General features: G+C 48.0%; 3 protein-coding genes across 6 annotated transcripts; 1 reads left to right on the forward strand and 2 right to left on the reverse strand.

The window, feature by feature from the left end:
• Positions 1 to 5,865: 5,865 nt before the first annotated feature.
• RPL15 (ribosomal protein L15) lies at positions 5,866 to 9,156 on the reverse strand. Of its 2 annotated transcripts, none has more exons than XM_074195708.1 (4): positions 9,048 to 9,156; positions 8,593 to 8,781; positions 8,360 to 8,496; positions 5,866 to 6,224 (listed from the first exon to the last, which is right to left on the reverse strand). In XM_074195708.1, the coding sequence occupies exons 2-4, from the start codon at positions 8,762 to 8,764 to the stop codon at positions 5,919 to 5,921; spliced, it is 615 nt and encodes a 204-aa protein (XP_074051809.1). In that variant the 5' UTR covers positions 8,765 to 8,781; positions 9,048 to 9,156; the 3' UTR covers positions 5,866 to 5,918. The 2 variants fall into 2 exon arrangements, with proteins under 2 accessions (XP_074051809.1, XP_074051810.1); XM_074195709.1 differs by lacking the exon at positions 9,048 to 9,156 and adding an exon at positions 8,952 to 8,967.
• On the forward strand, positions 8,947 to 18,740 carry NKIRAS1 (NFKB inhibitor interacting Ras like 1). 3 transcript variants are annotated; one of them, XM_074195707.1, is made up of 4 exons: positions 8,947 to 9,035; positions 14,239 to 14,347; positions 16,159 to 16,400; positions 18,154 to 18,740. In XM_074195707.1, the coding sequence occupies exons 2-4, from the start codon at positions 14,254 to 14,256 to the stop codon at positions 18,394 to 18,396; spliced, it is 579 nt and encodes a 192-aa protein (XP_074051808.1). In that variant the 5' UTR covers positions 8,947 to 9,035; positions 14,239 to 14,253; the 3' UTR covers positions 18,397 to 18,740. The 3 variants fall into 3 exon arrangements, with proteins under 3 accessions (XP_074051808.1, XP_074051807.1, XP_074051805.1); XM_074195706.1 differs by lacking the exon at positions 8,947 to 9,035 and adding an exon at positions 9,297 to 9,379; XM_074195704.1 differs by lacking the exon at positions 8,947 to 9,035 and adding an exon at positions 9,414 to 9,646.
• A 1,074-nt stretch (positions 18,741 to 19,814) lies between these two features.
• On the reverse strand, positions 19,815 to 53,471 carry UBE2E1 (ubiquitin conjugating enzyme E2 E1). Its single transcript, XM_074195710.1, has 5 exons — positions 53,284 to 53,471; positions 48,709 to 48,759; positions 27,122 to 27,254; positions 23,054 to 23,201; positions 19,815 to 20,643 (listed from the first exon to the last, which is right to left on the reverse strand). The coding sequence occupies exons 1-5, from the start codon at positions 53,436 to 53,438 to the stop codon at positions 20,546 to 20,548; spliced, it is 585 nt and encodes a 194-aa protein (XP_074051811.1). The 5' UTR covers positions 53,439 to 53,471; the 3' UTR covers positions 19,815 to 20,545.
• Between the last annotated feature and the right edge of the window lie 16,404 nt (positions 53,472 to 69,875).

Raw genomic sequence — 69,875 nt, forward strand, 5'->3', positions numbered from 1 at the left:
GATAGAGCACTGGTCCTGGAGTCAGGAGCACCTGAGTTCAAATTCAGTCTCAGACACTTAATTACCTAGCTGTGGGGAGGCTAGGTGGCACAATGGATAGAGCACCAGCCCTAGAGTCAGGAGTACCTGAGTTCAAATCCTACCTCAGACACTTAATAATTACCTAGCTGTGTGGCCTTGGGCAAGCCACTCAACCCCATTTGCCTTGAAAAAGCTAAAATAATAATAATAATTACCTAGCTGTGTGGCCTTGGGCAAGTCACTTAACTCCATTGCCTAGCCAAAAAAAAAAAACCTCTTGAAGCTGCTGCTGTTTCTACACAACCCACCTAATTGCACCACTGGGGTTTCATCCAGGTGGACTCCAGACCATTCTCCCCATGTCATAGATCTCTCTGACCTCCTGTGTTGTCTTGGTTCAAAGAAATGTCTCACTCTGACCTTGTGTTGGCTCTGCCAGTCCAGAATTGATTTGAGTCGTCATTTTAAAGCTGTTTGGAGAAGAATGTTGGGAGAGCTCAACTTTCTTTACTCTGCCATCTTCCACTTCTGGGAATCCCTTAAGAATATTTTTAATGCTGTGGATCTATGTTTAGCATAATTGTACATGCAGAGTTTATATTAGATTGCTTTCTGTTGGGGAGCGGGGAGGGAAGGGAGAGAGGGAAAATATATAAAACTCAAGACCTTGCAAAAAAAAATTATGGGGAGGCAGCTGGGTGGTGCAGTGGATAGAGCACCGGCCCTGGAGTCAGGAGTACTTGAATTCAAATGTGACCTCAAACACTTAATAATTACCTAGCTGTGTGACCTTGGGGAAGCCACTTAACCTTACTGCCCTACAACCCCCCCCAAAAAAGAATGGGTGAATACTACCATTGCATGTGATTAGAAAAACAAATAAGTAAAAATATTAAAAGAAGTTTGTTGATGTTAAACCAAAATAACTTTTCCAAGTGCTTAAATATGTCATTTCATCTGGCTCTTGTGAACTTTAGGGCATTGACAACTTTAGTTGAAAATTATTCAAATAAACTGAAAATGACAATTAAAAAATATAGCTAATATTTCCACTATTCCAAAAAAAACAGAATATTTTTCATGTATAGGTTTGACATGTCATGAATATAAGGTTTCCCCAAGTGTCAGTGAAGGTAATATTTACTAAGTTATTAAGACTTAACAGAGCATTAGATCTTGGAGACAGCCTTGGAGCTGTTTTGGTTTTTGGATAGAAACATCCCAGCACTCAGCAGGACTTGGATTCATATCTGGTCTCAGGCATTTGACCCCTACTAGCTGTGTGATCCTGGGAAAGTCACTTAATCTCACTGCCTTGCAAAAAAAAGAATAATAAAGCAAAAACTGGCAGGGTCTCTTGTTACCTAGAGAATACTATTTAATAAACTAATTGAAAACACAACAAAACATAGATAAGCTAGTAGAGAACCTTGTGAAAAGCTTTGGGGTCTCCTATTTCAATCTGAGTTTAATACCACTGTGCTAAACCAGAAGTCATTAAACTTCTTGGTCTTAGGACCCCTTTAGGAACCCCCCCCCAATTCTATTTGCTAATATTTACTGAATTAGAAATTAATAGCCTAGCATTATTATGAATTTTTGTAGTGGCAATGAATTGGAAACTGAGGGGATGCCAATCAATTGGGGAATAGCTAAAGAAGTTATGGCACATGAATACTATGGAATATTATTGTTTATAAGAAATCATAAATGGTGAGGCTCTAGAGAAGCAAAGTCATCATCTGATGCTGAGTGAAGGGAATAGAAGCAAAAGAATGTTGTACACAGGGGCGGCTAGGTGGCGTAGTGGATAAAGCACTGGTCCTGGAGTCAGGAGTACCTGGGTTCAAATCCGGTCTCAGACACTTGCTAATTACCTAGCTGTGTGGCCGTGGGCAAGCCACTTTAACCCCATTTGCCTTGCAAAAACCTAAAAAAAAAAAATGTACACATTAACAATACAACATTGTGAGATGAACAAGCTTGATGGGAAGCAGCTCCTCTCAGCAGTTCAGTGAACTAGGACAACTGTATTAGACCTGCTCCAGATAATGTTAATTCCCATCAAGAGGAAGAAAAACAAAACAAACAAAAACCCTTCAGAATCTAATGAACACTTTATAAAAATTATTTATGTATCTCTATCCCTTAATCTTAATGCCTCAAACCAAAAATGACTAATCTGTAAACATATTTCTCAAAAATATGTATGTACAATGCTAACTTGACTGTTTGCCACTGAGGTGGGGGGGGTAGGAAGGGAAGATGGAAGGAAATTTTGTAATTTAAAAATAAACACTTGTTAGCAGCTAAGTGGTGCAGTGGATTGAGCACCAGCCCTAGATTCAGGAGGACCTGAGTTCAAATCCAGCCTCAGACACTATTAATTGCCTGTGTGACCCTGGGCAAGTCACATAACCCCATTGTCTTAAAAAAAATCCATGTGCATATGAAAATAAATTTTAAAAAATTTTAACCTCACAATCTCCCTGAGTCACATTCATTTGAGACCCACTGTTCTAGACATAGCAGATGACCATTACCCAAATTCAGTCTGTCTTCTCAAGGTGTTCCTCCACACCTAGAATGCATCAACTTCCTCAACTGTTCATTGGAGGGAGATCTTGTCTTCCTTCAGCATCCAACTCATAATATATAATACATAATACTTCACACTTCACAGGGTTGTTTGTGAAGATGAGATAAATGTACATAGTCTTTAACTTGGGCATGGGTGCTATTTCCTCCACTTTGATAGCTGAGGCTGTCATTGTTTATCTTTGTATTCCTAGAATCTAATTATCCTACACACATATTAAGTATTTGTTTGTTGCATTGAGTTGAAGGTCCATCAGTTTCTTTAATTGCTTTTTCATTTGTCTCTTTTATCGAATCATTTAAATGTAAAATTGACATACAAGGTCCTATTAAGAAATGACAGTTTTGGATGTTAGAGCAGACACTTATGGAATTTAATTTCTAAATTGGCGCACATAAAATTTGCTAAAAGTCTATTAGTTGACCCATTGCTTAATGAAATTACAAAGAATTTCAGCTTGAGAGCAGGCAATCAAAAAAAAATATCGAACTTATAAAAGGAATTCTAGGCTGTACATCAAAAGAAAATTGACCCATTTGGCATAGCCTTGTTGGGGGTCAGCTGACTCCTGATAAATAAATCTTTATATTCTTAGTCAATGTTTGTGGGCAATGGAAGCCTGCATTGAATCCAGAAATCTGCCATCTCTGCATGCCCTCAAGGTCACAGCCAAGTGCAGCTAAGCAATACCAAAGCAGTACAGGATGCCAGCCCAAAGGCCTTGCAACTATTTGGTCACCCCACCCCGTCATTCACCAGCTCAGAGACTGCAGCAGGAAAAGGAGTCCTACAAGCCCCTTTGAAAAGTCAACTGCTACAGAGCTTTAGTTTTTGTATATACTCTAAGAACAATCCTTAGCATCTTCCTCCTTCTGTCATTGCCAGAAGTGTTAGGTGGAGATAGGCTACATGGGGTGGCCAGCTTTGTAAGTCTTTCAGGACCAGTCATGATACCCATCCCCATTCCTCATGCCAAACCTGAACCAACAATTTGATGGTCAGTTGTCCATTTGTCTAGGGTAATCTTTAGCTTGAAAGCTTGTATTTTTCCAAACTGTTAAGAGCCTTGAGTCTGTTGCATAGCTCTGAAGGACCTAGGCCCAATCCCCATCAGGATATCATATAGGAATAAAACTTTCATAGAGCTCTCAAAGGAAAGAACACTAAAGGGGTGGCTAGGTGGTGTAGTAGATAAAGCACAGGCCCTGTAGTCAGGAGTACCTGGGTTCAAATCCAGTCTCAGACACTTAATAATTACCTAGCTGTGTGGCCTTGGGCAAGCCACTTAACCCCATTTGCCTTGCAAAAAAAAAAAGGAACACTAAAGATCAATGTTAAACTTTTTATCTCCTCAAAAAAATGTTAATCTAAGTGGAATTACATTTTTGCTTCTGGCTATTTGTCACAAGGATACACTTGATAGTGAAACAACTACACATTTTGGAGTTAAACTGGACCATCCATTTATAATTGCAATCCAGTTGACCAAAAAGAAAATGCCATACATTGGACAGGCTGGAAGGAAATAGGCACATTACTTGGTGCAACTGTGAATGTTTCCAGTCATTTGAGAAAATAACAAAACTATGCCTGACTAGTATATTATGCATACTCTGACCCAGAAATGCCAGGTTTCCCAATTGACATCATGAGAATCGTGCACAAAAATATTTATGGGTTTTGTGTGGTGGCAAAGAACTGGAAAATAAGATCTCCACAAACTGGGGACAGTTTAAAAGAAACCTAGAAAGAAGTACATGATCTGATGGTGATTAAACATATTGTTAAAATGAACAACTTTGAACACTTAACACTGATCAAACTCAAAAAGGACCAACTGCCATTCCAGAGCACCCAGATTGAAGAATGGCTTTTGCGGGAGGGGATGCAGAATATGCAGAACATGACTAACATGGGAATGTTTTACTTGATCATGCATTTAATAAGGATACCTTTCCATTTTCAGTGGACAATGTGGCAGTTGAAAATAAAAGCAACTTTAGAAAATTTTTCCATCTTATTTGCTGCACCAATACTATCAAATAACCCAGGTATTATGGCCTTTCTTTCCTTGTCCTTCCATCTAGGTCAACTAGAAAATGCATGGGCAGCTAGGTGGCGCAGTGGATAGAACAGGCCTGGAGTCAGTTAAGACCTGAGGAGTTCAAAACTGGTCTCAATTACCTAGCTGTTTAAGGCTGGGCAAGTCACTCAAACCCCTTGCCTTAAATAAAAATTTTAAAAAGAGAGAAAACTAGAAAATGCATTTTTTTTATCAAATCAAGTACACGAATTAAATCCTTCTTTGCCCACTCCCTTTCCCCAAGATGCATAAAATAAAAATATATCAATAATTTTAAAAAAAATTTCTAGGGGTGGTGCAGTATATAGAACACCAAAGTCAGTTTAAATCCAGCCTCAGACACTAGGTAATTATTATTACCTAGCTGTGTGGCCTTGGGCAAGCCACTTAACCCCATTAACCTTGCAAAAAACTAAAACAAAAAAATTTCTATGGAAAGCCATGGTACTGTCCCATTCCAGGACAGGTTTTACAATACCCCCAAGAACTTCTGACTACCACTTAGCAAATGGTTTCACCCACAAAAATCTTTGACTGCAGCTATTTAAAGTCAATTACTACATGTTACAATTTTAACCTCAACAATTTGACCTTAAGAATCCAGGAATTACAATTAATCTCTTGGACCCTCTCTCTATCATTTTATTGTTGGCCTCTGCCAGTGAGTTCCTACCATGCCAAAGCTTCACCTATTCCTAAGGACTTGGAACCTAAGTCTTATATTCAACGGTCAACTCTCTGTTCTTTTTCATAATTGTAAAAATATAACTAACTCCTGGTGCCAATTCTGAGAAAACCTATTCTGTTGGGGAAAAAAAAATCCATTCAAATAAAATCAGAAAGGGAGTACACATCATCTTATTTTCTCCAATATTACATTTCTGATGTTCCCCTTTATTGTTTGGTGGGATCCCATGCACAAACTGTTAGTTTCAACTAAGGTCCATAAATTAAAATTAGCATGGAAATATATTGCCTTAATCATCTCAAGAAACTTAGTTTGCACGTGCCCCTCTCAATTCTGGTAAGGGGCAATATTAGTGCTTTTCAAAGATTATTTGGTCTCAAGGCTTTAAATCGTCCTCAAACACTGTATCATTAACCCTTATTACCTAGCAACCCCTTTCCAATACCTACATTTCAGACACTGCAGACAACAAAATGGTAATAAATTGCATTTATTAAACATTAAGTTTACAAATCAGTGTACACCAATTAGCGGTATCGATGCAGCTGGAGAGTATTGCGTCTTCTCCAAGCAGCACGGCGAGATCCTCCAATGGTATGGTGGAATTTGTGACCCTTTCCAAGACCGCGGCTCTTGCGACCAGCTGAAGTCAGCCCGCGCATCTCCCTGTGTTTGTGCACTGGTTTGGTGATCCATTGAGTGTCGGGGTTTCGTCTGATAGCTTTATGGAATGGATCAATAAGAATAACCTCAAAGAATTTGTAGGTTGAATCTTCACCCACCCAGTACGAGTTCAAGACTCTCAGGGCCCCACAGTGGCGGCCAGCTCGCTCCTAGAATGGAAGAAAATGGATGTTAAAAATCCAATTTCTGGATTTTTCCTGGATGTTTCCAAATACAAGCCACAGTGCCAAGTGCATTCTAATGCCTATAAACATAACCACCGACCAGAACAAACTATTCAAGGAACATGTGCAAACTATGAATGATCTGTAAAATAAGTAGGTCCTTGGAAAGAGCTGCTGCTTGTTCTTCTATTACAGTAATTGGCAGCAATACCTGCTTAACCAACATCTACTGGAGTAACTAAGTTGACTCAGGGAGGCAAACACATGGCAAAGTATAATAACATTTCTTTCAAATGTGTATTGCTCCTCTGCAATCATAATAAATTAGGGGATTGGGATGTAAACATGGATTTTTAAAATATCCAAAATATCCTTTTTTCCTCATCAGGAAAAAAAAGTGCTATAAGACCATAAGAGTTAGAAAAAGCTTTAGGAAGCAACTGCTCAGTCCTCTTGTCCCTACTTATACCAACTTCTTTCTACTGTAATTCTTTCTCAGGACCATCCCTCTAAAATGAGCTTCATTATTCTGATTAGAACAAGTGTGCACCTAAGTCACATCAGTCACCTTCTAGAGAAGGATGTTTTTATCTTTGCACCAGGACTCCCAGCCCACTCACTCCACTCCCAGCATTGTCTAACAATAAGCACTTAAATGCTTGTTGCCAGCTGAATCCTGGTGGGTCACTTAATTACAACTTTAGGACTCTTTCACTGAAACAAAATGCCTCCAAATTTGTGACAAAAATAGTGAAAATTAAGAAAAGCATCAAAGAATGAGAATAAACTTATCATCCAATGTGTTTATACCTCATTTAATCCTCACAGTAAACCTGGAAAGTAGGAGTTATGATTCCCATTTTAAAACAGAGGAAACTGAGGCAGGAGAAATTTAGAATGACTAGCCCAGGATTATAGAAATAGATCTGAAATCTCATTTTCCTGACTCCAGGGCCAGAGTTTCATCACTTAGTTGAATCTAGGTCTCCAGAAGGTTAGAAAACCTGGCTTCAAATCACTGGGATCATTTAATGTAAATGAAAGCCTAAGATTTGGTGCTGTGCTTATTTTATTGATGACTTAATTTCAACCTGGTTCCTATCACTTAAGCATACGACCCTGGTCACCTCAAATCTTATTTTCTTGCCTTCAGCCCTGCACCCCCTCCTCTCTACAGGTGGGGAAAATTAAATCAACACTATCATAGCTTGGGAAAAGGGTGTGTTATGTTAAATCTTTCCAATTCCCTCATTAATCCCTTTCCTAGCCAAGGATTCAGCAAGTCATTTTCAAATAAGTCTCTTGAGAAATGGACTGATTTGTGTTATTTCCAGAGCTTAGCACAAAGTTTGGTTCAAAAAAATTTACAGATGCATAAAGGGATCATCTATTAATACCTCAGAGATTACCTGAATGTTTACTGATGGGGGTAGGGGTGGATATAACAACTGGGAAACAAAAATACTAATGGTCTTTCATATTTACAAGCCAAAATTATTAATAAAATTAATACAGAATTTGAACAAATGCTTATGGTTAATACATCCAATTCTTGCACATTTAAAACAAAAGTTTTTTACTCTTAGCAGTCAACAATCAATCAATATTTACTCAATACCTACTCTACTAAGGGAAAGGGCTGGGGACATGAAAAAGATAGTCCCTGCCCTTAAAGAGTTTAACATCTGAAGGGATAATCTGAAATAGGGTCAGAATTCTTCTTTGGGTCACTACAGCTTTTCCAAAATCATTTCTAAAAGATTTCTGCAGTTGGAATTAGTTGTTTTTTCCAAAGTGAAGTCTCAAATTCTATCATTCCTGAGCCTTTAATCCTTCAAGTTCGTAGTCATCTTTCCTACGCAATCTTCCCAACAGGCCAGGCGCACGCTAAGCACCCCTACACGCTGCCCCGCGCACCCCAACAGGGAGGCCCCGGGGTCCTTGGCGGCCAGGTGAGGCGCTCGGACCCCCTCAAAGGCTCCACTGTCGTGATTCCTAGTTTAAGGCGGCGGTGCCTGACAGCAAAGGCTCGGCTTTTGCCGCGGGGCAGGTTGCCCGCCCAGGCCGCGGGCCGCGGGCCTCTACCAGGCCCGCCGGGTGGGCACAAAGCGCGGACTCACCTCCGCCACGGACTGCAGGCTGCGGGCGAACTTGAGCTGGTTGACGCCGTGGTGCACGGGCTTGCCGTAGGTCGCCCCCTTGGGCACCGGGCGCTTGCGCCCCCCGCGCCGGACGCGGATGCGGTAGATGACGTAACCTGCAAGGGCACAAGGCTTCGGTCTCCGGGCCCGCCCCCCCGGGGCCGCCCCACGCTCCGGCCCGCGCTAGCCTCCGGGCGGGGGAGGCGCCCTACCTTGCTTGGCCTTGTAGCCCAGCCTGCGCGCCTTGTCGGGCCGGGTGGGCCGCGGGGCGCGGTGCAGGGCCGACAGCTGGCGGTACTGCCAGCAGCGCACGCGCAGCAGGAAGCGCATCACGTCCGACTGCTTCTTCCTCCACAGCTCCTGGATGTACTTGTAGGCCCCCATCGCGGCTCGCGCTTACCCTGGAAGAGAGCGGGCTGCTTTAGGGAGGGCGGAGGAGCGGGCCCCGGGGAGCGGGCCCCGGAGAGCGGCCCGCGTGAGGGCCCGGCCGGCCCTCCCCCTCCCGCCCGGCGCCGCTCCGGGCCTCCTCTCCCCGCCCCCGCGGCCCCAAGGCCCGCATCGCACGGCGCACCGGCCGAGGCTCCCGGCCGCACGGGGCCCGGGCTCGGATGGCCCAGGCGGAGGGCAGATTCCGGCGGATAGCCCGAACGAGACGGCGAGTACCCACCCGCCCGATGGCTGCCAGCGACCGGAAAGGAAGAGTCCGTCTTCCCACAATCCTTTATGGGCTCTTCCTCTCCACACAACCTCTTTCCGGCTCAGGCTCCCGGCCGGCGCAGAGCCTCATGGGAGTCGTAGTCCTTCCCGCCACACGGCGGGGCCCGGCGGGGGGCGGGGCCCGGTGGGGGCGGGGCCCGGCGGGGGGCGGGGCTCCGCTCCGCTCTCCGGTCGCGGTCCGCAGGCCGGCCTAGGCGGGGGCGGGGCGGCGGCAGGGCGCCTGCGCGGCGGCCCCAGGGCGCCTGCGCGGCGTCCCCGGCGGCTCGGCCCCTCGCTCGGCAGGTAACGCGGGGGCCGCGGGCGCCGCCGACTCGGGCCGGGGCCGGGGGGAGGGGCCCCGAGTGACCCGTGACCCTGCGGGGCGCCGGGAGCCCCGTTACCCGGGAGACAGACCCCCACCCCGGGAGGGCGGCCCCCCCCGATCCGGGGGAGCGGGGCATGAAGAACCGGGGGGCCGGGGGCGGGGGCGGGGCGCCTCGGGGCGCGTCTCCGGGCGCCCGGACCCTTCCCGACCCTTCGTGGTATCGAGTGTGGGGCCACGGAAGCGGGGTAAATAAGGGGGGCCCCGCCGCCCCGAGGGCTGCGCCCCATTTCCCCTCCTAGGCCCGAAGTGCGCGTGAAGGGGGCGGCGGGGCCCGTGTGACCTCGGGCACCCCGGGGCGGGGGCGGGGGAACCCCGAAGCCAGGCCGCCCAAGGCCCCCCGTTGTGCCCATGGCGTTGGCAGAGGCGGAGGGGCGCGCCCCGGGGCCCCAAAAGGAGACAAAGCCGCACGTCCCACCGCAGAGCCGACGGCCGGGAGCTGGCACCGGGGGTGAGGCCCGCCCGGCAGTGCCGCCTGGCACTGCGCCAGTGACGGCTGGCACCGCGGCACAGCCAGCCCGGGCTTCCCGGCGAAATGCCGCTTCTTTACTGCCATTGAGGACACCAACCGAGAAAGCGACTGAAATACATTTGGGTGGAAATCGGCGTTTTATAGCCCGCAAGCCATGGGCTCTTGCCTCTGCTTCTTAACCCCACTCCCCTTCATCTGTTGTTGCCTTTAATCTGCTAAACTCTGGGATTCCGGGCAACCCAACTAGGTGGAATTTCGTATCCAGGAAAAGCCACCACTCCGAGCACCGCTGCTGCGGGGTCAAAGGGCCTGGGACTGAGGATACCGATTTGGGCCGCTCAGGGGCATTCTCAGCCTCTGTTTCAAGCTCTGTTCTACGTCACTGACGTCACCCAATTTGGTCCATGACTTTTAAACAAATGAAATGTTACTTCAAAAAAGTCTAATCTCGCGTCCTCTATGTCATTTATTATTTTTAAAGCCTTTGGGGTTTTTATTTAGGTTTTTGCAAGGCCAATGGTTCAGTGGTTTGCCCAAGGCTACAACAGCTAGGTAATTATTAAGTGTCTGAGGCCGGATTTGAATTCAGATCCTCCTGCCTCCGGGGCTGGTGCTCTATCCACTGCACCCTTTAAAGCCTTTTACAGAAAGAATCAAGAAGGAAATTTTTAACAGTAAGCTAACCACACTTTAACTTATTCCACTGATAAAATTTTAACTTTAAAAATAAGCTAGGTGGCACAGTGGGTAGCACCAACCCTGGAGTCAGGAGTCCCTGGATTCAAATCCAACCTCAGACACTTAATAATGACAGCTGTGTGGCCTTGGACAAGCCACTTAACCCCATTGCCTTGCTAAAAAAAATAAAGAACTCAAGAACTATTAAATGAATATTAAAAATTCTCTTTACATAAAATCAAGTGAAAATAAAGTATTCTTTCTTAAAAAGAGGAAAACCAAATTACCAATATAAAAATAAGAGTAAATTCACCAAAATAGAAAATAAAATGGAATCATTGGCTAATGAATAAAAACATAATAAGATTTAAGAAACATCTTTTGTGGAAAGTAAGATTCATTTTAGTTCCTCCCCCCCCTTCCTTCTGTTTTGATATCTGGTTCATTTTAGCTAGTGGGGATAAGGGTAGAATTAGTAAATGCTCTTTATTTGATTAGCATTAATTTTTTGGTTCATTTTAGCTAGGGGAGGTAAGGGTGGGATTAGCAGATGTCATTTATTTGATTAGCATTAATTTTTTTTCAATTTTATTTAAGGCAGTGGTTTTAAGTGTCTTGCCCAAAGTCAAACAGCTAGGCAATTATTGTCTGAGACACATTTGAACTCAGGTCCTCCTGACTTCAGGGCTGGTACTCTCCACTGAGGCACCTGGCTGCCCTCAGCATTAATGTCTATTAAGAAATTGTTTTTTATTAATGGATTTTAATTCTAGCAAAGTAATGATCATTGGGCCTTTTTTGATTTGCTTTTTTAGTATTACAAACTTATTAAAGTTATTTTAAAATGGGTATATTTAAAATTTTGACTCTATACAAAATGAAAGGTAAAAAAACTGTTTCCAAATTGACTATTTTCTTTTTTAAAGAGTTGAATTGTTAAACTGCCCAGTTTTGTTTCATGGTGAAATGTATATTTCTGACTGGTCATTTCCACACAGGCATTTTTTTTTAATTTCTAAAAATGCTTAGAAAGAAGGTTAAGACTTATAGATGATTCTGGGGATTAAACTGAGTCAGAGGGTATACAGACCAGAGGGAATTATTTAATGTAGATTGTAGAGTCTTAAAAGGACATTTCCACTTTTGTCTTTTTTTCATTTATTTTTGGGTTTTGTAAGGGCAGTGAGGTTAAGTAATTTACACAAAGTCACACATTTAGGTAACATTTAGGTAATGATTAAGTTTCTAAGGCCAGATTTGAACTCAGGTTCTCTTGACTTCAGGGCAAATGTTTTATCCACTGCTCCACTTAGCTGCCCCAACTTTGTCTTTTTAATGGCAATGTCCTTTCTGTTTGAGTTTCTAAATCAGGGGTGTCCAACCTTTTAGCTCTTCTAATCAGAAAATAAACACTAAATTCTATTTGCAGCCCTTGACACGTTTTTAATTGGGTGATGTGGCCCAGAAGAGCTAAAAGGTTAGAGACCCCTATTCTGAATGGTAATATCTTTTAAATTCAAGCTTCACAATGAAAAACTTTATTGAAATAGTGATCTGATCATCAAAGCCTACTTGCTACAAGCCATCTCTTAAGGTATAGAATGAATTTTGTAATAACAGTAACAACATTTTTATAGTGTTTGGGGGAGTTTATAACATACTTTTTTTCCACAAAAACCTGATGGAGATAGTGAAAGTATTGCTCCCAATGGACAGATGAAGAAACTGAAGCCTTGAGAGGTGAAGTAGTAATAATAATGATGATAACTGGTAGTTACATGCTGCTTAAAAATTTGCACTTTATTCGTATGATCATATTTGAACCTCATAATTGGATAAATTGTATCTGCAATCATTTGTATTCCCATTTTATAGATAGGAAATCAAGGCTCTGAGTAGTCTAATGATTTGCTTATGGTCACATGGCTGGTTAGAGCTAGAATTTGAACTTCTGATTTTTTGAACTTTCTCAATTTAGTCTTCTGATCACAGATTCAGTGTTCATTTCAATAAACGATACTTTCTATAAGGGAAAAAATAATGATCTGGGACATTTTGGCTTGAATTTTCTGTTTTTTATGTATTGACTTGTATTCATCCATCTATACAGCTAAGTGGATGGAGCATTGGCCTTTGAGTCAGGAGGATGGGAGTTTGAATGCAACTTCAGATACTTACCACTTACTGTGTGACCTTGGGCAAGTCACTTAACCCTGACTGCCTCACCTCCAGGGCCATCACCAGTCAGTTTGATTCTTATCTGACTACTGAACTCAGATGGCTCTGGAGGAGAAAGTGAGGCTGGTGACTTAGCACAGCATCCCCTCACTCAAATCCACTTCATGCGATGTCATGGTCTTCTTTGAGAACAAAGGACAAACGTCACCACTTTCCGACCCTTTCTCCCATATGCTGCCCCCTCATTGATAAAGCTGGAGAAAAACTAATTGACTCACCTAAACATCAGGCAACATCACCTTAGTACTGAGCCATGGGCTATAAAGAAAACAAGAAAATTAGAGGGGGGGAAATGACTCTAAATTTCTAATAGCCAATGCTTGATGTAAAAATGCACATGCTACTTTTCTGTGTAAATGATAGGTACTTTAGGGAGTTGAATTTTTCAGGAGTACACAAAGATGGAAACAGGAACTCTGCTGTTCCTTGGAATGTTTATTATTTGGACATCTGTGCTTGTCTAGTGTTTTTGTTAGGGGAGTTGTCTTGTTGGATCTAGCCAGGAAAAAGTGCTAAGTGCTGGGGTTACAAAGATGAGCAACAAACCGCTGTTGAAACAAAATGTACACAGGATCGATTGGAGCTAATGGGCACGGGTGGCACTAGTTTGAAAGGGGATCAGAAGGTGGGATTTTAGCAGAGCTCAGGAAGGGCAGTAGGTAGTCGCTTTATTCCTCATAGTTCTTCCACATCTAAGTAAGACGTTTGAGTGAGCAGTTTCAGCAAGAATTGTGGAGATTGGGGTAGCCAGGTGGCACAGTGGATAGAGTCCCAGCCCTGTAGTCAGGAGTACCTGGGTTCAAATCCGACCTCCGACACTTAATCATTACTTAGCTGTGTGGCCTTGGGCAAGTCACTTAACTCCATTGCCTAGCAAAACCCACCCCAAAAAAATATACAGGAAAAAAAAGAATTGTGTGCTCCATTTTCTCCATCTCCCCTTGCCTCCCTTGGCTTTTGTAACCCCGGGGGGGAGAACTTCTTGTAGTGAAGAGAACCTTTCTCTCCACCTACCCTCCCCATCCCATTTTCCTCTCCCTGAAATAACTTCTGGGAGGTGGCAGAGATCAGTTTACTCTCTTCTTCCTTCCCCCACCTTGCAGTTCAAGCCACCTAGAAAGATTTCAAGACCCTTGCTTATGTGAGTCAGCTGAACTAATAGTTCTTGAGTTTCCAAATTTTTAGCTATAATTTGTAGTGAATAGAGAAATTGTCTTTTGCTTTCATCTTAATTTATGAGAATAGGGATTCTTCCTATTAAACATGGCAACTATTGCTGTACACTATGAAGTAAAATTATTAAATTTGACTTCAGCAAAATAGTGCTTTAACTATATATTCTGTCTTATCTATAATTTTCTATAATCAAAACATGCATTTTTTTCTGTGCAGGGTTTGTCAGACAAGATGGGAAAAGGCTGGAGGATCGTAGTTTGTGGAGCAGTATCTGTGGGGAAAACTGCCATTTTGGAGCAGCTTCTTTATGGGAATCACACTGTTGGTAAGTTTGGTTTCTTTATGTAGTAGGTCCTGCAGTAGTTGTAAATCCTTCATAAAACATGTTATTTGGCATAAAAAAAATAGAACTTTAATCCACAAAAACTCAAGTCACTGAGAGAAAACTGGATTTGTATTAATCTCAGCAATATCTAGAAAACTCCATCATCCTCCAGCCTCCTGATTTAACTTCTGGTCATCAGTGGAGACAAGTGGCAGACACTGTGTAGAGCAGAGAATGGGGGAGGGGGTGGGCAGGAAAGGTAGTCAGTGCATTGAGATCAGTGAGGAAAGTTCATTAATATGAGGATTTCAGACTGAGATTGGAAATCTATCCCAGAACAATAAATTGGAATAAGTCAACACATTCATAAAATGCCAGTATTGTGCTAGGTGATAATACAGTGATGCAGAATGAAAATCCTTCCTCTTAAGGTTCTTGCATTTTTCTGGGGATACAAGTAGTAAACCCATAAATACAAAAAAGAAAAAAAATGTATACAAAGTCACTGAATCTGAGGCAAGGCTTTAGGAGTTGGAAAAGAGCAAGTGAGGATTATTTAGTTGATGATGCTTGAGGTGGGTAGAGATGGGAAATGGTGTCCTGTGTGAGGAACACACAAGGCCAGTTGTCTGGATTGCAGAGGGGGATAGAGGGGAGGAAAAGGGGGGAAGAGGGGTTAATAATGTTCAGCAAAGCTAAAAAGAGGTTGGGACCAGCTGGTGTGGAGGGCGTGAAAAGTGAAATAGAAGAGGCAACAGGGAGCCATCAGGGTTGGTGGCCTGGACTGTAGGGTGAACAGGAGGAGTGAGAGGCTGGAGGTGGGGAGACCACCGAGAAGGCAGGTCGAGTCACTCCATGAGAGGTTCACAGGTCAGACGAGGCCACAGTTGGCACTGAGGTTATGATCCTGAGAGACTGGAAGGATACTGGTGCTACCAGCAGAAATAAGGACCTTTGGCAGAAAGAAGAGCTTGTAATGAGTTCAGTTTGGAACATACTGAGTTTAATAGGAAGAGACATTTGCCCATTGAAGACAGGGAACCCTGAATGCTGATGAGGCTGCCCAGCAGGAGTGGGAGAGACTGGCCACACTTTGCTTCCAAGATTCAGATGCAGAATCAGCAGAGGACACAACGAAAGGGTCAGATAGATGGGAGAGCAGAGGGAACCTCCCCAAGGAGGTGGCAGCATAGTTCAGGCTTGGGTGGCCAGTGGAGAGGAGGTCATGGAAGGGGGTCAGAGGGAGGGAGTGCTGTGGGAGAAAAGGGTTCAGGGAAGGCTCATTTTCCTTCCAGCTCTTTCTAATTACTGTGGCCATGACTTCATTCCTTTTAATTTTCAATACTTAAGCTTTATTCCAATTTATTATATTATCAACATCAATCCTGAAACTAATTTTTTGTGTGTAATAGCGATCCTACTTGGAACTGCCCCCAGGATTTTTCTTGCTTCTCTCAACACTGTAGTAGGAGCATTTAAAGAGAATGCTTGTGTGCTCTTCAGTTTCAGTAAGATTCACAAGTTCAACAACATGGGTGCAGACTCTTTCCCCCGGCACAGATGGAGATCTTCCATATCACTATGGCCAGTTTCAGGCCTCAGTGTGAAAAAAATATTTATGACCTCTTAGCTTTTCTAGCCAGATGAAGTTGAAACTGTTGTTTTTTGGCTTATACAGCCTTTCGAAGTTGGTAGGATTCACATTCACAGCTTTGAATCCCATCTACCCCAGTGGGATTGGGAGTTTACAAATGGTGACACATGATAGCAAAAGGAATGATTTATAGTGCGTGTTTTCCATGAAACCACAGGTAAGGAAGAGAGAGAGACAGTGGAAGACGTGTACGTGGCATCGGTGGAAACTGACCGAGGGCTGAAGGAGCAGCTGCGCCTCTATGACACCCGGGGGCTGCAGGAGGGCGCCGAGCTGCCCAGGCACTATTTCTCTTTTGCTGATGGGTTTGTGCTGGTCTACGCTGTGAATGACCTCGAATCCTTTCGGAGGATGGATATTGTTAAGAAAGATATAGATAAGTTCAGAGACAAAAAAGAGGTAAGTAGCTTGCTTAGAAATACTGAGGGTTTTAAATCCAAGCTGAGAGTAGGATTTGTAAAACAAAATTGAACTTTAAAATTTGTCATCTTGTCATGAAAATAAAATTTTTCTTAAGACTATAAAAACTTGGGGCGACTAGGTAGCACAGTGGATAAAGCACTGGCCCCAGAGTCAGGAGTACCTGGGTTCAAATCCGGTCTCAGACACTTAATAATTACCTAGCTGTGTGGCCTTGGGCAAGCCACTTAACCCTGTTTGCCTTACAAAAACCAAAAAAAAAGAGAGACTATAAAAACTTGCACATCCTCATCTTTCACCAGCTAGCTGGATTTTCTGCCTTTTGTTTAGTTGAGAGATCAAAGCTTTACTATTTCTGATATTTCATGTAGAAGATAAACATGGGGGTGGCTAGGTGGCACAGTGGATAGAGCACCAGCCCTGGAGTCAGGAGGACCTGAATTCAAATTCAGCCTCAGTCACCTGTGTGACCTTGGACAAGTCACTTAACCTCACTGCCTTGCCAAAAAAAGAACCGTCCATGCCAAGCTAAGGGCTTCTTGTTTTCATTAGAATGAATATGACTCATTTCAGAGTGCGTCCACCAAGCATGTCCTTCCTGGTCATACTAGGCTTACTAGAAGCCCAGTATAGTTTCCTTTTAGAGCTATGTATGGAGAAACGGATGAGAGAAAACCATGGAATGGGGTTCTTAGAGTTCCCAGAAAGTAGCAATGGAGCCGAAAAGAGAGGTCTTTAAAAATTAAATTAAATGTATACACTTCAGAAGAGTGAGAATTCTATTGGTTTTGCCCCCCTTTACTGGAAGGATGTAGATTCTTTGGCTTTTTTTTTTTTGCTTTTCCTGAAGCATTCTCTTAGGTATTAGGGGAAAAAAAACCTGAAGAGCAGCTAGGTGGCACAGTGAATAGAATGCTGACCCTGGATGGTGTGAGAGAGAGGGAGGGAGGGGGACAGAGAGAGGAAGAGAGAGAGCGAGAGCGAAAGAGAGAGAAAAGCAAAAAAACTAAAAAGTCTTTTTTCCTTGGTTTACTTCTGGGCTTCCAAACAGCCTTAAATTAAAAAAAAAAAGACTGATTAGATTCCATGCTTGTCTTCATTTTCTTCACTGCTGTGTTTTTTAAACATATTATTTAGAAGGGAAGTTTGAGTTTGATTTTGGGAATTTTGAGGAATTTCAATGAACTCAGTGTTAAGGGGCACCAATTGGTGCTCTGGCCACCTTCTACCCTACTCAGATGTTATCTCTTCTGAATCTCTTCTAACTTCTTAGTATTGCTACCTGTGTGCCAGAGAAGGAAGAAAGTACATCCTTGGGATGGCCTAGGGAGTTGGAGCTTGATTCTTTTGTTCTGCATAATCATCAATAGTTGGCCTGTAACTATGGCCTTAAATTACTCTTCTTTCTTCCAAAAGCATCTAAATTACCCCCAGCCACTAGTGGATTATGTCCCACAGGCAGCGTGATGATTTGGGGGGCTGTGTGCAGTTCCCTTTGCCTGGAAGCATCCCCATCTACATTCTCTACCACCTCAGCTCTTACCTGTCCTCTTCCATTTCAGAACCAGGTGGCAGCCTTGCTGAGAGCTACAGGCAGAAGCAGTGGATCCTTGCTGGAGCTCTGTGCTTCAGCTCTCTGTGTCCCCAGGAGCCTGACCAGACACTCCTCAGGTTTGCACTGAGGAGGCAGTGACACAAATTGTAATTATCTCTAACTTTTTCTCCCTTTCAGATAGCAATTGTGGTCTTGGGAAACAAATCTGATTTATCTGAGCACAAGCAGGTGGACACTGACATGGCCCAGCACTGGGCCCGGAATGAGAAAGTGAAGCTGTGGGAGGTGACGGTGACTGACCGGAAGACCCTGCTCGAGCCCTTCATCACACTAACCAGCAGGCTCACCCAGCCCCAGAGCAAAGCCTCATTCCCCCTCCCTGGAAGGAAGAACAGAAGCAGCACCACTAACGAGAACTAGACCCACTGCGCCCCAGTAAAATGGCATCTAGGCAAACAACTGGCCTCATTCTTGACTTTTGTGAAGAAGGAACAGATTTAACATAAGCTATTGCCTAGAACCACCATCTTTTCCCTTAGGAAACAGGTCCAAGCAGGACTTTCAAAGCACTTTATATCCTCTAAGTTAGAAAGTTGGGTTGGAGGGGAGAAGTCATGGGGAAGGGAGACTGCCCATCCTTCCTGTTGTAATGTGAACTCATCCTATGTGCTGTATATGGAATTTACATTCATTTCAAAGCAGTTTTTTAACATTGAGGTGGCACTTGTGGTAAAGACTATGAAAATAAAATGTGGGTGGCATCAGTGCAGCCATGTAGACTCTTGATTTTCCCCTTTCTCCTACACAAAGGGACCTGGAGGTGACTGCTTCTCACCAAGAACACTTTATAGTGAATCATTCTATCAAGTGCCTTACAGCTCCGATTCAGAACACTAATGCAGCATGAGGAAAGCTGCATGAGGCTTGGAGTCAGAGGTGCTGCCACCTTGTCAGGGTTTTTTTTGTCACCTTAACCATCACAATCACGTCAGCACTTGTTGGGTGGCAAAAAATGGGCTGCTTGGATATCTGCAGAGCTAGCTAAGGCATCTCTGTTGCAGCAATGGGGGGCGGGGGTCCCATTCTGATCTAGGCCCTCAAGAGGAAGTAACTGGAGTTCTCACTCCCAGCTAGATTGCTGATAAAAGCATATTACTTAGAGATCATCTGTCCTTTTATCTTCTGAAAATAGCTGATTCCATTCCACTGGTATTGAGAAGTAGTAACATGTTTAAAACATCTGACTCTCGATATCCTAGTGCAGTGCTGAGGGCTGCCATTACATGGTACTGGGATTGAGGTGACTTTTGTCCTGGGGGCTACCTTTTTGTGTTCCGCTACTCCATGAGCTGCCTCTTAGTCACCCCCCATTCAGGAGGGATGAGTGGCGGGAGCTTTAGTAACATGGAGAAATGAAGACCTGGCCTGGAAAGGAGAAAAGGCCCAAGGAGTGAGGGAAGTAGATTTCATGAGTAAAAAAAGTAAAATTAAGATTTGTAAAAATATTTTCCACTTTTCCACTCAACTGTACTTTGGACATAAAATGAGGGTTGGAGGAGGGGCCATCAATAATTCCTTTAAGGTTTGGGGGCTGAATTAGAATTCTATCATTCTGGTGGTCAAGTTAATTGTGAAAGCCCCTTGGTCTTGGAGAACTCAATCTCGAAAGAGGCAGCAGATGGGCTGGATCAGAATATTGATGACCAGATGATCCCTTCATCAAGGAAGCTTCTGTTTCAAGTCCCGTCCTGCCTTCAGTTGCCCGGCTCCAGCTCCTGAAAGGCCGGTGTTACCGTAGCACCTCCACCAGAAACCAAAGAAAGTGACTCGCACCCGGACTGCAGCCTTGTTTTTTAATAGCTTTTTATTAGCACAGTAACAAAGGCAGACTGAAGTAGCCCACAACATAGAACCAATCCACCGAGTGACTCCTATTCCACCACGCCTCACAGTTCAACAGCTTAAGGTATTTCACTACAGGTTTCTCTAAGTTCAATGAAAGCCTCTCATCCTTTCTCACTAAAGCAGATTGGCATCTAAAATAAAATACATTAACTACTCATTTCCTCTATGGTGCCATAGACCCACCTGTCCATATTCTATACCATGAGATGATAGACAGTCTTGAAAAAGTAATTGTTAAATATCAGTGTTCCCTTTCATGGAGGGGAAAAAAACTTTTATACAAAAAGAAAAAAAACAACCAGGTCATCTTGGAAGGACTCGACAGAAATGCGTGTGCACCCGTACAAAATTAAGCTATTTTTAATCTTTTACATATTGCAAGCAACAGAACCCAAATGTCTAAGTGTACATTCTTTTCCGTGTACTAGAGTTGAGCTTATAACGCAGAACTAATGACAGTCTTAAAAGATGCTATTACCAGTTCTGTCTACTGTAGCAAGATACCTTAAGTTACAACAACAAAATCTTAAGAAATAAAAGACTGAATAAAATCTGTTATAGAAATACCCTACTCTTTATCAGCTCCCCCCTCCCCCCCACCCCTTCAAAATCATAAGCAGCTCTTTCCATCACAGACAAACTGTCAATCTGGTGAAAACCCAATTTATGTCGCGTATCTCTTGGTCCACTGCCTGGCCATTCTGTCGTGTTCTGCTCTGTTGGTCATATACTGAGTGGCGATACTTCCCACTAAGGGGTCGGCTAGAAAGAAAGAACAGCAAATTATTAAGATGACAGGGTGGAGAAAATAAAGCTTCAAATCTTAATAGCACAACCAGAAGCCTGCACCCCATGAATGCAGAGGAAGCCATCAATAAACTGTGGCCCTCACAGGCCTCACACCACACACACACACACACACACACACACACACACACACACACACACACACACACACACACACACAAACACTATTGCCCATTTTTTGATAGGATTTTAAAAACAGTGATTGATAGTCAATCTGGTGACTAAGGGGACCAACAAAGGCAAAAGGCTCCCAGGAGACTCCAGGTCTAATGGGTGACCACAGACGAGCCGCAGCCAGGCTGCCTGCCCAACCTACTGCTGCTGTCCGCTTCAGGCAAAACGAGACCTGAATGAACAGCTCTTTGAGCTGCTGAGTCTCTCGTTCTTGTTATAGACATTAAAATGTTTATTAATATCTATCACTGAACTGTTTGTTAATTGGTATCATCAGGAACTAAAAGAATTTCATGGAAGTGAATTTTCCAAATAATTGACACGTACTCTAGGACAGTCTGGAAGTATCGTGCTTAGCATGGAGCCTAAGCCGTGAGTTCAAATCTGGCCTCAGACCCTTACTAGATGTATGATCTGGGTGAGTCATTTCACCTTCACCTGCCTCAGTTTCATCAGTGAAAAAAGAATAACAACAGCACCTGCCTCTGTGGGTGGATGAAGTAGCAAATGAGATCATATTTGTGAAGTACAAATAGTAGGGAATTAATAAATGCTTTCCCCCTTCTCCTTCTACCTTACTCTAATGGCAAAAAAAGGGTTATTTTAATAATTACTTGATTTAATAATTATTAATAATCCAACTGAATCAGAAGATTATAAGAAGTGCAGACCAAAACTAAGGTTTTTAGAAGAACACCCCTTGTTACAACATGGGGTGGTGATCACCTTGACAGACTTGCTCATTCCATTAGTAAAATATCTGGGACAATCTTGGGGGATATGTATTGGAGAACACATCTGTATCCAAAGAAAGATCTGTGGAGCTTAAATGAAGACCAAAGATTATTACCTTCAATTCTTAAAAAAAAAGCTGTCTTATTACTACACAACTTTGCTATTTAGTACTGTCTTTCTTCCTTACAGACATGTTTTTTTTTCTCTCAACACTCAATTTTGATATATGTACATCATGGAAACAGACTGCCTTCTGTTGGGGTGGGGGGATTGTAAAATTCAAAACCTTACAAAAAAAATGGCAGAAACTACTATTGTATAGAATTGGAAAACACAATATTAATATTAAAAAAAACCTGAAGTTTTGTCTTTTCCCCAGCAAAATGGTAAAGATAAAAAAAATGGGGGACTATGTGGAAGAATTGGGAAAAACAGATGAGGCTAATACACAGCTGCAAGAGCTGGGGCCTCTTCTCATCATTTGAGATCCCACGTGGAAATCTGGCTAAGAAAGGGGTTGACATGCCAACAGATCTCTGAGCCAGAGTGGTCGATGCCCAGCCCCCAGCCTGTCTCTTCCCCACCTCCAACAATTTTTTTCATTGGCTGCACTTCATCCTCTCCTTTCTTCTGCTTCCTTCAGGAATCACCTCAAATTTCATCTTCCCCCCCAAGACCCCCCCCCCGCCTCCTCTAAGAACAGAGGAGCCTCCCAAAGCCGGGATGACTGTTTTGCCTTTGTGTGTACTCCGCTGCTTGGTACAATTACTGCCTGCCTGGGCACAGGGCCGACAGAGCCCAAGGAGGGCCCCAGACCTGGGGAAGGATCACCAGATGCCCTTTCTGAGGTGGCACTGCAACCAAGCAGGCGTCGGTGAGCCTGGGCATCAATGGGGGCACTCTCCAGGCCAGAGCGAGTGTGGCGCCTTGGCGCTCCTGACCCGGGCCTTCTCTCAGCAACTTCTGGAGCCCTAGCTGAGTTTCGCCCCTTGCCAAGGCTGCCCGAACAGAGCCCTCCCGACCTGAGCTAAGCCGAGGCTCCTAGGCCTTCTGCGCCCACCTCCTGAGCTGACCGGCCTCCAGTTTTTCAGGGGACTCCCAATGCTTCCAGCTCGACGTCCTGATTTCCCCTCGGACCATGCCCCTTAGAACCACAGCAGCAAGCAGTGGCCAGCAGCCCTGCAACGGGGGCCCCAGCTGGGGGCTCTGCCTTGGGGGCTGGACGAACGGTATGAGCGGCCAGCAGGAGGGGCTGGGGGAGGGTGCCCGGCCCCACCCTCACTTGGCATGGAGCCCGACCCCATGCCTGCTGGCTGTGGCAGGAGCTGGACCAAGACCCCGGGGTCCTGGCCTCAGCCTGCCCGTTGCAGAGAGCTCCTACGTGGGTGCTCTGTAAGCCTCTTGCTTTTGCCTTAGGGACAGAAGACGCGCTTCGGAAGCGGCGGCCTCAGCTTACCAGGGTTGCAGTCGGTGAGCAGGGAACAGATGGAAAGAAGCACTTTGGAGATGGTGAGGGCCGGGCTCCAGTTGTCCTTCAGAATATCCAAACAGATCACCCCTTGGCTATTGATATTACAATGGTAAATTCTTGTCCGGAACGTGACCTGGGGAGAAATGGGGCCTGTCAAGAGCGAGGACCTCCTAGAGACGGAGGATCGGGGCGGTCTGTCCCTCGCCTGTCTTCCCGTGCCTTCCCCTGCGCTAGTTTATACCACCAGACCACATGAGCCCTCTGGTGTGGCAGTGGCTGCCCCCCCACCCTTTCTTTCCCCCTTTATTCCCCAAACTACACAAAGAAGCATTTCTACACGATGCCGCAGTTTCCTGAGAAACTACACCGACGCAAACGGCTCCCAAAGGTGCCAGGGGACCCACCCGTGCTGCCAAATCCAGCCCAGCCTAATCCCACCGCCTCTGCCTCCACAACACCGCTCCTCCTCTCCTCCCCGGCCCAGTGTGGCCCGCCAAGGCAGCTGACTATCGCCCAGCCCCCGTCTCCCCCTCCAATCATCTCTTCCAGAACTGAGCCAAGTCCAGGCTTCGGCCGGCCTTCAAAGCTCCCCCACGGCCAGAGCGCAGCTCCCTCCGAGGCCCGGGACTCGCCCAGCCCAGGCCTCGGGAAGACAACAACCCTGGCTATCGGCTCACGCCCGCCCCTGCCCCTGGCACACGAGGCGGTGTCAGGCCCGGCCCCCTTCAAGGCTCCACCAGTACTTCCTCTCCGTGAGGATGGCAGCTTCTCTGCTGACCTCTCGTGTTAGCTGGGGGTATGACACCGCCTCAAAGGGCATGGGACCAGGCGCAGCCCACGGGTGGCCGGCCTCAACGGGGCCTGCGGGCCGGGACGAAGGGCTCTTGTGCTCCAGTCTCTCTGGAAGGACCCTTGCGGGTCCCGTGGTCCATATCCAAGGCTACTCTAGTCCCATCTACTGGGCCCTCTTGTCTGAAACACAGCATTTCCTACAAGTCGGCGATCCTCCGGTGCTCAGACAATTCATTTATTAAGCAAACAGGGCCAGGTCCTGTGGGCGCTTCAGAGGGAAACAGAAGGGACTAGGGACTTTATTCTGCTACTTGTACAGAAAGGCGCTGCATCTGAAATAGTCAATATTTTCACTTTCGGAGTCTGAATCCCCAAATGACAAGTTACAGAAATCAACTTGCAACTTAACAGATTTCAACCAGTATTGACAAAGCACCTACTAAGCCATGGGAATAGAATGGGCCGGGACGTGCTACCAGCCTGGCAGAGATGGGAGGAAGAAGTGGGCACGAAGTGGGGGAAGTCTCCTGGAGGAGCAGGCAGCTAGGACAGGAGCCCAGAGAGGACCACGGAGAAGGGGCAAGAAGGCCCGCAGACACGGAACTTCAGTGGAGGAGTGGACGTCCAGCAAAGCATCGAGAGGCCCAGGAGAGAGAGAGACGGGGAGAGGGAGGGAAAGGAGAGAAGAGACAGACGAGAGGACCCCCAGAAAGGACTGGATAGTTTCAAGCTTGGATGCCTGAAAGTCAGTGGTGCGGAAAGGTCTCCGTTCAGTGTTTGAAAACACGGACTCCGGTGTCATTTCATTCACTGTACATGGGGTCTCAGTCGACCCCCGCTCCTTTCAGGCCTCTCCCATGCTACATCTGGATTCCAATTCTGCCCAACTCCCAGGGTTGGGATGCTCTTCATAGGCATGAGCTCCCCCCCCCCCAGGAAACTTTTAGTAAATTATTTCTTTTCATAAGAGACATATGGTTCTCATGTATCCAGAATGAAAAGATACAAAATCTACAAATAATGTATATCTGGCTTTGGAGTATTAGAATTTATTTTGTTTAGACTAATACTAAAATTAGTTCCTCCTCCCCAATCACCCATCATTAGGACACTGCGGAATTAGCGCAGATGAGTGAGGAGGCAGAGAAAAAATGATTGTATCTGACTTGAAAAAGCAAAAGTGACTTGACCGTGTCTGGGAGTCCTGCACAATGGACTTCTATTTTCTGGAATTAAAAACATGCCACTAGAGCAGTCACAGTAACTGGGAAAATCTTAAAATTCGGTCTAGTTGGTAACTGCACCTACAGTTTGATGAGGCAACAAGAGGGAGTGGTGAGACCCCCCATCTCCTGCATCAAGGCCCAGGCTGCGGCTCCTGGTGTCACAGAGCACGGGACCGCCACCCAACGTGAAGTTCTACCATCAGTAACCAGGAGAGGAGCCAGGGCGGAGAAGACACTGCCAGGGGTGACGGTAAAGGGACCAGAAGCCAATCCAGGGGCATCTAAAGTCTGGATGACAAGCCTAAAGCCCAGGGAACGTGGCACGCACACACTGCACTCTGTGAAGGGGAGGTCCACGCCGGGAGGAGGGCTTGGGGGAAGCTGGGGGGACAAGAGGGCCCCCAGGATGGCAGAAGTAGAATTCTGACTGGCTGCCAATAAAACACAATCTCAGGGTAAAAACCTTCATTTCATCCTCCTTTACACCATGGAAAGGACTGATGAAGTCTGAAGAGCAGAACCGGAATTGGAACCAAAGAAGATGCCTCAATCCCCATCTACGGGGAGCTGCTGAATCAGACAAAGAAAGGCAGGCGAAGCAGGGACCACCCACCCACCAGCCACCTTGAGTAGCGTGCTAGGTGGTCTCAGCGGGGCCTGAGACCAGGGCTGGGTGGGGGGCATCCAGGACCACTTCCTAAGTCCAAGGGAAAGGAAGCGACTCTGCCAGTTCAGCTTGAGGAAGATCCATCTGGCCGCACAGCCCCAAAGGAGAGAGGGGACCCCTGGGGGAGCCCAGGAGGTGGGGGGGTAAAGCCTAAGAGGAGGCTGGAGGCCAGGGATCAGCGAAGGAACTCTGCTGACCCTCACTTTACAGATGAGGAAACTGAGGCAAACAGGTCAAGTGACTTGTCCAAGGCCAAACTCCTCTGAATGTCTGGGGCTGGATTGGTATTCAGGTCTTCCTGACCATGGGCCCCTGCTGTATCCTCAACAGCACTTCTTCAGTTAGATATGGGGGGTCCTGCAACACAAGGAAGGAGGGCCCACCTCACGCTCTGCTGCCACTCCCATGATCTCTCACAACTTCTCCCCCATCCCTGGAGCAGCCCGTGTGCTCCAGGTCCCACGCAGGTCATCGCTAGGCCTGCGCCAGGTGTCTACATCATGAACACGGTTCTGCCAAATGACCCTTCCATTCTTTGAACAAAGTGGGTGGTGGAAGCAATGGGGGTCGTGTCCTGCTGCTCTCCCCACAGGTGACCAGTGCGGCCAAGCCCCCAGCGTGCCCCTGCCTTCCCGGCGGGCACAGGCACTGCACCACAGGGGCGCTCGGCCACACAGGCTTCTGACAACTTCTAACCATTCAGGGCTTCTTTTGCTCAGGGTTCGAAAGCAGCAGCAGAAAGCTGCCCTCCCTCTAAAACAAACCCTCTGACGAGCGGTCACTCCGCGTGGCGTTCTCAGTCCAGTCCAGATAGTGGCTCTGCCAGGGCCGGCAGACCAGTGCCCCCCCATGGAAACCAGGCACCTTACCCAGTCTGCCACCACTTCAACTGTTTATGTCTAATCAAGTAAAAGACCCAGAGTAAGTTTTTCTAAAACCAAACTCTGTGGTCATCCCTGTTTTGTGAACAACAGAATGTTAACAACAAGTCCAGGTTCCCATTTTTTTGGCACAAACTGGCGCTCCCCAGACGGAGGTGAGAGACCCCAATTCAGAAGAAAGGTCCAGAAAATGACCCAAGTTCCGTTTTGCTGTCGAGACATGAGAGATGGGGAAGTGCCAGCTGATGGCCCCACGTGCGGTCACAACAGGGCCGGGATCAGAGCTCAGGAGACCCCGAGACCCAAAAGGTGAGTCATCTTTCCTGATGACCCGGCACGGGCTCCCCCAGAGGCCGTGCTCCCTGCACCTGACTGGAGCTCAGACTCAACTTCAAGGCCATAACAAACTCAGCCAACCAACAGCCTTTCGGGGCTGGGTGACCTGGAGAGACTGGATCAAACTCAGCATCAAACAGGGCAGTCTTACCTTTGGAGGCTTGAAGGGATATTCGGGGGTGAAGGTTATGTCAAGGAAGAAGACGCCCCCCTCGTAGACGGATCCTGGAGGGCCCAGGATGGTGGACCTCCATTCGTAGATGTTATCACCTTTGGGACCAGCACTGGGGAAACACAGCAGAGGTGCACGGTTATTGCAGGAAGTTATTTCTGCACAAGACCCCCACCCAGACCCACTGGCCCAGGGGCCAGGGCATGGACTCAAATGGAGAAAAGGAAGAGACACACTTCTGGACCTGGTCACTAGGAATGGGCTTTTGTACTTGACTGATTATCAGTTACAAGAGATTTCCCTTTCCCTCCTCCCCCCCCCCCCCCAGGGAAAGAAAGGGTCAGCCAATAACAAGAGGGGTCATTTGAAATATTTTTAAAATCAAAGATAAGAACAGAAGGAAATTCAGAAGAAAGCACAATCAGGGAAGTTTTGAATTGACCATGAGGCATTTTATCATGTTTATTCAAAATTTTAATTTATTAAAACAAAATTGGGAGATTTAGTTTCATTTATACTCTTTATAATTTCAAAAATTAAATTATAATGGTCAGTCTCAGATGACCAATACATTTATCTCCATGAGAACAAAAAATAAAAGATCCTCTTTATTCTGTCACCCCACACTCCCCTTCCAATAAATATATGGATTCCTGACCCCCCACCCCAAGTACAGAACAACCCTCCACAGGGAAAGGCCATTAAATAGTGGATCATGTGACTTTTGAAAAAATGCATTAACATTCCAATAAATGTTCTACACCTTTAAAGTAAATGTTAGGTGATGGGGGTAGGGGGTGGGATGGGGGGAGGCTTTGATCTAGAACCCTGGTGCCAAAGTCTCTGGTTTCCATGCTCTTCACTAGGGTTATCTTCTTTAATTTCTTGACAGGGATCTCCAATTTGAGAGTTAATTCAATAAAAACTATGTGATATAATCTGAAATTCACTTAACCAGGGAGGCACATGCCAATAACCAATGGGGCATCCAACGTATGGAACTCCCTCTGCTGGCACCCAAAAGGACACCTGTTGGACCTTGGGACTCGCTGGCATGTGAATGACAAAGGACACCCATGTGAATCTATACTGAACGTTAATAAGCCCAAGTGCTTTTTTTGGCAGAAATAAAAAAGGTTTTTTTTGACATTTCATGTATCTCAATATATAGTCTAGTATCCCACCCCGCCCCAGAGTGCCCATACCCCATGTTGGAAACCATTGATCTAGAAGCCCAATGATGAGAGCAGAAAAGGAGGAGGGGGAAAATACTGAGGCAGCAATCAACAGGGACTGGCAACTGCTAGAATTGGAAGGAAGAGGTTCATGGAGGGCTGACAGGATCCCTGACAGAAGGAAATGGGGGTGCTTGGAGCAAGGAATTTGAGGTGCCTCCATCCCATGGCCAGCAGGCACTGGAAAGGTGGGATCTATACTAAGAAGAGGTACTAAGCGAATCCCACTTCTTGGGGACAAGATCAGCAAAAGAGACCAGAGAACCAGCTGTTAGAAATTGGGGAGGAGAATAGCTAGAGGGTGGGGTGGTGACTGACAAAAAAAATCAGGAAAAGGGCAACAGACCAGAGCCCTGAATGAAGAGCGTGGGCTTGGCAAGAGAAGGACCAGGTGGGGAAGCAGCGACTTCTGGACACAAAGAAAAAAAGACTCTGACCCGGGCTTCACGGAGTGCAAGAGAGGAACCTTGGAAAAGGGAAGAGATGACACATGGGACAAAATCCAGACGAGTCTCTTTGGGATGAGGAAATCCACGTCACCTGAAGCAACTTAGCTCTCCACAGTGCACTGATGAGCCACACAAGAGGATATTTAATCTCTAGTTCAGGAGCCAAAAAGGTTTTAGAATATACTCTTAGATGAACCTTAAACTTAAGCAAGACCATGAGAGCATTGACCCTGCTGAGGCGGCTGTCATGGGTCTGGACCCGACCCAAGCCACTCTCTAAGTGCTGATGGGTCAGACCAGCTCAGCAGTTGTGTGCGAGGCCTCCCAAGCATCTGCTCAGGCATCATCTAGAGTCCTGGACTTCTCCATGAGAAACCTGTTCAACTTCAGAGACATTCTGATCTAGCTAGAACAAGGAATGCCCCGGGGAGGCGAGCAGCTGACTTTCCTCACACGGACTGGGGTACCTCCTCGCAACCTCCCCAGGAGGCCTCTTCGATGGCTACAAGAGCCACAGAACTGAAGGGGGGCACCTGCGGGCCGCCTGCCTTTTCTAACTCCTCCTCCACTGGCCCCTGGAAGGGCGACCTCGGATGACCAAGGAGAGGAAGCTGCCATCTCCTGCTGGGAGGAGCCTCCATGAGGTCCAAGGGGAGGGGGCAGCCCACGTGGGGGTCTGGCCCATTGCAGCCTGTGCAACAAGGAACTCTGTCCATGGACAACATTCAAACAAGCTACTGAGAGTTAAAAAAGAGGCCCATTTGGGGGTGCACAGGAAGGCTCCCAAATGGGAGCCCCTCCCACCCACGTCAACACACCTAAAGGGGTCCCAAGCTCCGAGTCACCGGCTGATCCCTGTCTCCTCTTGGTCAATCATCACAAAGATACCTTCAGGGCAAACTCGATGATTGTCGGCCCCGGAGGAGCATAGGGGCAAGTTAGATGATGAGAGCAGAAAAGGCCTCTGCACAGGCCTTGAGGAGCTGGTCTACCCCCCCCAAAGAGATGGACCCCCATTACTTTAATTGTTACACCCTAAAACCAAAGATTAAACCATCGAGTAAAGGCAAAGAGAGGGGGCTGGAAAAGTGATAGAGAGAAGGGGGACCCCAGCTTTTTTTTTTTTTTTAGATTTTACAAGGCAATGGGGTTAAGTGGCTTGCCCAAGGCCACACAGCTAGGTCATTATTAAGTGTCTGAGACCGGATTTGAACCCAGGTCCTCCTGACTCCAGGGCTGGTGCTTTATCCACTGCGTCACCTAGCTGCCCAGTGGTATTCATTTTAAAAAGCTTTTCAATTCTAAATGGAGAGAGAAAGATTGGAAAAATGTGGCAGGATGGGGCAGCCCCTTCTAAGGAGGGACATTTAGAGAGTCCGGGGTGGGCATCATCATTTATGCTCGTCAAGAGCAAGTCTCAAAAGAGATGGGGAGGGCCAGAGAAGTGAGTCTGGTGCTGTCCCCCAAGGCTAAATCGGGTTCAACCCAAGGAAGGAGGGAATTTCACAAGGTGGGCTGCAGCGAGCGGCCTGGCACTCCCACACGGGCTTAAATACTGTGATAAAAGTAGCTCTTAAGCCTCTGCTTTTGAGGGGTGTCTAGGAGAGTCCCCCTGGAAGGAAAGGCACCAGTATCACCCATCTGAGCCCTCCAGGAGTGCGCCAGCAGTCCTTGTGACTTCTACCAGAAATGATGACACGCCGCCGCTGGACAACATCGCTCTAAAACTAATGGCCGTGTCCCGGACCCTTCCTCTCCGTGACCTGAGGGGCCCCCACAGCCCTCCCACTCCTAGACTGCAAGAGAGGCGCTGTGCATCTTGTCCGCACCCAGACCCTGACCTGCTGAGCCCCAGCGGCTCCCACCACGTTCCTTCTCCTCAAGCCCCTCCAGAGCCCATACAAAACAGCCCTCCAGGGACGGAGGTAAGAACAAGAAGCCCTTTACCATCCAAAGGACGCAGGCCTCTGCACAGGTCAGGAACCTGAGGTAACTTCCCGTCCACTCATTAAAGGACAATCTGAAAGAGAGACGGCTGAACTGGGGTCAAGGCTGTGACCCCATTCAGTCATTAATGGGCATCATCCAGGTGTGAGCAAGGTGGGGAAAGAGCTCCTGAGGAAAGGGGCCCTTCAGCCAGGTCTCCCTAATCTCACCTTTGGGGTACAGGTAGCTGAAGCCCCCTTTCTAAAGGTGAGGGAAGGGAGGTATGGGTGAAGGGCCCCATTCCTCTGAACACCTGGGCAGATGAGTCTACCTGTTTCCTTTGACCGTCCCACTGGGTCATGCCCTGCCCTAGTCCCTCTCACCTGTTACCCCTTTCCCCTGGAGCCAGGGCTTGCCTCCTCCTCTGGGGCTCCCCTTGATCGTCCACAGCCTGGATCCAGGGCCAGGTATCTTAGGGCCCCAGGAGGCTGGTTTCCCCTCGGGGCTCACAGCCCCTTCACCCAACTCTGATCCTGCCCCCCCAGCTCTTGTTCCTCTTCAAGTGATCAAACCTCAACTTCTGGCTGGTTCTTTCAATTCTCAAAATATTTTTTCATTTTCATAATTTTGTTTGGAAAATTTTGAAAACTGTCACATCCCTTCCTGCCTTAGATGCCCTTGTTTCTGGCTGGCTCAGGGGTCCTCATTAGAGGCACCAAGGCAGGGCAGTGCCTCTAAAAACCCCATGGGGTGACTGATGGCTAGTGTTTGCCCCCTACCTGGAGATGGGGGTGCCAGGTGTGGTGGGAAGGGGGGGAGAAGGATCTTCTCCCACAGTCAGCACAGTATCTCTAGCAGCCCCCTCCCCCTTAAAATTTACTATTTTTAAGCAGCTGTGGAATTAGAAATCGGATCCCCCAAGTTATGAGAACTGTGTGGAAAGGAAGCAGACTGGGGGAGTAAGAAGGGAGTGGGGGGAGGGGGAGGCCTCGCCTCTCCGCAGCCTGTGGGTGGGCTCTGCTCAGGCTCCAAGGTCTCGGGGGAGAGGGGAGAAGATACCCCTAACTGTGTCTTTAATCACACTTTATTTCCTTCTGGAACAAAAACAGCAACATGGTTATCTCGGAGGTCCCACAGACATTTTACAAAATTCTACCAACAATGCAGACCGTGGAGACAATGTAGAGACTATCAGAATGCCTGCTGCGGGGGTGCAGGGAGGCAGGCGAGATTGGGGAAAATGGGAAAACTCAAAATAAATAAAATCATTCTTTTATAGACAAACAAAAAAAGTCTATCAAGTCCCTCCTCCACTGCAGGCGGGGGGCTGGGGAAGACCCAGATCCATGGCCAGGAGGCCCTGGGTCCACATGGGGGGGTCCGGCTACTGGAAGTGTCCTTCCAGGATCAAAGCAGGCTCAGACACCCCCAGCCACAGGGGGCTCAGGGCTCGCGAAGCTCCTCCCCCAGAACAACCTGCACACAGAAAGCAGGGCCTGGCCTGCCTGGGAAGTCCGAGAGGCGGCCTGGGAGGCCAGGAGGCCCGGGGCTCTGCAGTGGGAGGCCACGGGCAAAATTCAGAGCCTGGGTTAATGAAGGAGGAGAGTCGGAGTCTCACAAACCAGCAGAGGAAAAGGTTAATAATCATTAATGTGGAAAAAAGGCATTATTGGAGCTGCAGCAGACAGACAGACATGTTGTTGGAAAAGGACTGGAAAGGGGGTCCCACGATGGTAACAGTCCCAAAAGCTGGAATGGTCTCAGATTTTTAAGTTCCCCAAACCCCATCCATCTCATCTGATAGTCATAACCTGGGAGCTCAGAGGAGCCAGAGGGCTCAGAGGCCTGGAGCCCACTCCCCGGGGGACAGACCCCAAGCTGGAGGGAGACCAGCTCTCTGCATGTTGGCCGTGAAGGGGCTGAAGCGCGCCCCAGGGCCCACATGGGCAACCACTGCTCAGAGAGCGTGGGATCTGGCTCCCCGGCCCACCAGCCTGGAGCGGCTCGAGACCACCCTGAGGATTTAGGGTTGAGGCAAGAAAAGCCAGACAATCCCTCCACCCCAGGTCCAGTCGTCGTCCAGTGACCGAGGCCATGCCCCGCCTGCTGCTGTGGAGCCACGGGAGCCATCGGGAAGTAACAGGGCCAGAGGTGGCTCTGAAGGGCAGCAAAAAAGAGGGGGGCTGCTCACACTGCTGGAAGAATGGAGAGGCCGGGGCACCATGACAAGGGCCGACCCGCTCCAACGCGATCCCGTGGCGTCTTGCTTCCCCCGGTCCTCCTGGAGAGGCCACAGGGGGATGTCCAGGGGACTGGGAGTGGACCGAAAGCTTCCCTGCTCTCCCTCCCCAGGCCCCAGTCCAAGGGCAGCAGGCCTCTCCCGAGATGCAGAGGAGTCAGAGATGCAAGGACTGGGCTGAACCCTGGCTTCTGTCCCCCCGATCCAAATTTCCTAAATTGTGCCAGGAAAGGGAGGACCAGCCAGACCACTGAAAAGAAGACAGCTGACAGCAGAGGGATCATCTACAGATGACAAAGGAAAAAACAGCAAGGTGGCCAGCAAGGCCAGCCCAGCAACGCAGCCACGGCGCAGGAGGCTGTGCCACACCCACCACACCGATGCCCAGATCTTGGAAAGGGGCAGGTGAGAAGAAGCTAAGTGACGGATGAACAGATGAGAGCGAAGCAAAGGCTTCCGCAGCCCCGGGACGTGAACACTTCCAAACTAGGGACCAAAGAGCAGCACAAGGATGGGGTGACGCCCGGCACAAACAGCTGCATCAGCGCTTTGGGGCAAGCTTCCAGGGTGCGAGACACAACCGCCAGAGGAGAAAGCTCCAGATCACTGAGGATAAGAAATTCGACCTTTTTAAGAACCCCGAGGTTCCACCTCCTGAGCCCCCTATTGACAAGGATGACAAGGGTTGATGATGACAAGGCCCCACTGGGGAGGGGCCTGCTACAAGTTCCTCCCCCTCCTGCTGGCACCACTTCTGGGTCCAAGTCTCAAAAAGTCCAAGGAAAGGGCCCATTCATACAAGCAATTTGCGACAGTGCGAATTGTAGCTGCCATCATGTGGGGACGGTCCATGAATTCAACAGAACATCCATGGGACCCACAGGGAGAAAGCCCGGCAGAAGGGAGACCCTCCTAGACACCGCAACCTCACGGACAAAACAACGGTCAGCCGGGGCTGGTGACCAGTGATGGCAAAGCACAAGGAGGAAAGCTACCACGTCAAAACTCCACGGGCAAGAAGAGGAGCTGTGATGTTCTGGTTCCAGCTCCACCACAAGGCCCAGAATGCAGGGCCCGAGTTCGAGCCTGGCCTCAGACACACCACAACTCCGTGGCCCCGGACAAGTCACTTCACTTGTCTGTTCTCAGAGCTGCGGTCAGCCAGCGGTCACTTGGGCTGTGGGGCTGGCCCCCAGAGAGAAAAAGGCCGGGGCCTGACTGCAGGGAATGGCCCTCCAGCTCCGGACTCGAGGACGCTGTCCTTTGAAGGGGAGGACAGGAGCAAGCTGGCAAACTTGTATTTGTCCACTAACAAGAGGAGAGCTTGGTCACCTGGCCCAATGTGCTGCGGTTCCCGCCAGGGAGGCAGAGGTGGGACATGCCCAGGCCCCATGGCACCCTCGCCCTTTGTCAGAAGGTGCCTCCTGACCAGTGCACAATCCACCCAGTGCAACACTGAAGAAGCATTTTAAATTAAAAGCACTTATATATGATATAATGTATTAATAATATACAAGTACTGATATTAAAGCACTTTGGTCATTTATTCAGCTATGAGTGTCACGGGGTAACAGATGCCTACGTCATCATCAGGAGAAAAGAACCCCAGGTTCAGGAGGCACCTGCAGGAACCAGGCCTGTGTGAGCAGCAGGTGTGTCCCTGGGCAGTCACTGCTTCTGTGCCTCAGTTTCACCATCTGTAAACTGGGGAGGGGGAAATTCTGATCCTGAAAATGGCCTGCAGCACTGTGCCCCCTCACAAAACCTATCTCAATGTAGAAAGCCACTGTGAATACAGTCTGCCTGGCACAAGCTGCCTCTCCCAAGAGAAGGCCAACGTCCCGGGACTGAGCGAAACCACCAGTCGAGCCTTGAGGAATGCCCGCGAGCCTCTGGCCCCTGCCCAGCTCCCAGGCTGCCCAAACCTTCTCTCATTCGGCCTGGGCCAGCCGGGTCTTCAACCAGATGGGCAAAGGCTGACTGGAGGCAAGCAGACTCATCTCCCTGAGTCCAAATCGGCCTCAGACACCCCTAGCTGGTGACCCTGGGCCAGGCGCTTCCCCCGTCTGCCTCTCTGCTGGAGAAGGAAAGGGCAAACCAGAATCTCTGCCATGAAAGCCCCCAAGTAGAGCCACAGTGAGAAGGACGACACAGTGTAACAACCGGGCGACAAAAGTGAGAACGGGGCTGGCTCCGAAACCCACCCCACCAAGCCTTGGGGCGCTCAGTCCGGGGCCTGGCACAGCCAACACTCATACAAACAGGAGACCAACCGACTTCTAGAGGGCAGACCTAATTCCATAGCCTGGAGGGAGGCTCAAGGCACGGCCACAGCCACGTGGAAGCCATCTCCATCGCTGACCTCATCCCCGGACGTGACCTAAAGCGCTCGGTCCCCCTCCCCCAAAAGCCTGGGCCCCTGGAAGGTCTGGAACTCTTCAACATCCCACGGCGCCATGCGCAGTAGCTCTGCTTCCCACGGGGCTCCAGTCACAATTACTGGGGGCAACACCACGACTCCACGAAGGCCGGAAGGAAGACGACGGCCTCTCTCCCAGGGCTCTGAAGGCTTCCCGGGAGATACACGGGCACTGGGAATGATTTCTAGCAATGGAGTCATTATAAATCTCACCGAGATGTAAATGTTTTCATAATGGGGCTTGACCTGTATTAGACTTAATAACAGACACTCATGTAGACTTCCCAAGTCAACAAAAATAAATTTAAAAATCAATACTTGGTTTGTTATGTATACATTACTGAAAGGACATAGATGAAAATATTTAAAATTCAAATTGCTGAATGAAGTTGACATAGAAAGAGTACGAGCCTCCAAGCATCAAAATGAATCTGAAAATAAGACTGGACTGCTACTCATTTGTTTCAGAGTGAAGATGGAAGAAGTCATTTAGAATAAGCTTCAATCTCATATTTTTTTTTTTACCTTTTCTGAAAGAATCCAACAATCTTTTAAAGGGTTTCTTTTTTTACTGGTAAAATATATATTTTGAGCATTCAGCATCACACAAAAATATCTGCAATCTAAATGTACAAAATAGCAGGACTCTATTCAATGATCCATTGCATTCTTTATCAAATTACTCATTCTACACTTAGTGATCAAAGGATCTTTCCCTCCACTGATTAAAATAACACAGAGAAACACAGAATACTAAGAGGACAAGAAGTTCCCAGATAGGTTAAATGTTCTATCACTGCCGAGGAAGGCCGGATCTTCCTCTGTCTGGGGGCTCCTCCCACCCTGCAGACAGGGGCCGCTCATAACCTGGTAGAAGAGCCCCGGGCAGCATCAGAAGGCCACTGAGGCTCAGGGTCCCCAGACGACCAGTGGACCGATGATCCCCAGGCCCCAGATTCCAAAGCCAGAGGCTCATCCCAGGCTGCCGGTCCTGACCAAGAATAAGAACCCACTTTACTGGATCCCAAGTTCATTCTCCTTTGATGATTATTTAAATTTTTCCCTTTCTTTTGAAACAAAAATAAATGCAAAATGCTTAACTAGGGTTAAGAAACCCACCCCTTTCCTGAGCACTTTAAGCTCAATGAACATTAAGGATCCACAGGCTGCAGGGGGCTCCGGATTGCTCTACAGAAGGCCGGACCCCAGGCAAGGCCTCAGAATGAAGAGGCTTCCCGGAGGTGGGGCGGCTTTGAGCAGGTCTGCAAGGAAGCCGAGGACGAAGGGAGGCAATGAGGGGGAGATGCCAAAGAAACACAACCCAGGGTTGGAAGATGCCCTGGTGGCGAGGGAAAGCCTGACTGCCAAGCAGAGATGGGCGAGGGGTGGAGGAGTCCAGAGAGTGGGGGGCCGGGGATCCTGCCTCCCTACAGTCACCTCAGAGATGCCCAGTGACAAAAAGAAACTGGACTCGAACAACGAATCACAAAGAGAAAAACATGCCCAGCTCTTCCCAACATCTGGAGGAGGGTCAAATATTCTCCATCCTCCCTCAGGGCAAACCCCAAAGGGAACAAATATGCTCTGTTTAGGCCAGGGCCCCTTTGGAGAGCCGGGCACTGGAGCACCGGACCCCCAAGACCCCCCGGGATGCTCCGTGTTCAAAGCAACCAGTGTCCCCTAGATCACATGCAAATTTTACCCTGTTTACAAATGAAGAAACCATTGGGGGGGGGCAGAATTCCCCACCCCCACCCCAGCCCTGAAGCCCAGGAAGCTGGCTCCGGGCCCCAGCTGAAACTTCTGGGGACTCTTCAGGCAAAGCACTCCAGACTTCCCTCCCTCCTCGGTTTGGGAGTGCTGATCTCCTCCCGGGCCCCAAACTCTTCTGCTCTTCTCTACGGTTCCTTCCTTCGTGATCTGTCTATTTGGCTGGGTCCACAACTCTACATCTTTTGTTCTGACGCCCCATCCCCCCAGCCCTGAACTCCAGTCTCACATTTCCCATTGCAGGGGAGCAATCTCTTCCTGCATCCCAGCACCAACTGAATGCATCATACACTCCCCAAACCCTCCCTCCTGCCGTTAACCTTCCTCGCCATGCAGATGGCACCAGAATCATTCCAAGACATGACTCCTGATTCTCCCCACCTACCTCCATCTCTAATCATCCTTGATGCTTCTACCAATATTAATTCAGTACTTCACAGATCCCAGAGGGTTACATCCTGATTAAAACCTTTAGGGGCTCTCTCTCCACTGTCTCCAGTTCGGGGTCTTGATCTGGGGTTTGGGAGCTTGTACTATTCATTTTTTTAGGAATCCTATGTATTTTATCTAGTGCTTCTCCAAATGCAACTGAGAGTAGACCCAAGAGTCAGTGACACTGAAAAAGTCAAGTCCCTGGCCTCCAGGACAAAGGCCAAGTCCTGAGACTGGTACCTCAAGACCTGCAGCCTGGTGCCAACCCCACTCCCCAGACTCCCCTTCAGGCCTTCCATAAGCAGAGCTGAAACGGAGGCCCTCGTCCTCCTCGTGGGGCCAGCCGGAGCTCCTTTTGAGGAGCTGAGCAGAGCCTGGTCACGGCCTGGCCCTCCTGAGCTAAGCCCAGCCCCGATTCCTTCACCATCTCACCCGGAAGGTCCAGCAGAACCAGGTGGCTTGGGCTGTTGGCAGTGCCAGCATCTCAAAGGCTAGTTTTCTATCAGTGTGGAAACACAAGAGCTTTGGAATTGCAAAATGTCCACAAGGAAAATACACCTGGCCCCTGAAACCGAGCAGGCCTAATTTCTTTTTTTCTAGTAACATAAAATTTTTACTCATAATTATTCATCAAAAAGCACTGATTAAATGCTGAGGCATGGGTATACAAAAAAAGTATCTCTGTTCTCTTATAAAAACATTCACACATGTATGTGTATGGGTGGTGCTAGGTCATTTCTACCCATGTGACCCTCTGGAGGAGGAAATGGCAAAGCACTGTGGCAACTTGCCAAGAAAATGCCATGGGCAGAGCAGTCCCAGGCCCCAAGGAGTGGGACAGCTCCACAGCTCCACACGCATCTGCGTATCTACACCCCAGCACACCCTTGTCTCAATCAAATGGAGTCACAGGAACACAACCTAGGCGACACGGCCCCAGAGAGGCCACCCTCAGAGGTCAGGGCCGGCCCAGACAGAAGAGAATCTCAGTGCACAATCGATGCCTTTGCGGATGAGCCTTCTCACTATTTCAACACATCGCCAAGGCACCTCCATCCATCCTGGACAGTTGAGCCACGGCCTCGCCCACCTCCCAGCTTGCTCTGGGGGCTCATATTCAATGTTATTTTGTCCTATCCTATTTGTACAATGTGTTTGCCATATATTTCTAGCAACTTACAGAGAAACATAAAAGAAGAGTTTGCCTTCTTCCACAAATTAAAGTTCTTTCCTAAATTTCTTGCTGGCAGCCTGAAGACAATTTTGTTCCCTGATTTTCAGGCTCTACCTGAGCTTCCTGGGAGCTGGCATTTCTATTTTCCCCTGGCAATCCCATTCAGAGGCTGAAACAGGCAAGAGGGAGGAAGACAAGGAGCTCCTGAGGCCGAAGCTGATGGCCTCGGCCCATCCCTCCCCCCACGAGCTTAGGAGTCTGCATCTACCATTGATTAGGTACTTCCAACGGAGGGTATCTCGAACCGGGGAGAGGGAGGCCAAGGAGAAACACCCAGGGTGTGCAGTGGGATTAACTGACTCACTGATGTGTCCAGGGTCACCCAGGTGGGAAGTGTCTGAGGACAGAGACCCTGCTGACTCTAAGGTGACCACCGGAGCGGCATCTCCTCGAGCGCCAGCCTGTATGTGGCTCAAAGGCACAGGTGCTCACCCCTCAAGAGGAGCTCCTGTTCCAGTTGGCCTCGCTAGGAGGGCGAGGGCCTCCGTTTCAGCGGGCCACTGGGGAAGCCAAATCCCTTGGGACCACACTTTCTCACGTAAAAGGTGCCAGGAATTCAAAACCAGGAACCTTCCCTAGGAAGGTGTCCTGGTCAGGCGGGGCCATCTAGGAGGAGAGTGTGATGCGTGGAGCAGGCTCCCCAGGACTGGAGGGCACTGGGGTTGTCTAGGGTTCAATGACCTCCAAGGTCTTCAGGGCTAACAGAGGAAAGGATTTCATTGCAGCTCGGTTAAAATGACTTTGTAAGTTAACAATACCATTGAGACTGTGCCAAGACTCATCTGGCTGGGCCTCAGTTTCCTAGCAGAACCAAGGGAAGGGTCCACAGCACCTACTGCCACGAAGGTCAGACTGGCACCACACGGGTCAAAAAATGGGGCAGGCATTGACTTTTGCTGCTCTTTTTAAGGATAGGTAAAGTGCGTTGGATTTGGTATAAAACGAAACAAATAATTTCAAATTGTCCTTTTGAAGGGAAAAAGAAAGAGGCCATCCTGCATTTCTGAAAAGAAAGGGGATTAAGGTTTCACTTAATTTGTCCGTGAGCAGAGGCAAGGACAAGAGCTGGGACAGCACCGGCCCAAATGGCTCCAGACCCACTAGCCATTTCTGACTAGATTTTTTACTTCCTATAATGTAAGAATTTTTTTCTTTGCCTGAGATTCAATTCTTTCCCAAATTTTGCTCCTGTTTTCCTTTCTGCCTATGTATTTACAACATTTCATAGAGCTGAATTCTCACACTATAAAACTGCCAAAAATTGCCTCCATCTAAGCACGAGGCACTCCAGAAGTCTTTTAGCTATGTTGCTTCAGGTTATTGAAAACATATTAATTCCCCTCTTTTAACAGTTCTCCAGGTCAGACATTCTATATGCCAAATTTAATAAAAAACATATAATATTGGTCTTCTAAAAATTCACACAGAGTGAGGGCATAAGAGAAGCGAGTCCCAATGGTTTAAAAATATCCTCAAACACAACCTACAGAATATTTCCCAACACCAGGTTAGTTCTACTTCACTATATTACAATCTTGGCAAAGGAACAGAATGGGTCTCAACACCACCAGTGACATGGGCCACGAGACAAGACCGGCTCCTCTGATGAAGCTGCAGCCACTGGGATGGGTTTACGCCGCACTCCCTCACTTCTAGCCAGGGGTCTGGGCCCAATCTTTAATCCAATCCTCGGGCCTCACTCACAGGCCCAATTTCAACAGAGGTCTGTCTGCAGGTCTAGAGATGAGCTTAGGACAAAGCAGGCAGTCATCACCAACTTTGCCAACAACTGACTGCCTAGATCTCGCCTCAGCAGGTGACCGCATTGAGAAATAGGGCACAACCCCAATTGTCAAAGGTCCATGGGCCAAAAAAGCTGACCCCTCAAAAGCCTCCTAACAGGAAGCAATTGCTTCTTCTGGGAACCATGATCACTGGGCATGAATGAGCATCAACATTTCTGAGCGGGCAAACCACCCACTACTGAAACCGGAAGGAAGTTTGTGATGGCACTCAGCCTCAGCTTGGGGCCGCTCGGTGACCGCCCACCCTTCCCTGCTTCCCTCCGGAGTCCTCTCTAAGCCCAGAGCAAGGCTCCTGCTGACTAGGAGCTGGAGGGCTCACTGGGGTGCCCATATCTCCAACAAAACCCCCAGAGAAAGCCTTCAGCAGGGTGGCGGGTCCTATCATTTAAGAGTGAGGGGATGCCAAAGCCAAGCCCCCCTCAGACTTCTCTCTCCAAGCTTCAACTGCTCCAGCTATAAATGGGAGGCAAAGGAGCAAAGGATAACTGAGGCAGAGCACTCAGCAATGGGGAAACGGCTGAATAAATGCTGGTCCACAGACAGAATGGAGTACTGATGGCCTGGAAGGAATGGCCAAGAGGAGCTTCAAAGGATAAGGAGGGAGGTGGGGAGAAGCAGGACAAGCCACATGGTCACAGCAATGACCACCCCCCATGACTCCAGGCTGGTGGGTGGGCTGGCTGGATGCCGTCCCAGATGCCCCCAGCCCTGCAGCCTGGCAAGGATGGCAAACACGCAGGCTTGTTCTGCTCATCTGTGCCCCATGTTACATACAAGTACAATGTTCTCCATCCAAATGAGAGTCGTCTCCAAGAAAAAAAGGTCATGAAAGGTTTGGAAAACGTCTAGAGAGAAACAAGGGCAGAAGGAAGCCACAAATGACAGCAAGGTGGTGAAGTGCAACAAGCAGCTTTTACAAGCCAGCGCAACAGAGTGAGATGGCTTCCATTTCCCATGTAACCCTAGATGAAATGCTCTTCTGGGGGGTATTGGTTAAGTTTCCTTGCTCCACACCCCGCCCCGGGGTGGATGGCAGGGCTAGTCCTGCTCCACAGAGACGACTGAACACCACTCCTGGCAACTGCTCGGGCGTCATTAACTATCATTTCCACAGCTTTCACTCAGAGGCACTCCGAATGAACAGGTCACTATCCTAGAACACGTTGTCCCCACCCCAGCCACCGGGGCTGCCCCAGCTGCCCCCCACCCCAGCCACCGGGGCTGCCACAGCTGCCCCCACCCCAGCCACCGGGCTACCACCAGTTGCTCTACGCACACAGCTGCAAGCCCAGCAGCAGGGTCAGGTAAGCTGTCTCCACAGGCGTTCTGGGTGGGGGTCTGCACACTGGCACTGGTCCCACTGAGGACTGACCACCAGATTCATATGAGACAATAAACAGTGAGGGAAGTGACAGGAGACCCACCAAAGACTCAACAGAGCTATGAGTTTGGCTAAATTATCTCCTGTTGCCAAGCCTCCACTTCTTCAGGTGTCATGGATAATGTTTCCTGCCAAGCCTGAGGTGCCGCGTGAACCTAAGCTATCTGAGCAGGCCAGCCCAGGGCAGACACAGTCAGGAGACTGGTTGGGTGATGATCAGGATGACTTTTCAAGGCAGGGCTAGTAGGCAGAAGCCTCTGGGCAAGGCCGCAGGCGTGCCCACTTCAGATTTGGTCCGGAGCTTGCTCCTAAGCAGCCAGGGTCCCCAGAGATGCTGACCCAGCAGACCCAGTTTTCTTCTTTGTTCACCTGAAGCATCATTCCTCAATCCTGTGGCAGCTGTTCCTTCTTCCTTTGAAGACAGCTAGCTGCTGGAGGCTGGTGCCCACTCTCAGGCCTTGCCCTGTCAAACACACAACCACTTTCAGAAAGCAGCTGGCAGCAGCTGGCAGTCTGCAGAGGATGGTTTTGAAGCCAGGAGCTTGGAGGGCATCCTTGGAAGTCAACACCAGTTTCTCAGGCCTTTGTTCACCCATGGAGTACAGAAGACTCATGGTGAAGCTCTGGTTCAATTGGCCAGTGAAGGGGAATGGATCAGGGGTCAATCAGGCTGGCAGCATCAATATAAGAAGCCACTTGTGCCAACTGTACGATCTAGGGGACCCCTCACCCTTCTCCAACATCCCCACTCTGCAGCCCCATTCTACTATTCCCAGGAGCCAGACCAAGGACCACTGATGGAATCTTTCTTCTGTGTTCCTCTGCCTTTCTCCTGCCCAAACGCTCTAGAAGACCGGTAGCCAACGTGGAAGGGTTCTGCCCAGGCTAGATGCCATTCTCTCATTCTTCTCCCCTGCACACGAGTTGATGCTCCTCAAAGGTGTGAACTGAATGGAGCATCTTCTGTCTTCTGGTCCAACTTGCTCCTCTTTGGACCATATCAAAACTGGACCAAATACAGCATGACTGCATTCAAGCTGATTTCCCAAACCTTCTAGGTTCTAATTCTCAAAAGCAGAAGTTGAATTAAGGAGACAGTCCCAAGCATCACGGGATCCTCTGAAGGATTCTCTCTCCCTTCCACAAAGCGGCATCAAGTTCATTCCACATCCCTAATACAATGGCTCTCTCCAAAAGCACTCTCCTTGGAGCCACGCTTGCTTACTGCTTGGAAGGGATAATAGGGATGCCACTTTCTAGAGAGGGAAAGCTCCAGCATGGTGCCACCAAGTCTAGACAATCACTGTGGCCCCACCATAGCTTTTCAGAGCAGCAGAGAAATGCGATGGGCAGATGAATGCCTGCTGAAGTTCGGAGTTCAGCCAGTGCCCTCTGGATCTCCAAGTGCCCTTGGGGTTTGGGAGAGTGATAGCCAGTTCGCTAGAGGTGGGGCCTAGCACTCATGAGGACCCACTCGAGAGCTTCTCCACCAAATACTGGGGGTGGCTTAGCCTGGTCTCAGGCGATCTTAAAGCCTGAGCTTCATCTGAGGCACTAATTGTCAACCTGGCTTTCCTGTAAGAGCCTTGGAGAGCCAGACCAGTTCCTATGAGATCACCTCTGCTTGTTTGAATGCTTCCATACCCATCTGTCTTTTGGTATTGTTTTGGGCCAAATCACCCAATATTTGGCAGTGTGCTTAGAAGCAGAGTAAGACAGCTCAGAAATGTTTCTCTTCTTTAATTTTTACTTTGCAAGCAGTTCTTGCCTGCCTTGCTGTGGGATCTTCATGAACTGTAGATCCAAAGTCTAAGGTTTCCCTCTGGGCCTAGGACCCCAAGTAATCCACCCAAGCCCTCACTCGGGGCTTACCCGGCCACCCTGGGTTTTCCTTTTCTAACTGCACCTGCCTGCCTTAGTGTGAGTGAATTTCAAATTCCATTCCAATCACTGTTGCAACAGCAGGATCCAGGGGAAATACTGGGTGACAGGAACTCAGAGGCAGTTGTAGGATGTGCACAGTGATGAAGAGTCTTCTGATCACTCCAGAAGGGGTCCAGAAGGACCCCTCTGCCAGTCCTCAGTCGCTTTCTTCCTCGCAGCGGGGCACAACGCTTGGGAGCTACTGGGGGGGGGGGGGGCGTGGTGCTTCCACGCTCACCATCTCTTGCTCTCATTCTCTTTCCCCCCACTCAGTCACCATATGCCCTTCTTTCTAATATTGGGTGGAAGAATTATCTTCTGAGCAAAGAACTCAGCAAACTGGCAAGACTAGAGGTGGTCCAAGTAGCATCTATCATGAAGCCAAGTCCACCAGGAAGGCAGAGGTCATCCACTGGAAAGGGCCTGCAGCTACAGTGGAGAAGATCTGGCTCACTGGGATAGAGGCAGCGAGAGGGCCCCCACATCCCTCCTGACCCAGAGAAGTGCTGGGGGATGGACTCTGCAGCATCCAGAGGAAGTTAGAACTCAGAACAGATTCCTGATGAATTTGAAAAGGGGAGAAAAGGTCTCCTGGGACCAGGTATCTAAGCCCAGGCTCCCCAGGGACCATTTTTGGAGAAGAATGGTTTATAAACATTCTTCTTGCTCCACTTTCTAAGTAACTTATTTTTTATAAAAGTTAAAGAGTTCAATTGATTCTGATTGAGAAAGAGAAGCACAATGGATGGAATTCATGAGTAATATGACTAGAAAAATCCAGTCAAGGGAGGTGTTCAGGGAATGAACCCATTCCCCTTCTCTAACATTCAAAAGTTTAAGTATTTCCTTTGATGAACTACACACACACACACACACACACACACACACACACACACACACACACACTTCCTTATTAGAGCCAACAAAGAACAAGATGGCCAGATGAATCTTTTTTTTCTCCCTCCCCTTCTATACCCTTTAACATAAGTGAGCAGTCATTTGCCAGAAGGCAAAAAGTAAGCAGAAAAACCAACGGTAGATATAATTCACATCACGGATAATCGACCCCTAACTAGGTTTTGAAATGGTAAATTCCAGAAATGATCACAACTCACATTATCACGACATCTGTCTTCTTCCCACACTGGTAAGACTGATGGACATCCGCTGCCTAGCCTTATCAGCATACTTCCCATCTTCAGGAAAGTCCAAAACAGGAGACTCTAGTTGCATGAATACAATTCTGCTAAGTACTGAGGACTTTCTTTAGAGAGTCATAACTGCTTTATCACATCCCAAACACCTACAGAAGACTGGTAACAAATGTTTATCATCTTCAGAGGTTCCTCCTAGACTGATGCACATGTTAACACTATAATAAATAATGTGGTTCTGATGAATGCTGGTAAACCTGCCATACTATGATACCTTTACTGTATAAGGAAGAATATCATTTCATATATAAATCGCTAAAACAGACATACGCAGATCGGTGACATGCTGCTTCTTTCAAACAGTAGTTTCAGTACCCTCAGAAGGCCAGCTCTGTGGCTCATTCCTTGGGTGACCTTGGGTAACTAAATAAAGCTCTTCTGGTCTCATTTTATTCAAATGCAAAATAAGAGACCTCTGAGGTCTCTTACAGCTCTAAATCTATTAGTAGCACACTAAGGTTATCAAACCATGACAAGCAAAATCCCCAACTAATTTTTTCATTTTTTTGTAATTGATATTTTTCATCATTTTTAATAATTTATATAGAAAATTTTAAAAATCATTTTGGGGGCTTATTTGTCTTATATAAAAGTACAAAACATATTTAGTAAAATTCTGAAAGTTCTTTACATAGACTTAATTCCATTCAATGACACCAAATGAACTTGAGATATGAGGTAACTACGAGATATTTTCATGGAGAGATCTTTTGTCAGCAGACAAGTTGAAAATTTGTTTGCTTGATTTACTAACAAAACTAAGTTATCAGCTATTGAGGCAGGTGAAGACTAAGAGGTATAAATATCATAAGAGCAAATGAGAGACTAAGAGCCAATGGCCTCTTCTAAAGGTTCTTCCAAGTTTCAATCCATGAACGTAGAGAAAAGCTGAAATTTTAGCCCAGGCCTCCTTATTTCAAGTTCACTGAACCAAGCTGCCTCCAAAGCACATTTCCATAGGGGCAATCATAAATCACAGGAATTGGAATCGGAAATGACCTTCTGATCTCCAGTCAATGATCCCATTTTCCTGCTAAGGAAACTCCAGCCTGAAGGTCACTGAGAGAAGTGGCAGAGTCTTCTTGATTCTTCAACCCTAAACCCAATTTTAAACTATCTTTCACCCTAGTGCTGACATCATTTTCCCCACTCATGGGAAAGCCTGGAGCTTCACTTGTGCATCAGTTAGTTCTATTATCCAAAATCATGTCAAATTTTAGCAAAAACACCCACCTGAGTTCCCCTAAGATAGGCAATCTTTGCCCAGCTTCAGTGTATAAGAAACAAAGACAACAGGCCATTACAGCATGAGTTTCAAAGATAGCAACACCCCAGGGACAAAGCTGATGATGCTCCCTCTCTTTGGGTTTGTGCATCAGACTTGGAGGGAGCTTGAGAACTGTGGGGTCAATACCCTCTGGATTTCAGAGAGGAGGAAACAAAGGCTGGCTTGAGGCCCCATCGACACTAAGGGTTGTGGACACCAGCATAGAAGACTTTCCTGTCCTGGCCTAGCTCTGCCCTCCATGGGCCAAACTTCTATTGACTGCAGGTAGAGGCCCCACTGGGCCCCATCTTAGGGCTCACACCTGGACCCTGTCCGGGAGGATCTCCACCACCTTCTGAGTTCACCTCTGTCCACACACATAACAAACATATATACAGAACGTCAAGTATGCATAGAGCTTTACGCTATGTCTGTGAGCTTCAGAACAGCCCAAAGATGCAGTGAGGAGGCTACCACTGCTCATTTTACAGATGAGAAGACTGAGGAGCAGAGCCGGTCCAATGACTTCCTTGCCCATAGTCACTCAGCTAGTAAATCCTTCTGACTCCAAGGCAGTCAACAAATGTTTCTTAAGCACTCACGCTGAGCCGGATACTATGTAAACCCTGGAGGCGAATGAAAGGCCAAACTCCAGTCCCTGCCTCCCAGGGGCCCCCAGTCCAATGAGGGAAATATATAAGCTAGAAGCTGAGTAAATGAGGGGGGTCTAGAGGGGAAACAGGAAGAGAGGGAAGGGCCAGGGGCCTGAGTCTGACCCCTGAGCTCCACTGTCCATGGACCTGGAGAGCTCCGCAGAGTCACAGAACCTGAGTTATGAATAGCAGAGCCAGCCAGTTGGAATACCAATGTTAAGATTAAAAGCAGTAAGTAAAATTATAACATTCACAAAAAAGTAGCCTGAACTTTGCATTAGTCACCTCTCATTTCATCCCCATTTACTGCCCTGCAATGTTGAGAAGTAAACACTCAGGACTTCTTCTGAATGACAACTCTGGTAGCTGCTCACTCACATGTGGCAAAGACCAACAAAGCCCCAGAATGAGGATCATTCACCAGACCCATGGAACCCTTGCCTCCGAGGGCGGGCCAGGAAGGATCAAGAGCTGCCCAGAGAGGACATGAGAAATAAACGGATTTTACACACAGGTTTAAAAACAGGGGCGGCTAGGTGGCACAGTGGATAAAGCACTGGCCCTGGAGTCAGGAGTAAGTACCTGGGTTCAAATCCAGTCATAGACACTTAATAATGACCTAGCTGTGTGGCCTTGGGCAAGCCACTTAACCCCATTTGCCTTGCAAAAACCTAAAAAAATAAAAATAAAAATAACAATAAATAATAAAAAAAATAAAAGGAATGGGTAAAAGAGATTAATCCTATAATCTCAGAGTGAACACCTCAACAACCAACAGCTGGCCTCCAAAAGTACCTCTCCATCTCACCCTCTGAAGGACCCCCAAGGGAGGAAGCTGAACAACTTGATCACAGAACACCCAAAGTATTCCTTCATTTCTCTCAGAAAGACAAAAACAAACAACAAATTTTCTAGAAAGACAACTTAACAAAAGTTAAAAAATGCCTGTGTTCCCCTGCAGAGAAAGTACCCAGCCCAGGTGTTGATGAGGGGGAACATCCCAAGCACTTATCGGTGGGACACTGACCCTTGTCTCTAATATGGCGAGGTCATTTTGGTTCTTTGACAACAACGGACAAGAACCAACCAACTCTCCGTCCAAACTGGAGGAGCTGCGTGGCTGCTATCTACCATCATTGAGGTTCTGCTGATTTGGCTGTGGCTTGACGTCAGGGAGCCCTGGGAGGGCTGTCCATAAAGCAGACTGAGCCCAGCCACAGCAGCTAGTGAGGGGAAACCACCCTGGGAGGATTCTTTTATAAAAACAAATGGGGTGTATGTACGTATGTACATATCATCTCTTTATCTCCTAAATATCAGTGCCATTGGGCATTCAGAGGACTTTTAATATTGTTCCCTCTCAAAGGGACCCCCCACACCAGTATTCCTTCCTGGACAGAAGGAAGAGAGACATCGCAGCTAGCACACACAAACCTCTCAATTTGGACTGGAAAATGGAGGCAGAGACATTCTCTTCCCTCTTTTGACCTTGGCTGTGCCTTCCAGTCCCATCAAGACGAGCCCAAAACACACAAAAACAAAAACATGTATCCAAAGAAATATTGAGGGCAGGGAGAAAAGAGAGAGGAGGTTTGTCTTTAAAAGGGAAGAAAACTAACCTGCAGTTGGGAGGTGGGTCCAGTGTGATGTCAGCCAGTTCCTTCTGAATCCTAATCCCAGGAGAGTGACAGGAAAAAAAAAAAGAAGTAAAATGGTTAATTCACTGGCAAACACGTCTAACAATCCACAGGTCAGGACATATGCAAGACAGGCCAGGAAACCTTGGTTGGCCACCACCTGCCCCCAGCTCCCCCTCCTTCCTTAAGTCTGTTTTTATGCTCAGCTATGCTCCGCCGACTACAGACAGATGTTATCCCTTCCCCTCCCAGGCCCGCTGGCAAGGACACAGTGCCTTCCTAGACACCTAGACCTATGGCCCCCATACACCAACTGCTGGCAACAATCAAGATGGTGGGCATTCACAGAGCACGTCCAACTTTACAAGGTGCTCAGCAGACATTTCCTTGGGTACTGCTGGCATCGCCCCATCTTGCAGCTCACAGAGGTTACTCAGCTAATGAGGGCCCCAGATAGGATTTGAATCCAGATTTGTCCAATCAAGTTCACTGCTCTTTCTACTAAACAAAGTGAGACTCCACCACTCTGAAGCCATACACCCCCCCCCCCAGCTCCCAGTACTCATTTCCCCCCAAAGATTAGGAAAGGCTGTATCAGGCAGCCCAGAGCCAGTCAAGAGTAAGGTGGTCCCTTCCAAAATGTAAATAAACATCTTGACAAATACCCCTGCTCAACACAAAACCTCCCCATCCTGTCACTCTCCAACAGATACTTTTTTTTAGTTTTTTTTTTGCAAGGCAATGAGGTTCAGTGGCTTGCCCAAGGCCACGCAGCTAGGCAATTATTAAGTGTCTGAGGCTGCATTTGAACTCAGGTACTCCTGACTCCAGGGCTGGTGCTTTATCCACTGTGCCACCTAGCCACCCCTCCAATACAGATTCTAAAGGCTGACTTTCCATCCTCAAAACAAGCCCAGACTTTGGGCCTCCCCCTAATGTTTTCCAGAAAAGTTCACATACCCCTAAGGACCAATCCCTGAACCCCAAGCTCCCAAGGGGGATGAGAAACCAAGCCTCTTCTAGTTCTGAATCCCTTAGGCCTCAGAACTTTAAACTTCTGATCCTATGTTCAAGTCCCACCCTCCTCTATCTACTTCCACTGACCCCCTGTAGCACAACAGACAAACCTTGGCCACGTGGAGTCATCCTCCCCCCCTCCCCTCCACAGCCCCTGTGGGGGCTGTTCATACCCCTTTCTCCCTGGACTTCCTTTCAGAACTAGGAACCTTAAAAATAAAACCCAGAACCCACCCAAAACAAAGAGGACAATCGGACCCCAGAATGAGCACTACCCTTCCCTTAAAGACATGCAACTCTCAGAAAGTATTTCCTCTGGGCCGAGCAAGAAATGAAACGGCATCCTATGGAGGTGAGGGGTGGGAAGGAAACCTGCCTCAGAGAAGTCAGAGGAAGCACAAAAGGAGTCACAGGAGGAGAGGGTCGGGGTGGGTGGTGGCCAGGAAGGGGGGTCCCTCAAAGCCGGGCTGGGAGAGATTCTCCAGGCAGCAGGGAAGGTCTGAGGCACCTTCAGGAAAGAAAGGCCAGGGCCTGCAGGGTCAGCACCAGGGAGCGGCCCACTAGAATGGGAACTCCAGGACGGGCTGCCCAGTGGTTTCTCCTCCGAGCTCAGCACAGGGCTTCATCCCCCCTTCTCTTCCAGCTCTAGACGGGGGACCCTCGGAGCTCTCGTGGCCCAGAAAACCCACCATCTCCCCTCCCTCCCAGGAAGGACCCTGCAGGCACCCCTGAATCCAGACTGAAAATCCCAAGCACGCCTTCAGGCAGCCCCAGGCGAGGCTCCCCGGGGCTCCGGCCGAGCTTGGCCTGGCCGCCCCCATGCCACGCTGGGCCCCCCATGTCTCCCCGCAGCCCCACGGGCCCGGGGTCTGCCAACTTTGGAGAGCCCACCCGCAGCGCTCCTCCGCCCCCCATGGGCGCCCCTCCCCGGGGCGGGGGCCAGCGGCCTGGGCCCGAGCCCCCCCTCCACGCCCCCCCACGTTGGGCGGGGGCGCCCCGAGGGGCTTCCGGCCCTGCGCCCCCTGCGCCCCTCTGTGCAGGTGAGGCCGCCCAGCCCCGGGCCCCCTCTGTAATGAGGCTGACACCCCGGGCTTTCCTCCACCGCAGGGGCGACACGGCCCCAGCGCCCCCAGCGCCCCGAGCTGAGCCTGAGGGCTCCGGCCCGGCCCCGGGTTACTGCGCAAACAAAGCTGGAGGGTGAAGTCTGGGCTTGGGGGAAGCCCCAGCTTCAGGCCCCCAGAGGTCATTTCGCCCGTCCCCGAAGGAAGGGAAAGCCCTGGCCCATCTCTGCCCGGCCCAAACCCTGCCCCGCCGGGCTCGGGCCCCTCCACTCACACTCGCGGTGGCCCGGAGATGCCCTCCTCCCCAGGTCAACGGGCTCCCAGATGGGCACCAGATGCTGTTTTCCTGCCCGCCCCAGCCCCTTGTCAGCATCTCCGAGGCACCGTCCCCTGCGGCCGGGTGACACCCGCCGCCTCCCGCCTCGGGCCCACGATGCCCTCGGGCTCCTGCTGCCCCTCTGGAGACTATGGACAACCTGGCCCTTCTGAAGTGCTTGCCTCGTTGGGAAGCCCGCAGTCCGGGCCAGCTTTGGAGACAAACTGGCTGTGGGCCCGGGCCCGGAGTGCCCCCTTAGCGCCCTGGATGGCCCGAGTTGCCATCTCTGCTTAGCCTGGGCAGAAGCTTCAGAGACCAACCCAGACATCCAGGACCCCCCCCACGAAGCAATGCCGGACTTGTGGGGCCGCTTCGCCATTTTGCTGTCATCGCCAAGTAAAGGAGTTTGGGCAACTCGGCTCCCTCTCAGTCAACAATCGTGTCTCCCAGAAGAGAGCCTCGGCCTGTGTGCTCGGGAGTCACTGAGCCTGCACGTAGCCCCGCCAGCCCTGCCCGGCCCGGGCTCACCCAGCACAGAATGAGGAGCCGGGCATGCCGAGGCAGGGCCCTCGCCAGCCCCGAAGGTCCACTCGCTTCTGCCCTGCTCACAGAATGGGAAGCGGCCCCGCAGCCCCCCGGAGAAGGCTGCGCGAAGGCCCGTGCTGTCCAGGCCCGATCCACCCTTAACCAGGCCAGGCCAGGCCGGGCGCAGCCCCTGGGCTCGGGGATCCACAACCACCTGGACGCGGGCAAGGCGCGGCGGCGGCTCCTGCACAGTGTTCGGGGAGGGCGGGTGTCATCACGCCCCCCTTACTGGCTGGACACTGAGGCCGGGGAGTTCCGGCCCTGGCCTCGGGGCCACCCGGCTGGCGGGAAGCAGCCCAGGGCCGGCCTTCCTGCACCGAGCGCCCCACTGCCCGGGGCGGGCTCCCCAAGGCTTGGGCCCTGGAGGGCGCCGGAGTAACGCGTTCTCACGCAAATCGTGTCCTCCCGGGGAAGGAACCCGCCAGGGCCCAGGTTTGGTGTTGTCCCCCGCGTCCGCCCGGGCCGCTCGGGTCCCCCTTCCTGTCGCCCCAGGACCCCTTCATTTCTGTCGGCCCGGGAGGCCTGTCCGCCAGGGAGCCGTGGGAGGGCTCCTGCCCGGGGCCCGGGGGGTGCGGGGAGGTGTTGGGGGGCGCGGCCAGGACTCCGGCCGGGGGGGGGGGCGGCAGGAAAGCCCGGCAGAGGTGAAAGGCCGCCCGCGGACTGGGGGGCGGGGGCGCTGGGGGGCCCGGGGGCGCTGGGGGGCCGGGGGCGCTGGGGGGGCGCGGGGGCGCTGGGGGGGGGCCGGGGGCGCTGGGGGACCGGGGGCGCTGGGGGGGGCCGGGGGCGCTGGGGGGGCCCGGGGGCGCTGGGGGGGCGCGGGGGCGCTGGGGGGCGGGGGCGCTGGGGGGCCCGGGGGCGCTGGGGGGCCGGGGGCGCTGGGGGGGCGCGGGGGCGCTGGGGGGGGCCGGGGGCGCTGGGGGGGGCCGGGGGCGCTGGGGGGGGCCGGGGGCGCTGGGGGGGCCCGGGGGCGCTGGGGGGGGGCCGGGGGCGCTGGGGGGGGCCCGGGGGCGCTGGGGGGGGCCGGGGGCTTTGGCCGGAGTTCGCTTCTGGTCCTTTCTGCCGACTCATCCGAACGGCGCGTGAGTTTCCGCGGCGGAGCCTCCTGCGGCCTGGCTGAGCGGCGGCCCCCCCCCCACGCGCGGCTCGGACACGCAGGACGTGGGCTCCGGGCCGCGGCCGAGTCCCGCGCGCAACAGGTGAGAGGCCGAGCCCCGGGGGGCAGGTGAGCCCGGGGCCGAGGCCCGGCGCCGGGGCGGGGCTGCCGCAGTCGGGGGGCCGGTGCGCCCCGGGGGCAGGTGAGCCCCACGGGGGGGGGCAGGTGAGCCCGGGGGCAGGTGAGCCCCACGGGGGGGGCAGGTGAGCCCCACGGGGGGGGGCAGGTGAGCCCGGGGGCAGGTGAGCCCCACGGGGGGCAGGTGAGCCCCACGGGGGGCAGGTGAGCCCGGGGGGGCGGCGCGCCTCGGGGGGCCAGGTGCGCCCCACGGGGGGCAGGTGAGCCCGGGGGGGGGGGCAGGGGGCCAGGTGCGCCCCACGGCGGGCAGGTGAGCCCCACGGCGGGCCCGGGCCCGGGGCACCCACCTCTTGGCGCTGGTGGACAGCAGCTTGGAGTTCTTGCTCATGCTGACTCTGCTCTCCTTCCTCTTGGGGGGGGCGCCGCTCTCCTTCTCCGTCTGTGGGTGGGAGGACGAGGATGAGGAGGAGCTGGTGCTGGCCCGGGAGTCGTCATCCGACATAGCGCCCCCGCCCCCGCCGCGCGGCCCCGCGGGACGCACCGGGGGCGGCGGGGCCGGGCCGGGGCTTTAAACGCCGCGCGGGGCCGGGCCGGGCCGGGCTCCGGGGCCCCGCCTCGCCGGCCCGCCGGCTCTTTGTGTCGGGCTGCCGGGGCCGGGCCGGGCCGGGGCCGCCTCCGCGCCGCTCCCGCGCCGCTCCCGGGCCTCCGGGCTGCGGCGGCTGGGCCTGGCCCCGGGCGGCTCGGGCGCCGACACGGGCGGAAGTGCGGCGGCGGCGGCTCCGGCCGGGCAATGGCTTCCGCGGCCCCGCGCGCACGGGCGCGCTCACGCGCGCGCGGCCCCGCGCCGCCCTCCTCCCCCCCGCGGGCGGGGGCGGCCGCGGCGCACGTGGGCCGGGGGGCGGGCGCGGGGGGAGGGGCGGCGGCGCGGCCCCGCGGGACCCCGGAGCCCCGGCCGCCCCCCGGCCCCCCGCGGGTGTGGGCACGGCCCCGAGGGGCCCCCGCCGGGCGGCGCCTCCTGTGCGGGCCGGGCACGGCCTCCCCGGACCCCCGGCCCCCCGTGTCGCCCCCCGCACGCGCGCCGTCCGGAGCAGGGGGCCCACGTACCAGCCCGGGACCCCCAAGCCGGCCCGCCGCAGGGGCGGGGCTGCCCAGTTACAGGACAAAGGCGGCGCCTCGGGGAGGCCCCTCCCCCAGCACCCAGGGAGCCCCCGGGGGCCCGTCCCCCCCGGGACCCCTCTGCCGGGGCCCTCTGCCGGGGGCATCCTCTGCCAGGGGGCATCCTCTGCCGGGGGCATCTTCTACCAGGGCCCCCTCTGCCAGGGGCCTCCTCTACCAGGGTCCCCTCTGCCAGGAGCATCCTCTGCCAGGAGCATCCTCTACCAGGGCCCCCTCTGCCGGGGGCATCCTCTACCAGGGGCCTCCTCTACCAGGGCCCCCTCTGCCGGGAGCCTCCTCTGCCAGGGCCCCCTCTGCCGGGGGCGTCCTCTACCAGGGCCCCCTCTGCCGGGGTCCCCTCTGCCAGGGCCCCTCTGCCAGGGGCGTCCTCTACCAGGGCCCCTCTACCAGGGCCCCCTCTGCCGGGGGCATCCTCTACCAGGGCCCCCTCTGCCGGGAGCATCCTCTGCCAAGGCCCCCTCTACCAGGGCCCCCTCTGCCGGGGGTCCCCCACCTCCATCCACCCAAAGCCAACTTGGGGCTCGCTTCTTCTCCTCACCCCTAGATCCACCCACACCGTGCCCCCGCCATAGCATCCCACCCCGAGGTGGAAAAAGCCCATAGTCCTGCCTCCCTCAGCCACCAGCCATCCTCTCCTTCGTAAGAGAAGAGAGGCTTCTGGAGGGCTGCAGGTGGGGCGCAAATCATGGGAATCTGCCTAGGTCTCAGGGGACCCCAGAGACTTCTCAGATCCCACAAAGGAAGATGATTTGCCCCAGGTCACACATGGAGGAGATGCCAAGACACAGGATTTATTCCTAGGACTTGACACTGTTGGTATATTTTCCTTTTTTTTTAGATAGACTTTTAAATGATTAATTCATTTAATATGTGGGTTCAAATTCAGGCCTAGAAGTCTGTGAAATGTTCTTATTGGATAGCCTAAAGCATAGATATTGTGTCAGACCAAAAAGGCCTTGAGCAAATGAACCAATTATTTTTCAGAAACCAGATTCCAGGGATTGATTCATTGAATCATCAATTTGATTGGTTATATTTTCTTATATATTCATCCATTCATTTATCTAGGTATTTACTTTGACTATTATAGACCCTGATTTTCATAAATAAAGGTAGGACTCTTCTTTAAGATACCATGAGGTGTTTGAAAGAAAGGTATAATGGGTTCCACTTAAACTCAGTATTCATGGACTGAACCCTCCTTATGACACTAATTGGGAAATCATGAGCAAATCCTTATCTCTAAGTCTCAATTTCCTCACTTATAAAATGGGAGTAATACTATCTAACCCACATGAGGCTATTTTGAGGAAAATACTTTGTAAACCTTAAAAGAAAATATAAAAGCCCATCATTATTATCAAAAAGATTCCTTTGGATAATAATAGACAGCCCTTTCTAACCTTTTGAAAAGTTAAAATCCCTTTATATGAACTCACCCACCTGTGCCCTCTCAACACGTAATTGTCCTTCCAGAGGTGTTCCCCAAATTACTAGGGGAAAGTCATAGGATGGTAGATATAACCCTGGAAGAAGAAACTGAGGCCCCTTGAAGTTATAGGCTTGCCTAAGCTCACACAATACTAAATTGGGAATCTGATTATAAAATCATTAAGATTAAGTGGGAGTCAGATGTTACTGGAAGACTGCAGCATGAAGTAAGAAATCAACATGACAAGTGCCTTGCCCCCAAAACTTGGTACTTGCAGGAAATATAGATGGATTTTATTAGAGATTTTGGCAAATTTCTGAATGACAGTGACTTAGATGATGATTAAGAGCAGTTGGGATCATAGTCAGAGATACAGAGCTGGAAGACCGTCATCTAAACCAGCCCTTTTAAGTGTGGGAAGGGACTTCACACTTTAAAAAAAGAAAGAAAGAAAGAAAAGAAAATTTAAAAGTTTTTAATCTGTTTAATGTTTAAGTGCATTAAACTGACTACCCTTGACTTCCCCTCCCTGGACAGCTAACAATCTGATAGAGGTTATACAAGAAAAATCCTGTTACACAGATTAGATGTGTCATTTTACCTGGAGGTCACAGAGGTAGTTAAGGACAGACTGAGGGCCCCACCCAGCTTCTGCTGATGAACCCACCTCTCTTGGATTCATCCCATGATTTGCAAACCCCATTCTGGGTTCCCTCAGGCATCCCATATTCTCCCCAGGCTCTCATCATCTTGGCCATTTTCACACTATCTAGTCATTCTATTAATAAATGTACCCATCTGGTGGACCGCCTTCTCTTTCCAGACTCAGGTTTGGGATTAGGACTAAAACTCCAGGGAGCCCCTCTCTAAGAAGGCCGACTTTGCAGCTTTCAGACGCCTGGGTCTAGTTTGGAGTTGGTAAATCCTCCCCTCAGGTGGAGGGCTCTGTCATCAGGCCTGATGACTTGTGGGGCTTTTATTTGCCGCTCCCACCAGTTTCCCCCTACCCTTCTGGACTTGGAAGCCACAGAAGGGCCCAGGCAGTCAGCCTCATGGGGCCAGAATATTGCTATCACAGGAAGCAAAGACAGAATTAAATTATTTTTTTCTGCCACATGGAGGCATAGAACAACCATGGGATTTAAAAAAAAAAATTACCAAGACTTGATATCCCAGGCTGGGGCACAAAGTCTTGTCTGATCAACACAAATGGCCGGGGTTCTTGCTTCCATTCATTCTTCGGCATGTCAAGTGAGCCATTCCTTTGGAACCATCTCATATCAAGAAGGGCAATCAGGTCTCATTTGGAGTTGGGATCAAGCCTTTTGACTCATGAGTCTTGAAATGATCAGATCATAGGTTTAGAATTGAAAGGACTTCAGCTCATAGAATAATAGGTGGCATTTATACAGGTTTTTAAGGAGTGCAAAGCACCTTGCCAGTATTACCTCATCTGACCCTCACAGCCACCCTGGATTGAGGTGCTGTCGTTATTCCCATTTTATACAGATGAGGAAACTGAGACAGGTCAAGTAACTTGTCCAGGTTGGTTAGAAAGTATCAGAGGCAGGATTTGAACCCCATTGAGGCAGGACAGGAGCCATAATCATGAAGAGAGTCTTGAGACAGTGTAAGGAAGGAGTTGCTTTCTCCTAAATTTGCCGAAATCTTTCCAAGTCCAAAAGTCAGCATCAGTTCTAGGGCCCGATGTCCTCCACTTGTTCATAGAGAAGTCGGGAGGCCTGTGAAGTGGAAATAAATCAACAGCGACTGTTAAGGGTACTTTAGGGTTGGTAAACCTTCTTTAAGGAGGTTTCATCTGAGAGTCACACAGCTCTGTCATATTACTGCAATCATGATTTATCTCTATTTTACAGATGAGGAAATTGAGACGCAAAGCCTAGCTCTAGAGCAGGAGTTAAAGACTGGCCTAAAAACACTGAATGGAACCTGAGGAATTGGAACCAGATCTTAGAAGGCAGATAGGCTAATCTGGAAAGCTATAGAGGAGGGGAGTGGGCATCCTGATTGGGAAAGAATGATCAAAAGCCCAAGAGTGGGGGAAAGCAACAAAAAAAAAAAGCTTTGAGAGAAGAAATTTTCCCCCCTGGGCTCAGGAAGGTGATTAGTTGGGTGGAAAGAAACCTGGGAAGATAGGTTAGGAGTAGCTGTCAGAGGACCCTGAATACCAGGCTAGGGAGTTTGAGCTTGATGACTGGCTCATGGGACATAAATGATTCCTTTGTGGAACTGGAAGGAGCCTGGATTTGGGAGTTGAGACACAAGAGACCAGTAAATTGTTTATGATCATAAGGCTAGAAAGTGGCAGAGCTAGGGTTAGAACCTGGTCCCCCATTTACAGCACTTTTCACTATTCCTTGCTGTCTCTTTGATAAGTGCATATGTTGTTTGTATGTATGTCTAAAGATGTATATATAAATCAAGATACACATGCATATATCTACCTCTATTTCTACATCTATTTGTCAGTGTTTTAGAAAGATTAGTGAGGCTGGAAGTCACGTCCAGGGTCATAAGGATAAGAGCCAAGGTCAGAAGACCAATTAGAAAGCCTTGGCAGAAGTTCAGTTAACCTAGAAGTGCAACCTTTTATTCACTATGTTTACTGTGATAAACCATTACCCAAAAAGCATTATTATGTCCTTATATATCTCTTCTGCATTAGCCATTTCCCTGATAGAACAGAATCCCTCCACTTTAAGAGTTAATGTTTTCAATTTGCAAGGCACTCTCTGTTCAGTTCAATTACGTGGAACAACCTTTTCCTAAGCTCTTACTATGTATTTATCTGGTGTCCCAAAAGTCTTATGGCAGTTTTAAGCTGCCTTGCAGGCAGAAAGAGGGAAAAGAGGCAGAAAGACTGGTTAGACATCTGTCTCTTTTGTTTGTGGATGTGTGTGTGTGTGTTAATATCTTTTGCTTTTGAAAAGAATTAAAGCTCCCGTCCTCCTTCCTTCCCCCCCTTTCTAGAGCACCAGAACTCTATTTCATTAGTTCAGGCGAGGGACTATGGGATTAAGAGGATGTAAAGATGACAAGACTTCATACCCACTTGAACTGAGATGTAATGGAAAAAATAGCATTAGGAAACTGGTTAATAGAGGTGTCCCTAGAGTTGGAAGGATGAACAGATCTAAGGGAAAAAAAAAAAAAAGAAAGTTCCATTTAGGACAAGAGTTCCAGGTGCCATTTGGGGTCAGACATCCTGTAGGAAGTTGGTAATGTGGGTTTAGAGCATGGGAGAGAAGTCTATAAATTGGGGAGTGCTCTGCCTAGAAATGAGAGTGGTGGCTGTAGGAAGGGGCACAAGGATGACAAGGACCAAGGACATTGACTCAGGGGTGGGATAAATGCTGAGTCAAAATATTGAAAGTCTGGAGAATCCTCCGAACCTGTCACAGTTGGACTTAGCCAGGAGACACTAAACATTGACTAATTATTGATCCACCAGCTAAATTAGTAGTTGAATCACCTGACAAAACATGAATGAATTGCTATCATAACGACCATCTGAATTTTGAGTGGAATGGTTCAATTTTCTCTGCAAAAGACAGAAAGGTAGAAATACATATTGCTTTGTAAATTGTTTGGGAAATGGTCTTATTGAAGGTCAGTTTCAGAAGATTTAGGAATATAATCTGATAGTAATTCTTTTTTCTATGCAAACTTGGAAATTAGCCTATTTGTATTAAAATGCTCTTCCAGGATGTCTAAGTCATTTGGTATTCTAACAAAAGTCTAAGTACCTCACTCCCCTCCCATAGCCCCTAATGTCTTCAAGCTATTGATTCTTACTCTGAATCCATTATTTCACTATCATGATATTGGTGCATAAGATAAAGATGGACTGAAATTTTGAGACTGGGAAATTTTTTTAACAGGTATTATTTTCTCTTCTCTAAGATTGATAAAGTTAATTCTGGAGATTACTGAAAAAAATCACTGTTGGTTTTGGTTTTTTGAACAATCCTTTCTTTGAACATTATAATAGTTGACATTTTATATAGCATTTTGGGCCTTTATGTACATTGTCTCATTTGACCTTCATGACAACTCTGTGAGTTAGATGCTAGTCTTATTCCCATTTTGCAAAGGAGGAAACTGAGGGTCAGAGAGTTTGGCCAAGGTGATTTAGCTAATAAATTACAGAAATTAGATCTGAACCTAGATTTTTCTTTATATACAATAAGTCATCCACCAGGCCATAATGTCTCTCACTCTATTTCACATTCTTATTGCTAACTTCAAGAGAAAAGTCTAGGACTTAGTATTTTGGAGGCATATATCTATCAGTCTGTCTATCTATCTATCTATCTATAGTTAATCAGTTTTTCCTCAGTTTAGGTCTCTTTGGATTTTCATTCCCCACTGACACCCCCCCCCACCTGCCACTCCCCCCAAAACTGAGGGTGGATTTTTTTGTTTATTTGTTTTGCTTGAAGGCTTTGTATTAAGAAACCCTAGACTAGCAAAAACCCAACTGTTCAAGAGTTCATACAACTCTTGGTCTCATTGTGGCATCCACCACAGATCCTTGGGCTCCACAGGACCATGGATTAGAAAGATTCTTTCTAAAGCTCAGATTTAGGTTTCAATTTTTAGAGTTTATTTAGTTCCAGTTGTGTCTCAGCTTAAAATAAATCCTTAGGGTAGTGGATTGGTCTAAGAGGCATATATTTAAGATGTTATTTTTGGAAACCTTCAGAGAACGAAATGAAAACTTGTGATTTTTCTGGAACTTGGCTTGAAAGGAAAATAAAGATTTTATGAACTCTGAGGTGAATGAATTTGCTCTCAAACCCTCTCACTTGTGAATGAACATAGGTTGCAGCAGTATATTCAGTTTCAGGAATCTGAACTTTTATAGGCTTTTTCAACTACTGTCCTTTCTCCCTATGGGAACGCTGACCAAGTCAAGGAGCCTTTCTCTTACCACAGTCCATTTTTGTTTGTTTGTTTATTTGTTTCACAAACTCCATAATACTAATTTTACATAGATTTTTTAAAAAGAGAGTTAACTAGCTGTTGGAAAGCACTTGAAATGCCTTTGATTGTAATTGTACAAACACAACCTGAGGAAAGATCTGGCCTTGGACATTTAGAAGTTCTGTGATTCCAGGCAAGTCCCTTGATCTACCTTAGGATAAAAGGAGATAGTATGTATGGCAAGCATTTTGCAACCTTTAAAGGGTTATATAGATGCTCTTATTATCATCATCATCATCATACAGTTTAATTATCATTGGTTTGCCACCTAAATATTGCATGCCAACAAACTAAACCAATTTTGGAACTTTATAGTGGAGTTGGTGATTGGCAGAGAATGGCTGGAGAGATGATTCTCTAGAAGATGAATGAGAGTGGTGTTTAATAAAGGCTAGTCTACCGACCAATATTTTAGAAACCTCTTTTTCCTTTTATAATCTGCTTTTAATGTAGGTAGCCTACAAAGTAGGCTTTTAATGCATGTTTGTTGGTTTATTGGTTTTTAAAAAGAAAACTGACTTTTCCTATGATAATTTAGTTTTGTCTGGGGTCCGGCACATAAAAGGTTTTTTTGATAAATGCTGTTGAATGGATGGCTGGATAGATGGAGAATCAATGGATGGTTACCTCCTGTTGGATAATAGTTGTTATATATTTTTCAGAGAGAGAGCTGGATAAAATCTTTATTCAACACTAAGTTTGATTATTTAGGTATTTCCATATGGATGACAATCTTTTATCTGTGTACCAAATGCACTCTCATTTGAATACTTTTGAGTTGCTGTGTTGATCATTTGTTTGTCATCATTAGATTTCTATTTTAACATGGTGCTGTGATAGGTCTTGACAAATTCTACATTTCAGAAGCTTACAATCTGAGATATATAACACTGATGGAAAGCAGGCTACCACAGACTCTTGTAGACAAGATATTTCCTTATCTATAAAATGGTGATGATAACTGTTAACACCCACTTTGAAGTATTGCCAGGAAGCTCAAATGAGATGTGCTTTGCAAACTTTAAAGTAAGCTATTCATAATACTTCTTTAGTATTAATCATAATAAAACAGGAAACAGGATAAAAAGAGCAAATTTAAATTTTGGATTAAAGGGCTATAAATACTAAGTTATTTTGAGGCATCTTGACCTCATCAACATGGATGGATATAACCCCCAATGATACTGATTGTTACCCATCCAAACTCCTCAGGTAAATTCCCCTAATCCTCCGAGGAACCTTGTTTTTAGTTTGTTTGATGTTTCGCCTGGATACAGTGCTGTCCATTTTCAACCCCCCTCTCCTTTCCCATTTCTACAAATCTTCATTGATATTGGTAATCTGCTAACAACATTTGTCTTATCAGTGTCTTTCTCATGTCCTGTCATTTTAATTTCCTCAAAAGTCTTGATGTTCCATGATTTACAGTCATATAGCTTCCCAGAATGAGTGGTGATATTTTTAGAAAATGGGTCTTTATTTTATAAAGAAATTTGGGGGCCATTAAAAAATACAATACTGAATTCAAATCTGTCCTCAGACATTAATAATTACCTAGCTGTGTGGCCTTGGGCAAACCACTTAACCCCATTGCCTAACCAAAAAAAAAAAAAATACAGAAAAGGTAGGGGCACACAAGTGTGGAACATCTCATATACTATCAGATTTTTGCCACGTGTCGGTCGGTTTTTGCTGAATTTTTTTTTCTTTTTCCCTTAAATATTGATTAGTTATAAAGATTGACTCTAGGAAAATAGAAAGGAGGGATGCAGAGGGATGAGTAGGTGATGGAAACGCAAAAGATATTTTAAAAAATCACTTTTTAAAAAAAGGAATGCAGGATTTTCCCAAAGCAATCCTCCTCCTCCTCCTCCTCCTCATTCTAGTTACTTGTTTATCTGTAGTTTTTGTCCAATCCTTTAGTGCTGGTAGATCAACTCGGGCTCCCTTTCTTCCCACACTTTGCAGCCTGGACAAGTAATCCTTCATCCCCTAGACTTTCCTGTGAAAAAGAATATAGGTAAAGCTTACCAAAACACTTTCTGAATGAAATTACAATTTATAATGACAAATCACAACTTAGACATTGTAATAGAGCTGGTGCTCTCTGGCAGAATCCTGAACTGTTCTGAATCTCAATTTCCTCATCAATAAAACCATGGGGTTGGAGTAGATAAGTCCTAAGGCCCTTCCCCCTAGTAGATCCCATGATTCTTTTCTCTACTTTTTTTTCCTCTCAGGAATCTTGCAGAGTGTGAATTGTTTGACTATGCCCAAGCTTATTGACAATCCTTCAAGAAATAAAAGAAATAGTTGGTAAAAATCATTCAAAGAAATCATGGTCAGTAATTGTTTTATTCAACCTATTAGATGAATGACTATCTATCCATACCCTCCAAAGCAAGGCTCAGAAAACAGAATATTTTTAGTATGAGTCATCCCAGGGTATTCTGTGGCCAATAAAACCATACAAAGCCCATCAATGATTCAAAAAAATACTTTTTGTCATTGAATTTGAGTGAAGTTGAGAGCTTTTTCATTATTGGGGGTTTCTCTTTCTTCCTGCCCCACACACCCCCATTTTTTCAGTTATATTGAATGCCAGCAATATCCAGTGTTTAATTAATATTTTCAGTGACAGAAAACTCTGACGATATGAATTTCAGTTTTATAAAACGACTACTGACATCTTGGAAATAATTGGGAAAGAAAGTTTACCCAGTGGGAAGGGATAAGGGGAGGGGAAACCTGGCCCAGCTGCTAAAATGTATTGACTTTAAAATATTCTTTTAATTGTTCATGCATATGTATTTATGCTGAGACAAGAGTGGGTTTCATGCAGATTCCAAAGAATCCTAAATCAAACTAAGCAATCATAGATTTTGAGACTTAAACAGAAGAAATAAGGAATATTGGAAAGGTCTGAAACAGCTACTACAGGGAGAAATATGAGAATTTACTTACTTAGCTTCTTTTTTCAGAGTTAGGGGACTATGGGTATAGAATATTGTAATTTGGATTTGATGGATACATTGATTAGTTTGATAATAGGTCAGATTATAACATTATAACATAACCTGAGCTCTTTCAGCAGTCAATCTGGTGAAACCTGTGGACTCCTCAGAATAATTTTTTTAATAATTGGAAAAAATGTCAAATTTTACATAAAGGTTAATGAATATAGAGATGTAGTTAATTTCCCTTCCCCGTTCATGGAACTTTGAACTTTATCCACTTAGAACCCCAGGTTCAAAACCCTTGGTTTATAGTATTATTGAATTATAGATTTAGAGGAAAACTTTGAGATTGCCAAGTCCAATCCTCTTATGTTACAGATATGTAGACTAAGGGGGGGAATATATTGAGAAGTTGGGAAGATGATAGGATATTCAAAGAGGCAATATGTTTTCTTCTTTTCTCCCTCCCCGCCCCCTTCCTTCCTTGCTTCTTTTTCTTCCTTCTCTTCTTTCATTAAGAAGCAGCTATCTCAGGATATTGTAGGATTCAGCAAAAGGAAATCTGGAGCTGCCTTGAGGGCCCAAGGAGGTTAGACCATAGAAGTTCACAGCGGGAGGGGTGATGATGTTTACCTCAGTAAATGCTTTGGTGCGAATTGTATTAACTCCTCAGCTTCTTATTTGCTAATGTTGAGATAGAGAGGTATTTGGCTGTAGTAGAGAGAGCCCCTACTCAGAGTCCACTATTCAAAGTTCCTAAGAAAACTTAAGGAAAGCACAGTTCTGAAGACCACCTCTCCCCCCTCCCCCCGTTATTACACCAAGTGGAGTAATAAAATGATTTAAAATTTGGACCAGTATATAATGTTTATCTTTCTATTCCCAGCATCAGGCATCTTTCCTGGTAACAAAGCATAGCAGACACTTAATAAATTGACCTGAATTATCCCTTCTGGAGGTCAAATCCATCTTCAGTAATAACAATAACACCCTGGCTTTGGGTCCTCTCCTGTAAGGATGCCTCATTGGTTACATCAAGGTGACCTTGAGTTCTCAAGGGATTGGCAGATCCCCCCAGGACAGAAAGGCTTCTAAGGACTAACCCAGAGCAGATGTGGGCTGAGAAAGAGCTGCTCTACTTTGGGAGAGTGAAAGCAGTCATTCAGTCCACAACCATTCATTCATTAAGCTAGCTTTGTGGTCAATGTTGTGAGAGGCCCTAGCTATACAAAGAGGAGATATGAGACAGCCCCTGCCCTCAAGGAGCTTACATTATACATGCATAATATCTTTATATTATAGTTATATAATATGTATTGTTTTATATATCTATATTTATGCATGATACATACAAATTGTATAAAAGAAAATAGAGGTAGGCATTTATGGCTGTGGAGATCCTGGGGAAGGTCCAGTTCCTCTCCTGGGCCAGGGCATGGGAACTGAGGCCTGGAAGATCTGAGTCTCAGAAACTTACTAGCTGTGTAGCCCTGGGCAAGTCATTTCAATGTTTGCTTGTCTCAGTTTCCCCATCTGTAAAATGGAGATAATAACAGCACCTCCCTTCCAGGATGGTTTTGAGGATCAAATGAGATACTCTTTGTAAAGTACTCAGCACAATGCCAGTAGGTTGTAGGAGCTCTATAAATGTTAGCTGTGTTAGGTAATGATGGAGAGCTGGGCCTGGAGTCCACTGGAAGACCTGAGTTCAAATCCCATCTCAGACACTTTCTAGTGGTGAGACCCTAAGCAAGTCACTGAACATCTGTTGCCTGTTTCCTCCATAGTAAATGGGAATAATGACAGTGCTTACCTCCCAAGATAGTCGGAAGGATCAGGAGATACTACCTGTAGAACCTTAGCACAGCCCCAGCTGCATAGATGCCAACTGTTAATATTATTTTTAATTATCTTTTGGTCATCTTTATTTAGGTGTCAATTCTCTGCAAAACCTCAGAGTTGAGTTAGGTGGACCCCAGAGGTCCCTTTGGTTCTATATCCTGAGTGTGATCTTATTCTCTGGTTTTTTTCTTCCTTTTCCCATTCTATAAATATGTAGACTTTCTACTAGACTCTGGTCTGAGCCTCCTTCTTCCTCTGCAAAGTCACTTATCAATAGTTTCTCAACTGGTTCCCCCCCCTCCACTTCCAGCCTCTCCCACCTTTTGTCTCCCTGCCAGATTAGTCTTCCCCAGAGCCTGTCTCTAATCCCCTCAATCCCCTCCCCTTTGCCTGAAATCTTTAATGGGCCTCTATTGTTTATAGACCTGGCAAGTCCAGCCCACCCCTCTCTAGTTGGGCTTCTTCTCTCCCAGGCCTTCTCCTCTCCGGCCTACAGAGGTGTCTGCCCAGCAGGACCACTTTACTCTCCCTGGGATTAGCTCTATTTTTTGACTCCTGGACCTCCCCACCCTTTGAAATCTGTTCAGTCTTTCTGAGCCATTTCAAATATCTCCTCCAGCAAACTTTCCTGGGTCTCCCCAACGGGACGGGATAGCTGCTTGCTCCTCTATCCCAGGCGGCAGTGGGTTTGTCCCCATCAATCTTGCTTCCCTTAGGTCTGTATAGAAGGAAGCATCCATTAGTAGTAGGTTACTGCAGAAGCGGAGCTTGCTGTATTTGGAAGCAGAAGACCTGGGTTTTAATCCAGACTTTGTGCTTACTATCTCATGACCTTGGGGAAAGTCATTTCTCTTTTCCAAGATTCGCTTTCTTCATCTGGAAAATAAAGAGGAGGAGAAGGTGGCCTAAATGGTCTCTTCAGCTCCAAATAAGTATTCAGATCCAGATAAGTATTGGAGAGAACATTATAATGTCAGTTATTAAAGCCTTCCTCAGACTTTGTTCTAAGCCTTGGGAACACAGAGAATAGTAAAGGGGGAAAAGGTTCTGTTCTCTAGGAGCAAACTCCCAGCTAGGTTTGGGGTAGGTGGAGGTAATCTCATTAGGGAAGGCCCTCGGGGTGGGGGCCGGGGGGCTGAGGCCTCCAGGAAATGCTTCTCAAAGATGGTGGGAGATTTGGGTTGAGTCTGGAAGAAAGCCAGGGAAGCCTGGAGGAAGAGGTGAGGAGGGAGAGCATAATAGAGGAGAAAAAATGGTATTCGTTATCTCTGGGAGGAAGAGAAAGTGCAGATCAGGCTCAGATTTGTTTCAGTTCTCCACACCTTCCCTCTCTGGAGGTCTGTAAGACACTAGATCACTTATTTCTCTCTGATGGTTGAATTCCTGTTTTGTTTAAAAAAAATCAAACAACTCAACAAAAACCTGGTAAAGACCTGCCCAAAGAACCTCCCCCAGGGTTTTGTGGGGCTCTGGTGAGGTGGTGTTTGGGAAGCCACTTTGTTATACAAAATGTAGTGTTGTTAGGAGTCTTCCCATTTAGAGAGTACCCTCCCTGAAGACAGGCCTTACTGCATTTTGAACCCTAGAATCTTCCCAGGGCCTGGAAGAGACACCCAAAAGTGTTCTTTTGGATAACAAAGGGCTTAAAGTTAACTTCCTCAAGGCAAATGAAAGCATTTCATCTGTGTCATTAATTTTCATTGGTTTTTAAAAGAACAACACAAAATACATTTGTTTTAAGTTTGGAACAAAACAAAGCTGTAAACTTAATGATTAATCAATCCAGGACTATTAATTTTGATTTAGTATGAAACTAGCCTTCATATCCCCTTATCTTCAAAGAAGCGTGTGTTCCTTTATTTGTTCTTTGGTGTTTAGAAGAGAGGCCAAAATGAATAAAAATAACTGGCATTTCTGTACAGAATGTTCCAAAAGTCTTAGTATACTCAGTTTTGGGTTACCCTGTAATTTCCATTTTAAAGAATGTTTTGAGGCCTTCATCTTGTTTGAAACTTGGCACAACTCTGGATGATAAGCAGGCACACCATGTTCCCATTTTACAGATGAGGGGGAAAAAAAATGAGTCTTAGATTAAGTGATTTGCCAGCATTCAGACAGCTAGAATCTGTGGGGTCTTCCTGGTTCCAGATCAAACAATTCTATCTTTGACTTCGTGCTGGCTCTTTCGAAATTGACTTTAGGCTATTTTTCATGTTTGGCAATCATGAATAATTAAAAAAAAAGACCTAGGAAACTGGAAAATATACATGTTACTTAGTTGGTTCTGATTTTCAAAACTAATAACAAAGCAAAACAAAATCTTTTTTTTCCTCTTAATATGGCAAGCCATCTTTTTATGAGATAGACAAAATATAAGTTTAAGATTGATTAAGAAGAGGGTATTTCCATCCTAGAAGTTGTAGTTTCATTTCTCAAATGAAATCCTGTTTTTCAACAGCCAGGTGTGGCAGGGATGCTTTTTTTTAGCTAAGAAGCTAATCTAACCCCCCACCCCCGCCCACCCATTCTCCTCTGATTGAGTTTAGTATGGTGAAAGGAATAAGTGAGGTGGATCTTGGGTCAAGACATCTGAGAGATTTCCACCCCCATCAAAAAGCACTTATTTCTATTAGCACTTAAATGTTCTTTGTGTTCTCCTAATCGCTGGAGACACAAAGCAAGACAAAAATAATTAAAAGAAATGACTGCAAAGAAATTAAAAGCAGAGGGGAAGGGAACCAAACATTATATACATATATATGTGTGTGCATTATACATTTATAGGTACTCTTCTTTCATAAAGAACAGGAAACAAGGTGGATATCCATCATTTGGGGCTAATGGCTGAACAAACTATGGCATGTAAGTGCAACAACTTTATTGAATCTAAAGAAATGATGAATATGGAAAAGGAGACCATACATGCATCTCTGCCAGTTGGGCATAAAAACAACAAATGAACATTATCTTGGTTGCATGATATTTTTATTTGGTTTGTTAAGCATTTCTCAATTATATTTTAATCTGGTTTGTGCTCCATGTTTGCTATCTATCTCTGGTGGAATGGATAGGGATCTAGTCCCTAACCAGAAAGATCTGGGTTAATAGCATCTCTGGCAAAGTCCTTTAATCTCTGAGAGTACTCGAAGATTCTAGGAGCCCACCTGCCCTGATGGAAAGGTCTCCATCTGTCAGTGAAATCACAGGTCTAGTCCCCTCCCTAGGAAGAAAAAGGAAACAGAGGCTCTCAGAAATGGGTTGTTTAGGGTTTTCTCAGACCTGGGGGTTCATTTCTCTCCCACCCCATGCTTATGACTGTGATCTTGGACAAGCTTTTTTTTTTTTTACAAGGCATTGGGGTTAAGTGACTTGCCCAAGATCACACAAGTGTGGTCGAATTTGAACTTGGGTCCTCCTGACTCCGGGGCCGGTGGTCTATCCGCTTTGCCACCTAGCTGCTCCTGGGACAAGCTTTTTAATCTTGTTTCACCCTTGGTTTCGATTGTAAGATGGGGCTAATAGATGGACCTCTGATGTCTCAGGGAATCCGATGGCATCTCCACTGCCACACACAGCCTCCTTATTACCAAACAGTTCCAGAGAATCTATAAGGAAATGTGTATGACACCCTCCTTCCCCTTGGAAGATTTTGCATCTATTTGGGGAGGCAGGGTCGAGTGAAATGAATGAAGCACAGAGGAAGGGCTCTTTGGGAAGGAGCCAAGGACACAAACAGCCTGCCCCAAGAACACCAATTAGAAGGGAAGAGTGAAGGAGATGAGGAGGGCTGCGGCTGGCTCCAGGACTAATGGAGATTCAGACCCACCAGGGAGGGCTTGTCCAAGGTGGGAACAGAGCCCTTCCCAGCATCATCCCTGCAGCCGGGGCTCCGTCTAGACACAGAGCAAACGATGGGCTTGTGTAATCAAGTGTTATCCCTGAGACAGCTCTGACCAGGAAAAATGTTTTGCTCGAGCAACATCACCTGATGGGGAGGCTATTTCCTGTCAATAAGGAGGGCAGGCCTAGTCATTCTGTGACTGGCGAGACAACCCTGCCCGGCCTCCTCCTCCTCCTCCATGCACCACTGATGTCACTAAGAGAGGCGACTCCTCTCCCCTCCCACTGGCCCCCAGCCCCTCCTCAGACACTCCAGGGGAAGAACAGCAGCCAGGGTGACTTCCCTTTCATTAAGTATCACTCAGATCACATCATCGGGTTATAATAATAAGGACAGGCCTTTCTCTCTAGAGCCTTAGGCTTGCAAAGCTCTTTTGAGACTGGCAATAACCCTGGGAAGGTGATGCTGTTCTTAACTATCCCTGTTTTATAGATGAGGCACCTTTCAGTACAGAGACCTCTCCTGGTCAGCTAGGAAGGGGTCATCATGATTCCCAGATGCTTGTTGTCTAACCCGTTTCCTGTCTCTTAGCAAGATTGATTTTTTTTTTAATTGGATCTGTTGTCTCATCAGTATAGGCTTTGTCAGCCAGGGAGGCAGACTAGGACTAGCCTGAAACAACTT

The sequence above is a fragment of the Macrotis lagotis genome, chromosome 7, assembly GCF_037893015.1.
Source record: "Macrotis lagotis isolate mMagLag1 chromosome 7, bilby.v1.9.chrom.fasta, whole genome shotgun sequence".
In the NCBI taxonomy this organism is placed as follows: Eukaryota; Metazoa; Chordata; class Mammalia; order Peramelemorphia; family Peramelidae; genus Macrotis; species Macrotis lagotis.

What these genes read in the sequence shown, in the direction of transcription:
- UBE2E1 (XM_074195710.1), bottom strand. Translation starts at nt 53,438, where the DNA reads ATGTCGGATGACGACTCCCGGGCCAGCACCAGCTCCTCCTCATCCTCG. An exon ending in CTGTCCACCAGCGCCAAGAG is followed by an intron (nt 48,760 to 53,283) that starts GTGGGTGCCCCG and finishes TCCTGGGATTAG; the next exon opens with GATTCAGAAGGAACTGGCTG. An exon ending in ATCCCTTCAAGCCTCCAAAG is followed by an intron (nt 23,202 to 27,121) that starts GTAAGACTGCCC and finishes ATTTCTCCCCAG; the next exon opens with GTCACGTTCCGGACAAGAAT.
- NKIRAS1 (XM_074195704.1), top strand. Translation starts at nt 9,536, where the DNA reads ATGAAGAACCGGGGGGCCGGGGGCGGGGGCGGGGCGCCTCGGGGCGCG. An exon ending in TTATGGGAATCACACTGTTG is followed by an intron (nt 14,348 to 16,158) that starts GTAAGTTTGGTT and finishes ATGAAACCACAG; the next exon opens with GTAAGGAAGAGAGAGAGACA. An exon ending in AGTTCAGAGACAAAAAAGAG is followed by an intron (nt 16,401 to 18,153) that starts GTAAGTAGCTTG and finishes TCTCCCTTTCAG; the next exon opens with ATAGCAATTGTGGTCTTGGG.
- RPL15 (XM_074195708.1), bottom strand. Translation starts at nt 8,764, where the DNA reads ATGGGGGCCTACAAGTACATCCAGGAGCTGTGGAGGAAGAAGCAGTCG. An exon ending in GGGCTACAAGGCCAAGCAAG is followed by an intron (nt 8,497 to 8,592) that starts GTAGGGCGCCTC and finishes GTGCCCTTGCAG; the next exon opens with GTTACGTCATCTACCGCATC. An exon ending in GCCTGCAGTCCGTGGCGGAG is followed by an intron (nt 6,225 to 8,359) that starts GTGAGTCCGCGC and finishes CTTCCATTCTAG; the next exon opens with GAGCGAGCTGGCCGCCACTG.